The sequence below is a fragment of the Melanotaenia boesemani genome, chromosome 24 (assembly GCF_017639745.1).
Source record: "Melanotaenia boesemani isolate fMelBoe1 chromosome 24, fMelBoe1.pri, whole genome shotgun sequence".
In the NCBI taxonomy this organism is placed as follows: Eukaryota; Metazoa; Chordata; class Actinopteri; order Atheriniformes; family Melanotaeniidae; genus Melanotaenia; species Melanotaenia boesemani.
Window position 1 is genome coordinate 21,701,977 of NC_055705.1, and position 72,089 is coordinate 21,774,065.

At 39.7% G+C, this 72,089-nt stretch overlaps 2 protein-coding genes across 2 annotated transcripts; both read right to left on the reverse strand.

Annotated features, from left to right (window-relative positions):
• Nucleotides 1-8,581: 8,581 nt before the first annotated feature.
• LOC121635217 (transmembrane protein FAM155A-like) lies at nt 8,582-49,649 on the reverse strand. Its single transcript, XM_041978303.1, has 3 exons — nt 48,420-49,649; nt 12,661-12,832; nt 8,582-10,539 (listed from the first exon to the last, which is right to left on the reverse strand). The coding sequence occupies exons 1-3, from the start codon at nt 49,104-49,106 to the stop codon at nt 10,241-10,243; spliced, it is 1,158 nt and encodes a 385-aa protein (XP_041834237.1). The 5' UTR covers nt 49,107-49,649; the 3' UTR covers nt 8,582-10,240.
• A 6,590-nt stretch (nt 49,650-56,239) lies between these two features.
• Nucleotides 56,240-62,161, reverse strand: lig4 (ligase IV, DNA, ATP-dependent). The gene is made up of 3 exons (XM_041979212.1): nt 62,075-62,161; nt 58,369-60,439; nt 56,240-57,463 (listed from the first exon to the last, which is right to left on the reverse strand). The coding sequence occupies exons 2-3, from the start codon at nt 60,429-60,431 to the stop codon at nt 56,794-56,796; spliced, it is 2,733 nt and encodes a 910-aa protein (XP_041835146.1). The 5' UTR covers nt 60,432-60,439; nt 62,075-62,161; the 3' UTR covers nt 56,240-56,793.
• Between the last annotated feature and the right edge of the window lie 9,928 nt (nt 62,162-72,089).

Sequence of the window (72,089 nt, forward strand, 5' to 3'; positions counted from 1 at the left end):
GTCGCAAGTCATAGTGTGATGATTCTATGTCCAATATATAGATATATATTGATAGATATATTGATATATTGTCTGACCTGGCATACACCATCTCTGCACAATGTCCGCTCAAAGAAGGAAGACCTGAAATGTAAAGCTATACTGCCCTCTGCTGGTCACCATATGAAATAATAGATTAATATAATACACGTAGTAAGATTTAATTGAGGAAAAATAAAAGGGCAGGTTTATTTATATTAATTGAAAAATGTTTTAGAAAAAGTCTTTAGTATTATTTATGAATTAGTGGCTTTCATCATTATCCATCACTGGAAGAAAATTAGTTCCATTGCACAGAAAAGTGAAAGATGAACATTTCTGGATGTAAATATAAAGGATTTTGATTATAAAATTGAAATTAGTTTATTATTATTATTATTACTTAAATAATAATTCCCTCCCTCTGGGATAAATAAAGTATTTTTCATTCTATATAAGACATTATAGCTAAATATAAACTGACATTTGTTCTCTTGTGGATATTGAGGGGAAGTGAAGTATCTTTATTAACAAGTAAGTAAAATACAAAACAAGAAATATTGTGTTTTTTGTTAAGTGACAAAAACTCCTGATTATAAAAATAAAAGGTGACATGTTCCATAGGGGGTAGGTAGCAGTCTAGAACCTAACTTGACCTGCCCCCTCCAGACAAATCCACACAAGCTATACAAAGCAGCCAACATTCACAATATTCCCATAAAGAATACAAATTTTAATTGTACTCAAGTTAACGTCAAATAGTAATAGCACATTGAAAGTCATATTCCAGAAATGTGTTTTTACATGTTTGTGTAAAGCTCGAGAAAGACTGACACCTGTTCCATAACAACCCTCCACACACTTAGCACCAGTTCCAACATCTGGTTCATTGCACATGCGACTTCCGCTTAATAGAATCATTCCATGTTATTCTAATAAATTTTCAGGATATTCCCTGCACTTTAGTGAGAGGGGTGGAGGTTGTGTTATTTCTGACACTATGTTCCTGTGTCCTTATTTTTCCTCCATTTTCAGGTGTTAATATCAAGAACTACATTACATAAGAAACTAAAATTTGGCTCGATAATGCACCTCCACCTACCCTTAGAATATACAAAACGATTTGCCACACATCATAACCCGTAGGCATGCATGAGCTCTAGTAGCCTTTCTCTGAAATGAACTCTGCGTTACATATAAGCCACAGTGTCGAACGTATCTCTGATAATATCAATGTTTAAGTTCTTTAACTGATCTCAACCTTAGTCTGTATCGATTGCAAAGAGTGACTATTGGATGAGATCACAAAACTGAGTTTGCTGTTCATAAATAAAACGTATTTTCTGAAAGTGTAGGCTTTAGTGTTGTTTGTTTTTATTTTAATAGTAGAGGATCATACATCTTTTTAATGCTATTCTGTCTGATCTGCTTCGACATGGGCCAAATATTGAAATATTAAACAAAAACTGTGATCGCATAAAGTCACTTAAAGAGTTGAAGCACATGATATACATACCTCTAAGAAACCAAGCAGGTAGACACTGTGTAAGCCTCAGATTTTCAACAATCGCACCACTAAGACCCAGGACACGCTGGAGGGACTACATCTCTCAGTTGGACTGGGAACACCTCGGGATCTCCCCGGATGAGCTGGCCAATGTGGCCAGAGAGAGTCTGGGCTCCCCTGCTAACGCAGCTGCTCCAAATAAGTTGCTCATTTACTTCTAATTTCTTTGGGATTTCTTCATGTCTGGTTTATAACAAAGTTTGAGGTTGGACCACCAAAGCGAGGCGGACACACAGCAGAATCAGTACTGACAAGTTGGAGCTGCACCATAAATTGGATCCATGGTGTTAATGACACAAGGTTTTTACTCACCACTGCAGCACAAAGTTGCAAATTCTTCCAAATTTCAGTCCTGTCCTGTCTGTCATTTCGTATCTTTACTGCTGAAAAAGTTCTCTGTTGAGGGTTAGGTGGTGGAAGTTCACCTACTTCCTGGTTCTGTCTACACCGTTTTTCTCCCAGCATGGGCTGATGTTTCCACCACTATGAATGAAAAGTTTTGTTTTCCTGAGTTTTCATACTGAAGTCTTGCTATTGTTTGGGTGCTAGTTTCACTGCTGTTAGACAGATTCTACAGACAGACATCACCAGTGACTTAGTGGTTTCCTGCAGAAGTAAAGCAGCCTATCCAGTAAAGCAGTGGTTCCCAACCTATTTTGGCTCCGAATGTTCAAAGCCTCATCTTTAGTTAAAACACTAATATGCCATCAGTGTTCCCATAAGACCATGGATGAAGACCAAAATAAGATTAACATTAAACACCTCTGTTGTTCTTTATTTGATTCTTGCAACACATTTAAAAGTGTATCTATTCAAGTGTATCTGATCAAAGACACCAGATTCAGGAAAGAAAGCCCCCAGCTCCAGCTGGAACATCCCCCCAGCAGGGATTTTACCAGCAGATAGGTCTGGATGTGGGATCTGCTTCCAGTTGGACGTGCTGAAAGAGACCAGGACGCCACAGTTGTAATAAATGACATAATTGGAGCCTTAGATAAAAAACAGCACTGTGCAGCCTTATTTGTGGATCTCTCTAAGGCATTTGACTCAGTTGACCATGAATTGCTTATTGACAAATTAAGATCAATTGGTTTTAGTTGTAATACCACAAAATGGTTTCAAAATTATCTTACAGATCCTTCCCAGTGTGTTTTTGTAGAAGGCCATAAATCTGAATCCCTTAACATAGTGAAAGGTGTTCCACAGGAATCTATTCTGGGGCCTATTCTGTTCACCATTTTCATAAATGATTTGGGTAAAGATATTAAATCAAAAATACATCTATATGCTGATGATACAGCCATTTACACCTATGCTCCATCCATCGTAGGGGCTGTACAAGGTCTTCAGGTTGCATTTCAGTCTTTAGAAATTGCACTTCTGAACTTGAAATTGAGTTTAAATGTTCGGAAAACAAAATTTATGGTCTTCTCAAAAGCCCGATCCCCATTAGGTGATTATAACATCTCTACCTCAGATGGGAAACTCATTGAGAGGGTTCCATCGTACAAGTACTTGGGTATATGGATTGATGATAAGCTTACATTTAGTGTACACATCACCAGTTTAATCCAAAAGTTTTTATTTTAGACACAGATCTTTCTTTACTTTCAATGCTACTTTTCTGTCTGTGATTGATTATGGTGATACCTTGTACATGCATGCAGCCTCATCAATTTTGCATAAACTCGATTCAGTGTATAATGCATCATTACGATTTATAATAAATGCAAAATCCCTCACTCACCACTGCACTCTTTATGATCTGGTCGGTTGGACATCACTAACCACTCGCAGAAAACATCACTGGTATTTTTTCATCTATATAACAATATTGGGAAAACTTCGGGGATATCTTTGTGACCTACTCTGTACCAGTTCTGGGAGTTACCGGCTCCGCTCTTCGAATCGCTTGCTTTTCACTGTTCCCCGGTCGCTCACAGAGTTGGGGAAAACAACCTTTTCCTATTCTGCACCATGGACATGGAACAATTTACAAAGAGATCTTAAATTGGAATAATTTATTTCAGTGGATAAATTTAAGGCAATCATAAAGAGTGTGGTAAAGGAGACATGTGTTTGTTTTTCTTGAGAGGCTCACTGTGTTTTTAAATAGTTGTTTTAAATCTTAATGTGTTTATTTTGTTTAATCTTTATGTATTTGTAAACTGTATTTGGTGGCTACTTTGGCCAGGTCTCTCTTGTAAAAGAGATTCTGAATCTCAATGGGACTTCCTGGTTAAATAAAGGTATAAATAAAAATAAAAAATCTGAATCAGATGCCCGAACTATTTCCCATGGGCGTAGAAATAGATGTAATCTAGGCTGAAGTTCAAAAGTCAACGTATTTATTAGTTATCAGTGTGCAGTTACGGAATTTCTGTATAAGTAAATAAACCATTAATCCTGAGCAATAAACACAGATTTTGGTGCAACTTTTGTTGCCATTCAGATGTGTTTTTCAGGGACTTATTTCAGAACGACAATACCAAATAGCATAACCGTGCGATGTACAGTTGCATTTGTTCAGCATTCCACGACGGGACAATTAAAGACAAGTAAAAAACACAAATAAAAATAATGTTTAACATAATTTATATTTATTTTCTTTTGAACAAAATGTTAATAAATGTTTTTTTTTACGTCCAAAAAGATTGTGACTCGTGGGACGCATTTTATAAATAATTTCATCCAAGTCTTTTGTAGAAAAAAAAAAGAAAGTAAATTAGCAAACTAAAGCATCTCTAGTATGACAATATGACAACTTTATCATAATTTTTTCTCTATATTTGAACCTTTTTCTCAATTCAAGCTTAGACTTTTTTATATATACCTTTTGAAGACCTCTTTATCTCATCTTTTAAACATCCAACTTAGTCCTACTCATCAACTCACACCACTGTTTTAGACAACAAAAGAAAAAGAAAAGAAAAAATGCGGCAAAATCTCAAATAACAGACAAAAACCAAGGAGGTGAACAGAAAACACAGTGAGAATCCAACTGGGGGGGAGGGGCTTAAAGGGGAGGCTGGGTAAGGCAGGAGGGGGTAATTTGGGATCCCACATCCTCAGGACATATTTACAACAGAAAAGACAAGGGGGGCTGCAAGGGACTGTGGTGGCAATTCTGGTTGAGGGGTGGAATGTTTGAGGCGGGGGTTCATCTGCATAGATCCACAGGACTCAGATTATGAACAGCTGGAGATGGAGAGGAAGGGAGCACAAGTATGGGTCTATTACATCCGCTGCTGTCTTCAAGGGAATGCTGTTCTTGTTCAAGTAAATAAAAAGAAATGAGTGGAACAAAAGATCTCACTAGAATATCAGGCAAAAGGGGATCAAAGAGTGGTGGTGGGGGTTAACTCAGTGGATGGAGAGACAAACGACTGGCTTGACTTTCATATGACATCTTACTTTAATGCTTATGAGAGCGGAAAGCAAATCGATTGCAAGGTAAGGTCAAGCTGTTCATGGAGAGAAGTGCTGACACAATATTTTCACCGCTAAGCCAATTTGGAGGCAAAGTTAAGACTTAAGGCCGCATTCACAGTATCGCTGTTTGACTTAATACTCATAAACACTGAGTTAATTTAAATTGAGGTTAAAGACCCAGCTGTTCTCAACTGCACTTTTTCTTTTAAGTTGGAATTTTTAAACTTGATCATGTTTTATCTGTTGTAAACTATGCCTCCTATTCTCTGCTGTGTGATGATGTTTTAATGTCTCTGTAAAGCACTTTGAATCATACAAATACAGTTGCCTTACCTAAAACTCCATAAGAGCGCCCTTGAGCGCCATCGCTTATATCATCAACAGTGTTATAGGAGCGATAGTGTGTAGCGCTGTGGGGTAAACTGTGATGGAAAGCTTACCATTTAGGTGATCTATGGAAGTTTTCCAGGCATTTCTATCCCATCCAGGACGTTTACAATCCAGCAACAAAATGTTGTGTTTATTCAGAGACTATCCGTGATAACAGTATTATTTATCACATTTTCATCATTAAAAAAGATTATTATCACTACTATGTTGCTAAGAGACCTCTATTTTGACCTGGACATGATGATGAAGCCACTTCCTGTCAGACTCTCCACCAATCAGAGAGCTTAGATTGACGGTAACGTCCAATCAGGAGCAGCCAAAGATCAACCAGTGAGCAGAAAGTTCTATGTGTGTGTGAAAAGAAGAAAAATAATGCTCCTCTATGGCTGGAATAAAGCCAAGAAGACGTTTCTGATGCACGGTGGCGCCACAAAGCAGCTGAGCTGGAGTTGGTTTAGTGAGGATAGCAGGTAAATAGTAGCAGGAATAACTGGAAATGAGGAAAAAGTGGAAACATGGAAATAGTTTCTGATGTGTGTTTGTTTCAATAACAATATTTTTTCTCCTGAAAGCCAAAACTTGAGAGAACGATGAGATGAGAAAAGGTTTGGTCACTGTTGATCTGTGTGTTATTTCTACAAAGTTCTGTTAGTAATAAATTCTGCTTTCTTCTTCTGGTCGACCTTTATGCTGCTTTATCTATTCAGTCATTCATTTTACATCATTTTAGCCTCAGAATCTGACAGCTGAGAAACATCATGTCTGATGCTGACTGGGATTAAAACGGCTGAACTTTTATATGTGTTTGCACCAAAAATAGCAAAGAATTTGGTTCTTTTGAAGCAGTATACATGCTAATTTGCACTGTGCTGCAGACCAAAGGAAGAAAATCTGGTCTGCTTGAAAACCAGGGGTCTCGTTTCACTTGCTAGCGAACCTTAGTGCAGTTTGCTTGAAGCTCAACATGTCAGACAACTTGTTGCCTCTCCTGGTGCTCATACCGGACAGATTCTTATGAAAACTGCATTAGGGTTCAATAAAGCTGCATAAATTTATTGTTGCACCATTCTTTACTTGCTCTTAACAAGCCGTTTTCAGTCCTGGCCAATCAGTGAGTCTGATTTTTTCTTCACTCTTGCTGGAATATCGCTCCCTGAAGAGCAGCTGTAGTAACTGCGTGATGTTAATCAGGTGGTTTGGTCCGCTATAGTAACAAAATAAAGCTGCATACCACAGCCTATCCTGGTGTGAATGCGCCCTCAGTCTGTCTTTAGATCATCATTAGAGGCGATGAAGAGGACAAGAGAGTCAGCATCCCTGGCTTTCATGTTTGGTGAGTCATTTTTTTGTTACAGCTTTGGATAAATCTTTTTATTTATGTCTCATCACATGCTCACAAACAGAGTGGTGCACTTTACCAGCAGCAGCCATGCAAAGGAAATACAACATAAATGTGGAACAAGATCAGATGGATCAGCCCTTGAAAACTCTTCCCTCTCCTTGCACACTGATTCTTAGCACAGCCCTTTGCTTGTCTGTAAAAGAAAGCAATTTATCAGCTCGGCTAAAGGTGATTTAAGAATCAGTTATTTGATTGATTGATTGATTTGACCAACTAGTTCTGGTCACTTGAAACCAACTCTAAGATACTAAGCCAACATATCACAAAGTAGGGACACTAACCCCTGCTTTTTGTCTTCTTTTTTCCTATATTGCTCCATTGCCTCACTGGTTTTACATGGCAGAGAGGCACTCATAGATCTGGAGGCCTCATTTATCAAGCAAAGGATGTTTTCCTTTCCTTTCTACTACCCCTACCACAGTAGAGGAAACAGGACTAAACTAAAGCCCTTTTTACACTTGTCAAAAACTAACACCTGGATTTTTAATCAAGTGTTTAATTAATATTTAATACTGCACTCAATTATTCCGGAGCAGAAAAGCCTTATTGATGCTCTGTAGGTATGTAACAGGGATGGATTGTCTGCGAATGAGATGGCTCTAAGAGTCGATTCTTAAGAGCCAACTATCGTCAGAAAGAGCTAAATATTTAAAAGACTTAATTTTGATGGGCACACTATGCAGCCAATCAGCAACAAGCAAAGACTTGGATCATACCACTGTGTGAAAGAAGGAAGGAGGGGGAGAAGACTCTCAGAAGAGTGTAGTGGTACAGGCCAGGAACTGACAAAATGGAGAAATTAGTGAATCAAAACTATCAAAAAGTTCAGACCTTGGCCTTCATTTATTTAATTTGCTTGCTGTGGTTCTGTATTCAGTTTTAATTTAAAGGCTTAAATAAATTATTGAAAAGTAGCTGCATTTTTATAATGAAAAAAATACATGAAAAATAAGGCTTTTACTGAGAAACTAAATCAAAAATTGCTTCCCAACATACAAACAGTTCATAATTGTTAAATTAGGCTAAAATAGAAGATCTTAATGATACTTCATTTAAAGTATTTTAGGAGCCAAAACAGCCAGATCTTTAAACAGAGCCGCACTTCCAGTTACTAATACATGAATTAGTACGTCTGTTTCATAAATAAAATGTCACTGGCCGCATACTCTTATCTTTATGTTGGCAATACATCCGCTAGAGCAGTGGTTCCCAATCTGGATTCCCCAAAGAGCAGGGGGTCTTCAAGGCTCGGACAACAGAGCCTGTGTGATTGTTAAGTTATTTCAACACAGAGACGGGTTTAGGTGTATCTGCTAATGTTAGTTTATCATTTGGATGGTTCATTCACATGGAAACGGCATTTTGGGAGCCAACATGCACTCATTTTTATAAAACAAGTCCCTATGTAAACAAATTAGGTTCTTTAAAATCTGGTTTACAACATATTTTAAATGTATATTCTTAATAAAAAAATAAAAAAAGGTTATTAAGTAAGCTATAACCCCTGCACCAGAGGCGGTGAGGAGTTCAGAGTTCTGACGTCATGGCAATGGTGGAGGAGACCACAATAACCTACATTCTCAGAAAGAGACAAAAAAGATGCTGTGCAGTGGACAGCGATGGTCGTTACGTTGATTACTGGGGAACTTGAAAGTTAGCTAAACAATACAAAAATTTATTTTGTGTAAGCTGCCTTATGTGTAGCTAATAGGTGCATTGCAGTGTCAAGGAAAACAAGTTTCCCTCTCCGTATTGACAGGTGGTCCTTGGAGATGAATGGTTGAAATTTTGGGAAATTTGGCAACATATTTAAATCATATAGGTTGTCATGTTGGCATGTTTCTGAATATGCAGATTCATAAAATTGTAAATAAAATAGTCCAAAAAAATAAGAAGCATTGTGACTTCTTCTTTCATACTTTTGCTGGTTGCATGGTAGCTATGCTGCGCAACACTGCCCCTGTGGTTTTCAATGGTACTGCTCCATTTGCTACGTCCAACTACACCCTGAAAACAGATAATATGAGGTCAGCTGACCACCTACAGATGGTTTTTCCACCTGTCGATTTTTCCTTTGCTTTTTATGGCATGAGCAAGTTCAGAGATGAGGTTGAGCAGGAATATTTTAGGTTATATTTCCCATCATTGAATCTTTTTTCCTTCACAACTTGAAGCTGCTTTAATTTGACATTTTCTGAGAATTCAATAACATGTTCTCATAATGAGAAAATAGACGTTAGGCCACATTAAAAAGAAATAAAACACTTTGCTGTAGGGTTAGTTTATGTCTTTAGTTAAGCATGCCTAGGTTTTGGTCTCAAAAGCAGACAAAGCTTCTAAGCATGAATTCTGCTTGAGGAAACCAGCTAATGATTGGTTGATAAATGAGGCCCCCTGGTGTTTTGGCTTCATGCAACTCTAGTGTCCCTGGGTTGTCCCTGCAGTCTCATGTACAACAGCTTTAATTATCTGCAGCACCCTGTTATGATGAGCCACTGGGCTGCCTGTTCGCAAGACCACCATTTGAGGTAAACTGATGTCTTAAAAGGAACAGAAAACACCACTTCTGTGGAGAAACGCTGCGCTGTGCTTAAGCTCAGCATCGACTCCTGCGACACCCTAAGAATCACGAACTGAACTGCCGCTACCTTTTCCACTTCACGTCTGCAAGTCAGTGGAGAAAGTGAGCCAGTCTCAGAGCACTTGAGGTCCTAAAATGCTTAGGCATGTACTGTCTGTAAGGGGTTGAGAAAAGGTCCAGTAAGAAATAAGAAAAAAAAACAAAACAAACAAACAAACAAAAAAAAAAAAAAAAGCTGGATGTCAAAATACAGAAGAACCACATACATTTTGTTTTTAGTGAAGCAAGACCCACACCTAAGAGATGGATAAGCTGATACCTGCAGGCCCTTGAGCAGCATCACATACAAGATACTAAAGGAGATGCCTCTAAGGTGATAAGGAACAGGAAGTGGAACACAGCTGATATGTCAAAACATTCTGGCACCTGAAAAAGTGCAGCAAAAATCTAAAAGAAACGATGAGTTAGAGCTCAAACTTCATGTCCATTTTTCCTTTGACATGCCACCCATACACACACTTAAAGTTGAGGAAGGGGGTAGGACGGGAAGGAGAAGAGGGACAATATGCTAGAAAACATTTGGATGGGATAGAAACAATGAGCAGGTTTCAAGTGGCAAAAGGTCAGTTGTTTATGGGGATGGTCCTCAAACATCTTGGTGGGGTTGATGGCCAATGCCAGTACTCTTAGCTCCAGTTAAATCCTCCCACTTCCTGTGGTTGATGGTTTATTGGCAGCAGATTGTAGCGACATCTCTATCGCGTCTTGCCAGATGTGTCCCTGGCAACCATGACACTGTTAAAGCAATAATCCTGCTCTGGTGACATCACTCTTTTTCCACATCCAAGGTTCACTCCTCATTTGAAGCACCCTCCTCTGGCGAGAAAATGGCAGCCATGCCCACCAACGTAGAATTATGGGAGGCTGATATGATGATGACAGTGTGTAGGAGGACTAGCGCCAGCAGGCAGATCTTCAGTCGCCCGCTGCACAGTCTCGGGGTGGCGGCGGAAGTGACTGAGGCGCCTTCGGGCTGACAGGAAGTAGCAGTTCTTTTTAGTGTGCCCCCTGAAGGGCTGTCCATTTTGGAGTCCCATCGGACGTCGCAGCACTCTGCCTCAATGTCTGAAGGATGATCTCCCAAAAGCCCTGTAGAAGAGATCAGTTTCAGATATAAAGACACACTTTGCAATGGTAATAGATTTAGATAAATAATGCGCTGCAAAAATTTAAATATAAGTAAAAAAAAAAAAAACATTGTTATTTTAACTAATCTTTCTGTGTGTTTATGATTTTAACCCCATTTTGGACCACCTTTTAGGCATCCTTTGACTCTAAAGATGAATCAGACCTATTATACCTGGGTGTGTGGCTCTAATCAGAGGGTGGAGGATGAGATACAATGACCCAGAGCTGGACTTCAAAGAGGGTGATGCATCACTGCATCAAGTGGGAAACTCTAAAAGACTTAAATTGCCAGTGTGTCAAAAGGGCTGTCGCAGCTCTCATCTGAACAGGGAAACCATGTTGCTTAGTTTTCATTGAACAAAGCAGTGGGTGAGAAAGCCTGATGGAAAACTGGCTGATCCAGTGGAGCAGATCTAACCTTTTTAATCTGATGGTAAATAATTTTCTCCTTTATGTTTCCTCCCTTGTGGGACAGCTTGTAAATATTGTACAGTTCAATTGAAAATTGGAGATTAGAGTAAAATCTTTCCCCACAACTGGTTTGACCTAACTTGTTACAGTATACAATACCCTTACTGCATCCTACCTTTACCCAACACTGAATGTCAGAATCTACAATCAATAGCAGGTTAGGGTGTCAGAATTGGGTATAAAAGGTTTGGTCCACCAAAGGTTCAGTTTTTCTTTGAATAGGTTATGAGTTACTTTAAGTAAGGAAGGAATAAAAGGACAGTTAAAAGAAACAACTGAAGTTGGATGAGGTCCTTGACCCGGTTTACAGATCATTAAAATGTGATTCTGCATTTCTCTGCTGTAATTATTTCCACGAAGTCCTCTTGCTGTGGTTCTGGTTATACTGGCGTAAACAAAGGCCGATTTGCCATAAAGCACCAAGGTCCTAAGACTCCAGAACGAAGGCAGAACCAGAATGGTGTCCGTCTGAAAGCAAGCAGTAATAGTCTGCATCCAGAAAATATAACAAAAAATGTTTAACACAAGAGAAAACCACAAATCAGCTGGTTAAATGCTTGTCTCGGATGGTCAAAAAGACAGTGGACACATGTTCTGTGGTCAGATGAGTCTTGTATTTGACAAAAAAAAAGCCCATATTTGTCTAAAAACTGCAACAACTAGTATCTTTAGTTCACAAATGATAAAATTAGGAGTGTTATACATCAAACTCTATATTTGTCTATGTATTCCAAATATAATGAAGTTGGTCTGTGAGGACAAGTAATGTTCAAATACATTAACAAATCACAGATGAGAGTTTTCATTGCATTTAAGAAAACTTCCCGAGCTTCAGTGTTGCCCGTGGTACAGCCACTAAGAGGGCGGCAGCTATTTCTGATGCAGAATGTGGCAGTCAGGCACACCAGATTTAAAGTAGCTTCATTATCTCTGAGAGCTGTGAGTCTCAGATAGTTCTGCTGACTGTGATGGGAGGGAAACTAATCAGCAGCCAGATTATAATAACAAACCTTGTGTTGATTTTAGAACACCTGCCTCTGCCTCTCCCTTTACCTCATACTGTACCGTTATGTAGATTTCTCTATGAGAAGCCTTAATTCATTCCTGGGACAACAGTTTGAACGGCAGCCACCATTATTAGTATTAACAGAGGTCACAACTGCCTGAAAACTGTTTTATTTGCCTGTACCATGACTTGCAAATTAGAATATAGCCTGCTTCAGATCCTTTGAGGTTTATATCTTAAGAAACTTACAGTAAATATTGAGATAAAGACCCAATAAATTATCAATACATTGTTAAAATGTCCTTGTGTCCTTGCTGCAATTCTCAAACACACCACTAGATGTCATCAGAAAGCTTTCTGGGAAAAAAAAGCCTTCACCATTTTCCTGGAGGGATACCATCTACTCATCATGACATATACTGTGGATGTATTCATTCTGTGCATCCTTTTAAAAAATGCATTTCACTACTAGAAGTGAAATATAGAGCTTCTTCCCTGAAGAGAACACAAGGCCCTTCAGACACCCACTCATTCTAACATGCAGCCCATTTATATCTGCTGGATGGAGGGAGCAGCACCAGATCAGACGACAAGCTTGTATTAACCTGTGCAGATGAAGCTGGGGCTTCCGCCATGAATCAGGTCGTCGTTGTCAGGCAGGATGAACGGACAGCTCTGCTGGACCTCCAGGCAGTACTGGTGGCACGGTACAGTCTTCTGACAGGACCTCTGGGTGGTGGGGAAATACTGAGCACATAACCAGGGCTTGTAGGCCACCTGAGGAGGAGGAAGAACAAAAGAAAAGGACATGAATAAATGCAGATACACGAGCCGCTTGAAGATCGGTGAAAGTCATCTGGATCTGCGGGGTCTTAGGCCTCCCTGTGTTAATATTAGATTTTCATAAGAGCCCACAGAATAAACAATTATTAGCTGTTTATTTAAGTCACTTGGCACCGAACACAAATAGTTTTACTACTGAAATGGACAGTCCGAAAATATTAGCCATGACTAATCTGCTAGCCTCTGCCAAGCTACACTAGCTATCTAATTTGATGTTTGCAATGTCGATGCAAATCACAACCACAAAATAAGTTCACCAATTAAGTCCATGATATACTGTAGTCTAGTTTGAGGTAGGATGCAATACAAATTACACAGACACCTCTGCTTAAGAAGACAGATGGTGACATGTAATAGCCGAAGCCTCAGGCTTGGAGAGCTTAGCAAAACAAAATGAACTGAGGACAAACCCCAGTTTGGATTCATCCTCAACTCAAACTAATTATAAGCGTCTTTTTAGTCTCCAACCCGATGGGATGGTATATCAAATGAGCTGGTTAGCCCGTAAATGATGGTAGCTTTGTAGTAGTTTTATGCAGAGTATCACCAAGTTAATGATTCATTCTCTTTTTAAACCTTTAGGGTATTTTATAAATGTCAAAAAAAAAGTGTAATGAGAGAGACAGCTTTCCGTTTAAAAATATGCACAAGTTGCACTGTAGTCAGGAAGATAATAACATTAGCATGTTTATATTCATGAATTTTAACCATCTTCTGGGCATCTCTGATTATATTAAGTCTTAATAGTCTACAGCCAAGCTGCAGGTCTATGAGGCTGTTAGCCAAGATGGTTGATCTGCAGACCTCATATCTCACTCCTCAGGTTTAAACATTAGCAAAGGCCCAAAAATGTCTTTAAAAAGATTTGTGACGTTGGTTGCTCAATTTTCTCAAATCTGATTGGCCCAGAATGCGTAATCTGTTACAGTGACTATGCTAATGATTAGCTGACATGTAGCAGGCACAATGTTAGCCGTGTTTAATTAGCAGGCTAGCAATTTATTATTAACAAAAAATGCAATAAAAATGCTATGGCAAAAAGGGAATTTTGCAGAGCCAATAAATAACAAACAAAAAGCTTATTAGTGCCTGTCGAGACAAACTTCTTCCTCTTTTATTATTTTAAAAAAAAAAATTTAATCATTATCTTTTTTTAAGCTAGCAGCAGAAAGGACCAGTACACAGGCCTCAAAAGGCCTACTGTATGTATCAGTCAAATGAGAAAAGGTGCATGTCATGTTATGTAGGATAAAGATTTCTGATGATTTTCATCTACATGACTCAGCAGCACTGGTCTCTACAGTATAAAATACCATCCTGTGCCTTAAACCAGTGGAAAGTCATGTGCACAGCAAGCAGATCTTTATTACATACAAACCAAGCCAAGCATATTCGGTAGCTTGGTCTGGCTTGTGTTCTAACCCCAGCTCCTACCTCTTGTCACTAATAGGCAACACAGAAGTTCAATTACTCTCTCGCAGGGCGGTGAGACGTGCAAAGAAAAGCTCTGTCTAGTAAATAATGGAGGAAATATGCTGCTATTATGAGATAAAAGACTCCAGGAGAGAAATGTGACTGCCTGACAATTTCAAGTGAAAATGTACAGCAGCCTTTTTCAAGTCATGAATCAGAAACTAAAACAATCTATTAGCATCAGCCAGGTAGCAGGAGAAGTTAGAAATGTCAGTATAAGCAGAGTTTTACGTTAATGTTTAAAAAATTACAGTTTTAAGCAGCATTCAGCCGTTTTAAACACCCAGGTGTCGGTGAGAACTAATGTCTGAGTAAAATAAAAGTTTTCGTGCTCCTAGATACGATGGTGAAGTATAAATTGAAGATACATGAACTAAAATGGACATTTCTAAGGCTGCATAGTAGCTGTGGTAATCACAAATTTAATCATAATACAATATTGTTTTAATTTAGTGGGTAATGGTTTGGATATTGACAGTTTAATGAGTTTTAATAAATCAGTAGGAGAACATATGAAGGTCTCTAAGTCTTATTAGTTGGTTTGCTTTTAATACAACAACAGACAGCACTATATGAAAAGTCTTTAATTTTAGGCCCCCTGCCTCCCTGAAATGAATATATAACAGATGGATGAATGAATGTTGATCTTTATTTAAATTCTTTCTTTATCAGTGATGTAAAGCCAAGACTACCCACACCTGGAGAGACAAGTTTGCTTGTGTACAGAACAGTTAAATAAATGCTGTCTGGGTATGCACCCTAAGAACTATTAGAAAGTTAGGTACTTCTTTAAAGTGTGTGGTTAAATTTAATTTAGTATATTTCCATTTGCAACAAAATACATATTAGGGCACTTCACAAGGTCTGAATCAGTTTGAATCAAAATCATTATAATCCAATTAAACTCAAATTATGGTCCAAATCAAACCCGTTCATTCCAAATAGATTCAATACAGTCCAGTTCGGTATAATGTTTGGGTAATAAATCCAAAGGATCTTTATTTTAATTAAATTCTCCATCTTGAACAAACACACTAGATGTGAAAAAAGCAAAGTACTGATACCAAACCTGTTCAGACTTTGCCAACAATGTTCTATTATGTACTGTAGACGATTATTATACATATTCACTAAATGGTATAATAGAGTATGATATGAAATACTGTATAGCTGTTAAAACCATCGTGCCAGCACACTTGTAAAGTTTAGTAGGTTTTTGTCCAAATATTTTGGAATTTTATCCCCAATTACAAAAAAAGTTGTTCAAAATGTAAATAAAAGCAGAATGTAATTATTTCTAAATCTCATCCATCCATATTGTGTTCCCAGTAGAACAGAATCAATATATATTAGATGTTGACATTTTATCATTTCATGGAAAATATGAGCAGATGTTGAATCTGATGGCAGCAACATGTTTTCAGGTATTTCATCGAGCTCTCACATGATGTTCTGATGTGTTTCCTGTTTGTGCCAAGAAACAGAGATAACAGCCGCTGCACAGCCAGTGATAATAATTATAATAATCCAATTGTGGTAATGGTGATGACAATGAGAATGATGGAAATGTGTGGTTTGTACAATCACATGTTCCAGACATGTATGACTACATGTTCATATTGTTAGGGATAAAACTTCAAACAGTTTTCATGGAAATAAAATACTTGAAAAAAGCATATAAGTGGTTAATCACCTTGATGGGTGATTAGGGAAAATTGTTTGACATGAAAAACATGTTAATTAAAGCTATAGTGATTACACCTCTTTGTATATATTAGGGGGTAATTTGGATGAATTACACCACAAGATCAATTCCCATGATCCATTGCTTTAGGCAGCAGTCCTGAAAAAACAGGCCCATGGCCATGATAAAAATCACTCAGATCAATGATTTGCCTTCTCAGATTTTTAAGTATTTCATCCCAGAATTAACGAGGTGTTAAATCCGTGACAGGATTTTCTGTCTATGCAAATGGCTGCTGTTTCATTTCAGATGATTTTGCATAAAATTCTTGCATTGGTGAGCTAATCTGTCTAGGGATGCCGTGGCTATCAAAAGAGAACCAAAACAATACAATCACAGCGAGACAGGAAATCTGGGTCCTCCTGAAGATGTATGCTGGCAGTTGCCAAGGTAACGGCTTTTTCTGCTTTTCATTAGAGCTCAATGGGTACTGCCCTGCTCTCTGTCGGTTTTCTGTTTGTGTGCAAGTTTAACTGTGCATCCAGGTCTGAGCGTGTGCAAATGTGTGTGTGCATGTGCTCAGCGTGAAAAGGGAAGCATACAAGAGCAAATTGAGTTAGTCAGGAAGCAGGCCTGGAGTCTGATTTGATCAGTCTAATGTGTGATCAGTGTGAATGGGAAACTGGCACTCAAAAGCCTCCGTCGCCATGCAGCTTAGGCTGCTTTAAACAATGCACTGGAGCCCAGACACAGACAGGAAAGGCATTAAGCAGACCACCAGTGCTTCCTGCAGCTGATTTCTATCTGTACGTACATCATCTACTACAACGCCGCAAAATGCATTTAAAATATGCTGGACAGATGTTGAAGCAAGCAGATTTTTAAAGCCTGAAAATCAGATTAAAAATTAGAATTCAAACGCTGCTGCTTAGGCACATAAGTGGCAGCAGTCCTGGCATCTGAAATTCACCATAGTGATAACTATTATATAACAAGCTGACTGTAGCAACAAGTCTTATCTGCAGCATGTAGATCTTCCTCTGACTCGAAGGCCTCAGCTACACCAACCAGTACATACTGTTCTCTGTACTGCTCTTTATCTAAATAGCTTAATTAAGAATAATTTGCATTTACAGAATATATCCTTTTATCTCTTTTGTTCTATTTTTTAAGCCAGAATCGGATTCAGTTTCCTTCATATACATTCTTCATGCTGCTGAATGAAGTAACAGCTCATTTTGTTTCTTCTTTTATTTAATTCAGCTTCTTAGCTAAAATGTTCTGTTAGCAGAAAATAAATAAATTAAAAAGCCCAAAAATGGTTTCATAAGCAGCTGTGTATGAGCGAATAATTAATGTACTGTACTACTGTCGCTGTACATCTGGCTGAATTTAATGTCCTTTTAAAATGACATAAACTCAGATGTACTGACTGGTTTACGAAAATCAAACCACAATGTCACACTGAACCATCACACAGTCAGACCTGCTACAATCAGAGAAAAGCTTATTCTTAAATAAAATAGTGCAGCCAGCTCACACCACCGTGTCTCAAACGTAAGACTGCACGTGTGTGTGGGTGGCCACACGATTCCATAATGTACTGATGTTTCAACCAGCACATAGTGAGCTGTACAACACGGAAAAGGATGAGCAGAGCTAGTATTTTAGTGCTAAATTAGCAACTGTAAAGTCAAAGAATTAACATTTATGATGTCATGAAATGACCCTTATTTAATACTACAAAGATTTTATATCCCCTCTGTGATTTTTGCTTTGGCCAGTCTATGCACATTTTCACAGGAAGCACCTGTCTCAAGCTGGCAGCTCTTGTAAATCTGACACGTGAAGTAAATCATCCACAATTCTGCTCTGCTAGGGTGCAGGGCTTCCCCTCAACATTCCCATTCACATGCCTGTCATTTAACACGGTGAGGACTGGGGGAGCTTGTCTGCAGACGAGAGGAACCACTGAGCTGCAGAGACATACAGCACTCTGGTTAATTCATTCAGTAGCAGCAGCACAAAAAGCCACACCACTGAAGTAAAGAGTTAAACCTCAAACAAATGGGTCTTGATTTTGGACTTAAGTTGGATGGTTACACACATTTACCTACACACGTTTCATATTTTCAATTGCTAAATCTGGACATTAGAAAAACAAATCCTCTGCTTCTTAACTGTTCGTATAAGTAGGTTAATATAACTCCATATAAACAACAGTACAACATAAAGTAAGTGTATAGTTGTTAAATGATGCACTAATGAAACTAAGCCAAACTTCCATGTTTTTTAAAGATAGGACGTTTTCTCCTGCAATGAATATTGTGAATAATTATCTTTTTTTGTAGGATGTAAAGTCCCATTTCTACTGAGTGATACGGTTCAGGATGAAATGGTTTGGGAAGGACAGGAATGGTCTGGCCTGGTCAGACGAGGACCCTCACTAAATCCGGACGGGTTGGGACAAAATGAGAAGGGTGCTGGAATATCCATTTTTTTGTAACCCGTCTGTTTGGGTTCCAGTCTTACCAATCCAACCAAAAAGGGTGGAGCTTGACACACTGCAATCCGCTGATTGGTTGAAAGAATCATCACGTCCTGTGCGACTCGCCAATGAGAATGATTAAATATAATGTCAATTTTTTGTTGTCTAAAAACACATGCCAAGAAGAAAGAACTGCTGGATGTCCACCATTCTCCTCCTTTCCTTCTGTGCTGCATTTTTCTTCGTTATAATTCAAGGAAGTTGTCACACCGATATCACATCACACTATTACATACTGATGCATCTAATGCTTTCCAGATGATACGCTACCTACCAGGTAATGGTACAGCTGGCTGTGGAAACTCAGCAGAGATCTGGTCAAACCGGCTTACGTCAGCGAGTTTAACCCAAATGCCCAGGATGACATCATTTCAGTGTGATGACAATGAACGTGACACAACTAACAATAACACTGAAGGACAGGCTTTTTTTTTTTTTTTTTTATTTTTTTAACACTGAGTAAAAAGTGAAGTGAAAAAACTGAATTCCTTTGGGGTGTTTATGTCACTCTCTTCTTGTTGAGAGAACTGACATTGTTCTCTCCCCAACCGTACCGTGCCATTCTACTATGGACCTACAACTAAAGGGGGTCCAGAAATAGCACATTTCAGCTGTATTGGCCCCTTTTGTAATGGTAACACACAAAACAGCATATCGTACTGAACTGTACTGCTAATAAAAATGGGGCAACAGACTCTAAATAGTTTGGAAATGACCTCATATCTCTTCACAGATTGATGGACAGCATCAGCTGCTTCTCAATGATCAGTGCTGATGTCTTTCCTCCTTGGCACTGTGTCAACACAAACCTGAATTAGTGCAGGATGGTGCACTTATTTATACCAAACAACCTTATAATACTAACGTGCCTTAAAACCAGTTTAAAAAGCTGGAACGTTGAGAACGTTTGACAGCAGGAAACTGAGGGGGGACCTTTTTTACTGCTGCACCACTAAACATGCATGCAGGAGAGCAGCTGTGTTTGTGGAGAAGTTGAGCAGTTGGCCTTTATTTCTTCATCACAGGGCAGTTGTTTGTTTAAATTCAACTCTATTTAAAAAAAAAAAAAAAAAAAAAAAAACTTTTATGATAATTGAATAAAAATGACAACATGACAAAGAATAAATAAATAATTAAAATATGAATGTTAAATACTGAACACTAATTTCTAGTCATGATACTACAATTTAGTTACTTGCACTATTTGCACTGCTTATCTCATTATACTTTGCAAGTTTTTTACTTTTAGTTATTTTATTCAGCTATTTTTAGTGACCTGAGAATCTGACTTCTCATCATATACAGTTAGATGGTTTTGAATAACAATAAAGCCAAGTCTGAGTCTGATTAGATTAAAATAGAAGCTCTCACTGATACTAAAATAAAGGCCATTTGGGAACCGAAAGAGCAGACCCTTTAACTTAATTAACTTCCTATGGAAGCAATAAGAATTTACTCTGACTTTTGAACAACTTCTGCATTTGATTCATCTTTAATAAAAGCCGTATGTCTATACTCACATGACTGTAGTAGCCAGCTAAATGTGTCAAACTCCACTGCATTGGATTCCCAATACCTGGGGTTTGAATATTTTTTATGTCAATCTCTATCTGTCAATATCTAAAATAGAAGTTAAAATATGACAGTAAATTAAAGCCGTACAACTGTTATCTTTGAGCCAGCAGGAGTGTAAGTCTGGTCTCTACCTCACAAATGAAGAGCCAACTCAACTGTACATGTTGGCTTAAGCTCCCGGGTTTGTAAAACCTTTAAGTCAACATGCTGTGAAGTATCAACACACTGCTTCTCTCCCAGCAGGACGGTCTTGTTGCACACATAAACACAGACGCCGGCTATAAAGTGGAATGACAGAAACGGCTATAAAAAGCATATGAGTCAGCTGCAGATTGAGATCCCAGTTCCAAGCTGAATCATTACCACTCACACAAATCACAGCTCTGATAGAACAGGAAGCAGCTCTCACACTACCTGTGCTATTTTCAGTCTTTTTAGCTCTGTAATGTACTAAGTGGGCAAAATATTGAGTTAAGATTCTTGAGACATTCGGGTATGTTTGTGGTGTGTATCAATCAGTCACTAGATCTATTTTTATGCCACTATGTAGCTGAAAAGAAATGAAAACACATTATTAATCCTGTCAAAATGTTGTTTACAGAGCTTTGATGTTTTCACAACTCCTCCTCAGTGTTCGCCTCAGGTCACTGATGCAGCCATCGGATAGTCCAGCAGGTCAAGCAAACATACAGGTGTCAGTCTTTCTTGGTTACGTAAAATAACAGGTGCTTTAGAAAATGAGAGGGATTTCAATTTTACTGTAGCCCTGGTTTCTACATTCACAGAATCATCTTCCTCCAGTGACGTTTTGTTTGAAAACACAGGGTTAAAAATGATCCAAAAACTGATCGAGTGAGTGAAAAAGAATCAAACATTTGGCTTCAACATAATGCCTAAATCTATTCGTAATTATACAAAAACAAAATAAAAAAAATAAAAAGACTGGATTGTAATAAAATACAATTAAACATTAGATAAATTAATAAAAATATATAAATAACATAAGAATAAATACATACAGAACAGTAAATAAAACAGTAAATAAAAATAATAATCAATTAATTAGATAAACAGGAATAAAATACTTTTATACATATTTTTTATTACATTTTTTGTTAATTAATTACTCGAAATGCTAGCAAGAACCTGTTAAGATGTATTGTTCACGAACGAGCTGGATAAGAGCTGATTTGTAGTGAACTCTATATTCTTAAATTACAAGGGCGTTTGGAAAAAGTAAAGAAAGGAGTAAATCTAATGAGTCATAACAAAACGTCTGTCTTTATTTGATTTGTTTGTGGAGGTTCTGTGTTTAATTGTTCATTTGAAGGTTGGAATAAAATAGTAGCTGTATTTTCTAACAAAGAAATGCTTAAAATGAGGCTTTTATGAAAATAATCATATTAAAAAAACTGCTTATCAACTCAAAAATTACTCATAATTGCTAAATTAGTCTAAAATACAAGCTCTGACTGATAGTCAATCGAGAGCTATTTGAGAACCAAGGGAGCTTTCTAAGGGAGCTGAGCCGGATCTTTAAAAAGAGCTGGACCTCCCGTCACTATTCTAGAATAAAATACTGCTTCCATATTTGTGAAACACAAAAAATGTCCCTTGCCGGGGATGTAGCTCAGCGGTAGAGCGTGTGCTCTGCATGTATGAGGCTCCTGGGTTCTGAGGGCCGGTCCCGAACCCGGATGAATCCAGAGGGTTGTGTCAGGAAGGGCATCCGACGTAAAACATATGTTAAAGAAATGTGTGGATATATCCAACAACTTCCATACCGGATCAGGTGGAAGCAGATGATTCGCTGTGGTGACCCCTGAAGGGAATAGCCGAAAGGGAAGAAGAAGAAAAAAATGTCCCTTCATATCAATTTACAAATTTACATAAGTGTTTAATTGTCATTCTTTGCAATGCAAATGCTAAGAGGCTTACTGGTTTCTTAGAAGTAAACAAGTCTGACAGAACAATGCTTATTGGTGAAAACAGTAAACAGAAGCCTTGAATAACCTTCCATCAATTGTATTGACAGGCTCTAAGAAACCTTGAATCTTTAAACTGAAAATGCCCCGCAGAGCACACAGCGTTACAGGACGTCAGAGCATCAGCCCTGAATGACATAATCCAAGAGACTTTTATTTTCTTTATGTATACTGTCTGCCTCCAATAAGTGGATCCAATCATGGCATCCATTTTCCTGAGCCATGTTTTGCAGATCCATTCTAAGAAAACATGAGCACGAATGTTCATGGGAGGATTTGTTGTCAGTTGGGTTTAGCACCCAGACGCATAAATGAAAGGGCTCCATTTACAAAACAGGTAGGTCTCAGGATTGGCATTCAGCTGATGTAAAAGTCTTAGCTGGGAGGAAACAAACTGAATTTCTACTAGACATGAAGTTGTTTCCGAGGTTTAGGTTCATGTGGAGATTAAACTGTGTTCTCAGAATCACTGTTGGCCAGCTCTCACCTCATAGGTTTAAAGAATTTATTTTGGATCTGAGCTTCAGGAGTCCAGGTAAGAGGTCAGTGTGGCCCCGGTTTCTCATCGATGTGGAGCTTGTTGACTACGGGAGACTGGACCTAAACGTAGAGCATGTTGACCTCCCCCCGGTGTGTCGCACCACAATAAATATGGCAAACAACCAAACTGCCCTTTGAATACACCACGTTGTTCATGAATAAACAGTGTAAATGAGCTGTACAGTTAGTAGGCTACTATACATAAAAATACTTTAGTCCAAAAGGCATTTTCATTATAGGTACATTTTTCCATCTGCTTTCTATTAAATAAAGTTAAAGTGTTTAATTAATAACAAAAGCTAAATATAGATAAAGCTTAAGTAATTACATTTATTACTTTTTTATTACTGGTATATACTGTTACTGTTTTATTACTGTTATATGCAGTGTTATATGTTTATGTAACTGAAAAGATAAAAAAATTCTAGAATCAATTTCACCTTCTACAAAGATGCTAGCATTAGCATGTAGCATTTGCTACATGCTAATGCTAGCATGGCAACATACTAAGAGGAGATTAAAAAACAAATAGACTACAGAAATCTCTACACTGACAAACCAAAATTATGTGTTTGTATGAAGTCTTATTAAGGACAATACATAAAGTCAACGTTTTCAATAAATATTCAAAACTCTGCATACTCATCCTCCACAACCCCGTTAGTGACACAGAGGGGAAAATATAACTGGCCCTGAGTTAATGATGTGTGGCCACAAGCCAGTAGCACGTGGCCATATGATCAATAACTGGGGGTTGTGACTTGATATGGTGTAAGAATGACATAATAAAGCTGTAGCTACAAGCCCATCACTGTGTGGCATCAAGAAACTGAGAGCTGGCTGCTGCTTTGTTGTTTGATATCTTTTTTACTATGCATTTTTTTCAGCTTCTCATTGTGTTAAAGCAAACTCTCCCCCTTTCTACAACTCTGCACTGCTCTGGTAGTGTCAGGTTTATCATGACAACATAAAGTAAAATAAGAGTTTAGAAAAAAAATGTGACACACAGCTAAACTTTTCGGTAATAACTACTGCTTTTAGTTTATTTAAAAACTAAAAGGCTTTTCCATGAGGTGTTAGTACAGTATATACAAACTGATTGGCAGCAACACATCTGTGAAAAGTTCAAGCAGCCATGCTGCTGTGATGGATGCAGGATGTGGTTCAGCATCGTCTTGCTGAAATCTGCAAGGCCTTCCCTGAAAGAGACGTCGTCTGGATGGGAGCAGATGTTGCTCTAAAACCTCCATATACTTTCCAGCATTGATGGAGCTTCACAGATGTGGAAGCTGCCCACGCCATAGACACTAATGCAGCCCCATCCCATCAGAGATGCAGCTGTTCACCTGTCCACTGATAACAAGCTGGATGCTCCCTCTCCTCTTTAGTCTGCAGGACACGCCGTCCATGCTTTCCAAAAATAATTTCACACTTTGATTAATCTGATTGCAATTGTTTTTAATGACACATTTTTCTGAAATTGTTCCACAGTTTTTGGTGATCCTCTGTTCGTCTTTAGCCCAAGATCACCAGCATACAGTTTTTTCCCACGCACACAGAGATTCCTCTCAATTTTCTGAATCTTTTGATGATATTATACACTGTAGATGGCAGGATCTTTAAAGGCTTTACAAGTTTTATGTTGAGTAACATTTTTCTGATTGAACCTCCGTCCATCCTTCACCTGAGAGACTTTGCCTCCCTGAAATGCTCCTTTTATACCCAGTCATGTTATTGACATGTTACAGTTAATCTATTTAGTTATCAAATGCTCCTCCAGTTGTTTATCCCACTTACTTATCCAGTCTTGTGTTGCCCTGCACCAACATTTTAGGTCATGATGGGGGGACTCTTTTTGATTGGATGGGAAATTCCCCAAAATTTCACACCTTTCTGGACAAGGTATCACAATAACTGCTCACTAGGGGTAATTTTCCCCAAAGATGAGAAAAGAAGAAAATGAATTTACGCAGTCTTGGAGTTTCTGTTTTTACTTTGGTGTTAAAACCTAATGAGGTTTTCACCAGAATGTGTCCAGTATGAGCAGCAAAACATCCAACATGTTTCGGTAAGACGCATTTTACATAGCTTTCCCTCTTTGGTTCACTAGCTGGTCCGTTTGCTTTCACACTGCACGAGAACCTGACCAGGATTCACTTGGAAGTGAACCGAGACCTCTGGTTTTCAAGGAGACCAGAGTTCATTGCATCACATTTGCATGCATATATACATACATACACACATATATATATTTCTCCTCTTCTTTCCTGTTCATACTAACTTAATACATTTTCTACTTACTCTTGTCATTTTTACGTTCACTGATTTACATGCTTGCTTTTAAGAGGATCTTTCTTTTTACTGTGTCTGTTATGTTTATATGTTCATCTGCATCTCTGTGTTTCTTTATTTAATTTTTCTCTGGAGGCTCTAAGCCAAGTCAGGTTTGCAAATGGGAATTGGTTCTTAAACTTTTTACCTGGAAAAATAAAGGTCAAACAATCTCTTTTTTTGGTCCACACCAGAGTGTGGATGCATGTTCCAAATGAACCGTAGAATCTGTGAAAGCAGACCAGGGTTTGTTTAGAGTGGACTGAACAGCACCAGTGTGAATGGATCCTGAGACGTGTTGCTGTCATAAAATTAAAAAATAAGCTAATATTTTCATTGAAATGGTAAAAAGTCTCATTTTCAACATGTGGTATGTTGTTTATGCTCTACTGGGAATAAAATGGGTTTATGAGATTTGGCAATGGTTGCATTCTGGTTTTATTTACATTTAATCAGCTTCATACTTTTTTCTTTGGAATGGAGGTTGTATATTTTTAATTCCTCATTTTGCCTCCATTGTTTATATCTCTGCAAAGCATTTAGGTTACACTTGTGTTTGCATTATGCTGTATAAATAAAGTTGTGTTGAGTATTAAAGAACAAGGGTATAATTACATTAAAGGGCTTCAGTGTGACTTGTGTGTTCCATTTTCCTAAATAGCTTGAAGGAAAGTGAGGACATCCATTCTACACAGATAACTCTAAGATGCTGGCTCAGTGAAAGGAAATAAGTTCCATTCATAATTCATGGGAGGTATCATGGGGCTAGAAATAACTTGGATTGGAAAAATGAAAATTTTGATCTGATGATGGTGCTGGAAGAAAAGACACGGGTCACCAAAGTCAGCAGAGTTCTCCCTGTGGGGATAATAAGTGTCTAGACACAATTTCAACACACTCTTTCTTTTAGTTGTTGAGGTATTTGAAATTGAACAAAAGTAGTGGAACAAATGACTCCAGTGCTTGGCCATGTACTTTATAGTATGCAAGAGACAGAAGATGGCCAAACACTGAATCTGCTTTAAGGCTGGAAGTAAGCATGAATGCTAAGTAAACTTACTTACATGTTTCTGGGCTCTCATTTATCAACTGCACAGATTTGTGCGTATTTTATTTGTGAGAACAGTCTCACGTAAATGTCATACTTTTACAGAAAAATGTTCTTAAGGATAAGAGCTTCTCCCACCATTCGTACATACAGAATCTAGTGGTAAAAAGAAGGAAACTGCATTATTTTTGCAGGTGTCTAAGCGTGCTTGGTTTGCATCATTTGTTCGTCAAAACAATAATTACTCAATATGTACTCTTTAAGAAAAAAACAAAAAAACAAAAACTGAAATGTAGCTTCATTGGTTTCAGCCAAGCAGCAACCTCTGGCGGTGAAATGTGAAGTCTATGCAGAAGTGCAATTGCAGTTCCCCCCTCATCCACTAGGGGCTCCAAAACAGAGCAAATCCCCATAGACTCCCATGTTAAAAAGACCAACTTCACAGCAGAAATAAACATGTTTAAAGCCTGGTACAAAAAACTGTTTTAGGATTAATAGGTCAAGTTTACCTTCATGACAACTGTAAGGGGGTGAATTTTTTTCTAACTCATCCGTTTGGATGTTATTTAATCTTGAATTCAGCATAATTAGGGGTGTGTCCTTTTGATTGACAGGTATTCAATATCAGCGGCAAGAAGGGAGAGTGCAGCGGTTTTTAGCCAGCTAACAGCATGCCTTAGCTTTAGGCCGCCTACCTAGGTTAGCTGGTTAGCTACTGATTACTCCAGGTTAGCTCTGGTTAGCTCGGTTAGCTCTTAGCTACGGACAGCTCGAAGTTTGATGGGTGTCAATCATCCAACCTCACATTCAAAGTCCCCTTTGCCCATTTTAGGATTTTCCGGGAATGGCAACACACGTGACGCTGCCAAGATGGCGATGGTGGGAACCACCCAATGAGCTTCAGTTCAGCTCTTCAGAAACCTACGGGTGACATCACAGAGGCTCTGTCCATCTTTTATACAGTCTATGATTTCAGCACTTCAAAAAAGACACCTGTGACAGGCAGGTGAGAACTTATCATCATTGATCTGATGAGGGACTTCGGATCAGATGCTGCTTCCCAAAAGAGATCCTGTTGGATTTCTGCCATGATTTGCTGCCTGTGTTGCAAAGTTATTGTAGCTGGGCTATTCCAGTGAATATCCAAGTGGGGTTTTGTTAAATGATATGAGACAGGAGACAGCTGGGACCTTCCCTGACCATCAGTGAGCTGTCTCCCAACCAAAATATTTTTATTCCTTTGAACAATTCAACATGCTGGAAAGAGCTGCAAAAAGTGGTTTTCAGTCGAGTGTGAAACAACTGGGATAAGGATCAGTACTTCCAAATCCAAGATCACGGTCCTCAGTCAGAAAAGAGTGGAGTGTCCTCTCTGGGTCGGGAATGAGATACTACTCCAACTGGAGGAGATTAAGTATTTTGGGGTCTTGTTCAAGCGTGAGGTAAGGATGAAGTGGGAGAGCTCCAGGGGGATGTGGACCCTGAAGGAGCTGAGCCAAAAAACAAAGCTGTTGATTTTCCGGTTGATCTACATTCCTACTCTCACCTACAGTCCCGAGCTGTGGCCAAAAGAACAAGATAATAATAATAATATAAGTTATAGATATGGGCAGCCGAAAAGAGTTTCCTTCATAGGGTGTCTGGGCTCTCCCATAGAGATAGGATGAGATGTTTGGTCATGTGCGTCGGGTTAGGATGCCTCTTGGATACCTCACTGGTGTGTAGCACCTCCCCAGAGAAGATCTAGGACACAGCTCTTGGCTGGCATGGGAACACCTCGGGATTCCCCCAGACGAGCTGGAAGAAGTGGCAGAGGAAAGGGAAGTCTGGACTTTCCTGCTTAGGCTCCTGCCCCTGCAAGCTTACTTTGAAAAAGTGGTAAAAGGTGGATAGATGGATGCAACGTCAGTCAATTCTGAATGCAAGGCTGCTGGTTTTCTCAAACATAGTGGTAGATATGACACCACAGAGATGAGTTTTAATACGCTAAAACCATGAAACAGTCTGATAAATCATTAGCTGGTCATGCATTACTTTCTAATAATGTAAAACAACTTCGTACCTGAGACAACAGCATAAAGTGCATATTTACAAAATGTGTTGGAGGGAAATTTTACTTTAGGAGGCCATATTTTTTATTTTTCGGAAGATAAAGTGTCCCACTGTGCTCTCATAAACAAAACTCAAGTCCTGACTGACAATTCATTTAACAGGACAAGCATCATCCTCAATCATCGTAATGGGTCACACAGAGCTTAACAGAGAATCAAAGATAACCTTTTACCTAGTAAACTGCTCTGAATATACATCCAGATGGTTTGAAATGGCTTTGAAGAGAGAACATGAATGAAGAAGAATAAGAAGAAGAAGAAGAAAAAAAGTCAGATAATTTCATTAGAGCCGAGAAGAGGGGAAATTAAATGTGATCAGCTGAATCAGTCATGATGCCCAGTCATGGTTTTTCATACAGCACTGCAGATTTCTCTGTACGCAAAGCAAAAACCCCCAACCCTGCAGCCACAAGGCACTTCCTTCATTAGCTAAACTCTAATGAATGTTACAGTCACGTCAACACAAGCAGCTAGGATATGCATTCTAGCTTATATCTGTCCCTGTAAAAATAATCCACTTAAATACCTATACAACAATAGGACTATTAGACTAATTGATGCCATGCACTAAATGAATGAAGGTATTAGTTCGTCCCTTTTCACTGGCAAACATCCTGCTCGAAACATCTTCGTTTTCTCAGTTATGAAGCCAAAACTAATGAATTTTTACTATGATTAAATTTCTGTTGTTCCATTTTTGCTTAAACACAAGAACACTTAGACAACTAAATGCAATTCATCTCCACATGATGACACATCGGTCTGGAATTTCTTTGGGATTATGTATAGTTATTTAATCCTTACAAAAAAATAAATAAATAAAAAGCAGAGGCATGTGCTCAGATGCAAATTAATATCCCCCTAAAATGTTAAATATTTTGAAATAAAAAGAAAAAAAATGTAAATGTTTCTTGTAGAGCTCAACACAACAGGAATTTTTGTGTCAGTGCACAGCCTCATATATATATATATAAATATATTTGGGGCATTTAAGGCTTAAACACAGTCTGTCTTAGAAAAACACTTCTGAACTTGTTTTGCATTCAAGCTTGTGGGGATTTTGAACATAATTTGATTAATGTGTTCAATGTCGAAAATAAAACAACAATCATGTAATATCAGTACAATGAAGAGTAAACTTACATTATCAAATGCTTTTTCTGCATCGAGCCTAATCAGTTATACTTCTGCCTGTTTTTTGAGCGTCATCTATAACATGAAGAGTTCTCCTTATGTTATCATGTGTCTGTCAACCCCTAATAAATCCGGTTTGATCTTTATTCATTATTACGGTCTAGAAAACATTTTTCAAATCTTTTACAAATTATTGAGGTGAACAATTTGTAGTTGGAGTTTAGAAGTGAAATCGGTCTATAATTTTCACATCAATCCATGTCCCTGCTTACTTTCAGGAAAACTGTAATAATGGTTTCTTTCTATGATGGTGGAGCTCTGCCCTGTTTAAGAATCCAGTTACAACAAATTTGACGTGCAGGACGTGGATCCGTCCACCTCAGAGGGTTAAAGATGCACTAAGTAACTTTCTGACCTTAAAACTCCATGTTTGTGACTCATTTTGATGGCACAGTGACATTTATTATTCACATTCCTGGAGCTGTCACTACCTAGCGGCATCCTTAGCATCACATGCTAGCAACTCAACACACTGGGTGATTTGAACGTGCAACTGTGGCTGAGTCAGGAAAAAAATCAATGAAGACCTATCGGATAAAGGAAGGGAGAGAAAGAGCGAAAGGGAGGGAGAAAGAGAAGAGTCAACATCAGACTGACTTTTACTGGATGGCGAAATCTCAGAGCAGAGACAGGATGCAAGATAGATGCTAAATTAGATGTTGTTAGCGGGCGCGTCAGTGAGAAAATGTTTGCAGTATTTCTTTAAAGCTTTGTAAATAAATAGAAGGTATAAACAACAAAACATGACATATTACAAACTAGGGGTGCTGAATTTAATCATCTCCACAATGCATCATGATGCAGACATGGACGATTCTGCATCGATGCAGCAACAGAACATAACTGATTATAATAATGTAATGTATATATTTTGCTGCCAATTGCACATGATCTAGACGGGTGCAACAGCTCGGCAGATCCGAGTCTGAATCAGTTTGGAAACCTTCACTTAGGAAAACTGTAAAACTAAGCAAATATACAGAAAACACATCAGGATCACATAAGATTACACATGAAAATGTATAAAAACTGATAAGTTAGCTTAAGGCTAACGTCTATGGAAAATACCATTGGCAAGCTGGTGGATAGAATACGCGAATGGACTGAAGGGATTTAAACAACTTTGTTTATCAACAAATGTTTATCTCAACATTATTCTCTGTGGTCAATTACAAACTGACTAGAATAACTACAGGCAAATGTTTTTTTTTTTTTTTGCCAAATAGAGGCATAGGCGCCGATTCCATGGGTGCTTCCGGGCCGATCACCCATGGACAATACCGAGCACCCACATGAGTTTTATGGTGAAGTCTGTCTGACCAAGTATAGATTGCACATGCTCATAAAGGTAGCATCAGATTTACCGCTCAGGTGATGTTCACTGGCAGATGCTGGCTTTGACAAGTGAACATTTAAGTTAAAAAATAGATGTGATCAGGAACCCCCACACATCAAGTGAGTCCACCATTTCTACAAGTGCAACCTCCAGTTATACTAGTGCCCCCATGTGTGCCCAGTCAAGTTACAGCAATATGGAATACAAAGGAAACCGCTGCAGCGAAGATGGTCAAAAGAAGGAAAGGACGTATCAAGCTGGCAGGAAAATTAAATTCCTATGGATAGTTAATGAAGCAACAAAAAACAATGAATATTGTAAAGTTTGCACAACAGCTAAAAATATGAATGCCCCGCTTCCTTCAACAACACATGATCAAGAATCTTTGAATGCTTTTGGACAAGATGGCTTTTCGAGCTGGCCTAAAACACCTGAATGATTCAGAGTCCATGAAAAGTCAAATCTGCATCGAGCCGCTGCTGGAGTTGTCGCTGCCGCTAACACAGGTGTAAATGTTGAGGCGACCATTTCTGCTGGTAAATAAAGGCAGATGTCAGATACCAGAACAGCTTTGGTGGCTATTTATTTGTCTATCCAGTATCTGGAACGTGAGGGTTTGGCCATTCAAGGAAAAACAGACAAGGAGTCCACTTTGCTCCAGCTACTAAAACTGCGATCCCACAGATATCCCACAGCTGCTGTCATGGCAGGCTCGTAAAGACAGCAAGTAGTTATCACATGATATCTTTAATGAGAGGACTCATATTATGGCTCATGATGTGCTGAGAACGATCACTGAATAGATAAAGTGTGCTTAAGTTTTCTCACTGAGTATGGATGAAACTGCTGATAGAACAGTGAAGGAGCAGGTCTATCTGCCTCTGTTTTGTTACAGAAGGTTTGGAGCCAGAAGAGCTGCTTGTCAGCTTTTATGAAACCTCTCATACAACAGCAGGTGCACTTTTTAAAGCTGTTTGAAGACGTTCTGATGAGATTTTCACTAATGATCCGTAATCACACTCATCCAACAGTCTCCGAAGTGACTCATCTGGTTTGAAGAGTTTTAATGCAGAGACGCACCGGCTTTAAGACCTCTGTGCCCGTAACTACAGCGGGCTAATGGACTTTCTGGAGGACTTAAGTTTAAACAACAAAGGTGATGCGGGAGGTAAAGCCAGCCTTGTCCTGCAGAAATTTAGAACCTTTTTCACTTTAAAAATAGTGCCAAAGTTTTTCTCCCATATGGAAAAACGGTCAACGCTGCACTCCAAAAGAGTCGGTTACATTTACAGAGAACAAGACAGATGATCAACACACTCAGAGAAGAAATCAAAAGTCTTTGTAAAGGATTCCAAAAATTTGGGGAAAACAACGGCAGCAGTAAGTGATCTGAACGTGGAAAGCCCAGCTGTGCCAAGACCAAGAAAAATGCCCTGCCGGCTGAAAGATGGAGGCGTGCTGCCACACAGCTTTCAAACACCAGAGGAACTGTACCGACAGTAATACTACATTACTGATACAGCCATAATGTCCCTGGATTGCAGATTTAGTCCGTTTGCATTCAAACATGTCCAAGATGTTGAGGATTTCGTGTTTTCAAAAAGTGACTCCAAAAACATTGCACAGTTTTACAGTGATGATTTGGATGAAAACAGACTCACAGTGCTTAGGGATATGTGCACGGACTTGGCAAAACAACACAGACTCTTTAAAAGGCGATCAGCTGTTTAGAACCACATTACCAGAGCTCACAAAACTGGTAAAACTCACACGGACTGTCCCTGTAACGCACTGATACTCAATTCGGTCCTACGAGGGCCGCAATCCAGCAGGTTTTCCATGTATCCCTGCACCAACACACCTGAGTCAAATTAGGTGGCTCTAACAGCCAATCAGGTTCTACACAATGACTCATTAATTTGACTCAGGTGTGTTGGTGCAGGGATACATGGAAACCCTGCTGGATTGCGGCCCTCGTAGGACCGAATTGAGTATCAGTGCTGTAACGTCTTGCAGCTCAGAGAGTTCATTCTCTGGCCTCCGAAGGCTATAAACCTACCTGAGCTCCACATTGGGACAGGCAAGACTCTGTCACGAACACTGAACCTGGATATAATTTCCATCAAGCGCATAGCGTCGAGGAGCCAAACGTTTCTCCTAAAGAACTAGCAGCACTCTTGAGTAAAAAAAAAAAAAAAAAGATCCAGTTTCAGTTACTGTGAGTAGATGTGTTGATAGTTAACGGACTATATTGTGTTAACTTGTATGAGTTATTATAATTTTTTTTTAAATTTATTTATTTTTATTGTACAAGGAAGTTATATTTTGTTTTACTTGTCAAAGCAGGCAAATTTAAGTGTGGTCTTATGTTGCATTTGCAAAGGATTCTGCTAGTGGCAGAACTTTTTTATTTTATTTGTTTATTTCAAAAAAGGAACTTGTTACAGGTTAATTGTTCATTTTGTGGTGAGTTTAAAAAAATTGGAAAATAATAAAGCCACAAATCATATGGAATATTAATTTCGCTTAATGTCTGTCTTGTTTTGTACAAGCAAACAGCACCCACCGGCAGAAATGTAAATCAGCGACTATGTATAGGAAAACATGAAAAACATCTTCTTTACTTCCTTATTCTGTCTGAACTTATTACGGAAAGACTGAAGGGACAAAACTTACTGTTTCACTGCAAGAAATTTTTGTAATTTTTGTATGTCACAAAAAGTAATGTTTCTTGTTTTTCTGGAAATAGAAAACTAAAGTTCAATGATGAAGTTGAAAATAACATCATTGTTTACATGTTCATGATGTTTTTCAATATCAGGACATTTAGATTGATTTCTGAAATAATTATAAATAAACAGAATGTTCATAATAATCTGACTGCTTGAATTTATTGATGAAGAAAGTAGTAATGTACAGTGATTAAGAAAACCTAGGATGCAACACGGTGATGCATCGCTGAATTAAACTGAATCGTTGACATAATCGTAATTCAATCGAATCGTGAGACCAGTGAAGATGCACAGCCCTAATACAAACATGATATATATTTAACCAAAATACAAAAGCAGTATTTAAAATCTAAGTTAACTCCATGTTCGCTTCCACTTAGAAATAGGGCAAGAAGCTCGGTCGTCCAGGAGGAGCTCCGAGTGGAGCTGCTGCTCCTCCACAACGAGGAGGGTCAAATGTGGTGGCTCAGGCATCTGGTTAGGATGCCTCCCTAGGGAGGTTTTCTGGGCATGTCCCACTGGAAGGAGGCCCTGGGGAAGACCTAGGACATGCTGGATGGACTACGTCTCTCAGCTGGCCTTGGAATCCCCCGAGGGGAGCATGAAGATGTGACCTCAGAGGGAAGCCTGGGTCTCTCTGCTTAGGCAGCTGACCCCACAACTTAAACCCAGAAATGCATCAGTAAATGGATGGATGATGAAAAGTATTAATTCAATTATTAAACCTTCTAATTTATTCATTTATTTCCTTTCAACGGGCTAGATAGCTTATAGAAATTCATTTTTACATCTATGACCAGAGTGTATGCTCTTCCATGAAGGGTACATGGCGATTAGAGGCAGTGGAGCTAAATATCTAATGGGTCATTATATAGCTGGTGGTGTAATGAAACCGGGATGTACCAAATGGTGTCACAGAAACGTTTTGCTACCGAAATAGAGTCACCCCCGTTGTCATCATATTATTACTCTCTAGCCTTGTTTGAGAACATTACTGTATGTCAGAGAGATGACTCATCTATAACTGAAATGCCACTGAGGTAAAATGAGGCCTAATAATGGGGTTACCCACATTAACCCCTTTTTTGCTGTAGTTACGTTCCTCCTCCAGCCCCCTCCCTCTTTGTTCCTGTGGTCTGATCTGAGCTTCCTGGTTAAAACAATATGGAAGCGAAGCCGTTCACTGCAGCTTCCCGCCTTATTGGTATTCTGCTCAGGCACTGGTCCATTCATAAATGGGGCTGTTGTGGAGTGGGCCACGCATCTCGGAGGGACAAAACCCTCTCCAAGGTCAGCACTCTCAGCTGCTGCAGGAAGGCTCTGTGGCACAAATCCTACTAGAGTCCATCAATGTGCAGCTCTCAGGAAACCTATTCGGGTGAGCAACACAATGCACTGCAACGGTCTGCTTTCTTTATTACACAGGAGGGACTGAGAGAACAGTACAAAAACACTCAATTTGACAGCTAACATGAACTATAAATAAAAAAACTAAGGAAGTGATTTTTAAAAAGCCATAGCAGTGACAAAGTACTCATGAAGACAGACCGACTACATGAACAGTAAAATAACAGATCTGGAGATGAGAGAGTGTATCTATGTCTTTTCGTCAAGCAGGACATACTGTGGGATGAGCAGCACCCACATGTAAGTCGCTTCCACTATCACTGCCTGTTTGATGTTTACGTCCCAACAACACAAAGAATATTTCTGTTGCCCAAAGTCTTAGTAAAACACCACGGATACGCAACTGCAGAGCAATTCCTGTAACATCACTGGTCTTTTAACCAGGTAAACATGAATAAAATGTAAAGACAAAATGGATCAAATTAACTAATATAGCCTGCTTAGTGTAAGACTTGTACATGTCCCGATATCTGATCTTTTAATTCACATATATGTGTTGGGATATAACTGGAATTCTGGACAATAAATCTACAAACTTAGCAGAAATAATTAAATACTTAGCATATTCTAAAATGAATAATTAAAAACCTTCCTCATTGAGGCTAATAATGAACTTTCAAACAGAAATTTGCCTTTGCCAAGTTGACAGAATCATTAGTATTCATTAGAGGTACTCAATAAATGTAAATTAAATATTAATTCTCCTTTTTGCAAAAATGTGTTTTTAGCTGCTAAATGCTCCCATATGTACCTCAGATAGTTTATTTTTTTTTACTACTGGTCAGCTATCATCCGCTGGCTAAAAAGATAGCTTGTTCATGCTACTGAAAAATTAACTAGTCCCCCAGTAACTAACTTTTTACTACTAGTCAACAAGCATCTACTGGGAAAAGGATAGTTTGGATAGCTTTCACGGTAAATCAAAACAACAAAGCTGCAGATAGCTAAACAGAATGCTGGAAGATGCTAATATGCTAATGCTAACATGCTCCAGAGATTTTTCAGCTGTAAGATTCATGGGGATAAAAAAATAATGCCAAACTGGCAGCCTGCTCAAAAGATCCCAACTGCCAAAAAATAAACAAATAAAGCGGAATTATTAAATATATAAATAATTACATATTTTCTATTTATTTATAAAAAGACATGTGTTAGTAGGGTATTTGTAGCTCGCTTGCATTTTATCATGGGTGGAATGTTATGCTAATGCTAACATGGAGTACAAATCTGAGCACATCTCATGTTTTATTTACTACTGGAAATAAATAACTAAATAAGATAGTGTGTAAATTATGTAAATAAATAAGTGTGTGAATACTTTGGCAGTTTTCATTCTGAACTAACGTCTTTCGTCCATTTCTTCTTCCAACTCTGATTCTGTGTTTACATTTCAATCAGTGTTTTAAAATTGATTCCACCAAAGAATGATTTCTGTACTATGGTGTTTGGTACAATATTTTATATTCAGAAGAATTAAATAGAACAAACAGGATTGTGATAAGAAACAAAAGGGGACTGCTAACAATGTTAGCATGAAAACATTTGCTAACAGCTAAACAGTATATACAGATTTTATCAGAAAAATCAAACTTCTAACCAGGTAACGGATCCACAGGAGAAGTTGAGAAAGCTTTGTCACCTTTTGTGCAGCAAGAAAGTCATTTAAACCTCAGTTTAAAATTTTCTGTTTTTAGCCTTAACAACAACACCTAGCTTTGTCTAAAAAATGTCAAATTTCATGGTGTGACAGTGAAATTGATTATTACTTGTGTGATATAAATTGGACAGCAGAGTTATTAATCTGATTATTTAATGCATTGTAATAAAATCAGAAATTACAACACAGTCCAGCAATGTTTTCATAATATTAGCAAAAAGTTAGGTTATAGTCAGACTTTTGAAATACAATAAACATGTCAGTCTGACTGAAATAGAGATGAAGACAGTAACAACAGAGTACAAGGGGTAAGGTTTGTATGTAGATAAAGAAATAGTGTATGAATGTATTAAGGTTTCTTTACATTATGTTGCAATTTAATTTAGAACAATTTTTCTAGTCTGACATTCTCTAAATTTAGCACAAAAAGTTAAGAAATTTGTGTTTGGTGGATTACGAACAGGAGACAGGAACAGGAGATTACGAACTATTACAAAGGATTTTAGGACATTTAGCTCACAGAACCACCATCCTTAAAAATATACAATTTAGTAAAGATGATTATTCAGGCTTTCCTAGTCTGTATAAAATAATATCAAGTGGGATTATTAAAGGGGAGAAATAATCCACCAAACACAAGTTTCCTTACTTGTTGTGTGAAGGTTTATTACCCTCCTATGTTTGTAAACTGGGACAAAAATGGCCTCGCTGAACTGTAACAGAAGCTGGACTAAGCTGTGCATGTACACTACTGTTCAAAAGTTTGGGGTCACTTTGCCATGGGATTCAATAGGGAAGGGACCCCAAACTTCTGAACAGTAGTGTAAATGCACCACATCGGCTACTGTTCTCATGAAGGAGTAAATTCTCTCCATATGGCAGAAACACAGAAAGATTAAGATACAAACCATCTGTTTGGTCAGAGCTCTTAGAAGAAAGCCATGGTGGGATTATATTTTTTCTGAACTGGGCCTTTAAATTTATTTCTTGAAAGACCTCAAGTTTTTTTTTAAACCCTGTGAGGTAAACAACAATTTGCAATGCTCCATCTGTGTTTAAATTTTGTTTCAAGACCCCCCATTGGAGACCTAATATCCTTGTTGTTACACACCATTTACTGCAGAATATTATAGCTGTCTACACTGTAGAAAAAGAAAAAACAGATGGGTGAGAAGTTCAAGCCCTGGCCTCCATTCCTAAAAAAACACATACTTACTCCCAGGTCACGCAACGCAAATCAAACAGGCTCAGACAGTAACACGATCTTGTCGCTGCCCTATTTTAAAGCTGCCTACTATCAAATGAAGGACGAGTGAACGCAATGTGCTCAGAGCAAATCAATAGGGATCAGCTTCTTGGTATGGCTACAGCCCGTCCCTCCAGCTCAAAAAGTGCTGAGATCAATGCAGATGTGTGGTTGACAAGGATCTAGAAAGAGAGGATGCTGTGGCCGCTGTCCTCCTTTCCACTCGAACACAACACCAGCTAAGATTAGACTTTCATTTTGACCTGAAGGGTGGTAGGGAGGTGACAGATCTGTGAATACACTGGAGATGGATTGTAGTAGTAGAGGCAGGAAATAAAGAAGCAGGATTAGTGGTAGAAGAACACTGTGCAGAAGCTGGAAAGGGGGAAAGAAAATAAAAATCAAAGTATGATGAGAAGTAGTACTAGAAGGAACTAAGAGCTGATTATTTCCACCAACTCTGTGATTACCTGACCATGCAGGTTGCTCTTAAATCATTAAATAAGTGCAATGACCAGGGAGCAACTGGGGAGCAGACGCCTCTGCTGCCAGTTCATTATTCTTGTCAAAGGATTTGCAGTTATGATAAACTACTGATTTCTTTCTCAGGAAGATTTTTAGAATGGTCGGGGGTCTTTCCAGACAAGTAAAAACTGCCAATTTTTGCATCCAGTTAGATCATATTATGACTAGAATTGTAAAAAAGAAATGCAATATTCTCATCCTACACAGACATGTTGACAGTGTTTGGCTGCTCAGTGGGTGAAGCCGCTGCACAGCTGGCTGACTTTAATATTTCTTACAGCCTTTTCTATCACACTTTTAGGCTTTTTCCAGCCTCTTGAGCACTTTTTAAAGGAATTTTTTGTCATCAGGGGACACTATAAACCTGAGCTGATGTCATAAATTTATTATCATAAAGTGTATCAGCAAAGTGTGTTGGGATGTTTTAGAATGTTTCGTATATGAACCTGGTCAGTACACTAAGAAAATACGTTTTAATTAATATAACTTCAGCTCCATGATTCAACTTATTTATTGCCACTTAATCCAGTAAATTATTTTAGTTGGTCCAATTTAAAATGCTTGGCTCTGAATCAATTAATTGCTTATCAAAATAATGTGCCACTTAATTAACCCTTAAAACTCTCTTAGATCTCTGGCATGATCACTTATAACATTATCACTTATCATCACCTTTTCAGGAGCGGTGCTGTGTAGCTCTGTGGTGTAAATGTGATGGATAGCTACCCTTTATGTGATCTACGGAAATTTTCCAGGCATTTCTATCCTGTCCAGGAGGTTTCTAATCCAGCCACAAAATGTAGTTTTATTCAGAGACTCTATCTGGTAAATCCACAATGATCAATGATAAAAGCATTATTTATCACATTTCATCATAAAAAGATCAATATCACTACTATGTTGCTAAGAGACGATGAAGCCACTTCCTGTCAAACTTTCCACCAATCAGAGAGCTTAGATTGACAGTAACGTCCAATCAGGAGCAGCCAAAGATCAACCAGTGAGCAGAAAGTTCTGTGTGTGTCTGAAAAGAAGAAAAATAATGCTCCTCCATGGCTGGAATAAAGCCAAGAAGACGCTTCTGATTCTCTTTGATTTTGTGTCTGTTTGAAGGACTGTTTCTTTATTTCTCCATAAATGTTTACAAGCTGCAATATGTGAGTAACCAATAGGAGCAGTGTTGCCCAGGTGTGTACGGTAAGATGACTGACAGCGGTGAAGATGACTAAAGTATCAAATACAAGACACACTGTGCTTGTTTTTAGTGCCTTACATACCATCCACGATATCAATGCTGTCATTTTTCCTACACTAAGACTCAAATGAATCATCTCCATGTTTGTTGAGATACTCCAAATTCAGCAATTCTATCCAGCCTGAGTTATCTAATGCACCTACTAGTGGAATCCTCTGGTAACAAACACGGTACACAAGCAAGTACAGTAGCAGTGCCCAAGTCCAGTCATGGAAATCTACTATCCTGCAACTTTTAGTTGCATCCCTTCTCGAACACACCTGAATCAAATGAATGACTCGTTAGCCAGCTGAATTTCATGTGGATGACGGAATTCAGCCATTTAATTTAGGTGTGTTGGAGAAGTAACACATCTAAAGTAGCGCTGAAGTACAATGCAGGGCTTTAAATTAACCAGCCAATGTGGCTAGAAAGTTCCTTAGTATTACTTTAAAACACTGTGCAAAATGCTTCAAACAAAGCTGGTAAGAAATGCTGATGTACAACATGAAAAGAACCCGGGTGCAAAGAGGATCTCCAGGTTTTTAACTGTCTCCTTGCTGTCAACTTCCCTTTTTTGGTCTGTGCATCATTTCCACACTAAGCTAATAAAAAGGAAAGCATGCCTTCAAAACAAGCTAAGAGAGAGAAATGAGCCACTAGAATAATTACTACTACCTAACTGCCCCAAGGCAACGGTCTGCTACTAGTCTGGGAATCCTCAGGTATTTATCCAATTTGCACATTTAGAAAACTTTCCAGCTAAAACTCTGAATGGCAGAGTTTCATTATGAATATCATGATGTTTAATATTTATCACAAAAAAGACAACAAATTATCTTCATTTACTGTAGTTCAACATGCAGACAGTAAATTAATCTGCTTCATTTGATTCATCTGATCTAGTATGAATGTTAGCTACCAAACAATTCTTTTGTGTTTTTAACAATTCACTGTCCTTCAATCCTGACCGATGCAATGTTATGTATCCAGAATCACCTCATCCAGCCCAGAGTGGCCGACATCAAACATCCGATGGCAGCAACACATCTGTAAAAAGTTGGAACAGGAGCAAAAAGAGACGGGAAAAGTAATTTGCACTAATTAAAAACAGCGAAGTTCACTGGCAACAGGTCAGTAACAAGACTGGGTATAAAAGGAGCATTTCAGAGAGGCAGAGTCTCTCAGATGTAAAGATGGGCAGAGGTTCACCAATATGAGACCAACTGGCTCTAAAAAGTGTGGAACAATTTCACAAAAATGTTCCTCAACATAAAATTGTGAAGTCTTTGAAGATCCCACCATCTACAGTGTGAAATATCATCAGAAGTTTCGGAGAATTAAGAGGAATCTCTGTGTGCATGGAACAAAACTGGATGCTAGTGATCTTTGGATCCTCAGGCACCGCTGCATTAAAAGCAGACATGATTCTCTACTGGAAACCACTGCATGGACTCAAGAAAGCTTCCAGAAACCAAAGTCTGTGAACACAGTTCACCCTGAAATCCACAAATGCAGGTTAAAGCTCCATCATGCAGAGAAGAAGCCAGATGTGAACAGGATCCAGAGCCAGCGCCGTCTTCTCTGGACCAAAACTCATTTAAAATGGTCTGAGACAAAGTGGAAACCTGGATGAAGATGTGAACTAGTTTGTGGAAAGCATGGACGACGTGTCCTGCAGACTAAAGAGGAGAGGGAGCATCCAGCTTGTTATCAGTGGACAGGTGAAAAGCTGCATCTCTGATGGGATGGGGCTGCATTAGTGCCTATGGCGTGGGCAGCTTCCACATCTGTGAAGCTCCATCAATGCTGAAAAGTACATGGAGGTTTTAGAGCAACATCTGCTCCCATCCAGACAACGTCATTTTCAAATTTTAGCAAGACAATGCTGAACCACATCCTGCATCCATCACAACAGCATGCTCCTCCTGTTCCAATTTTTTACAGACATGTTGTTGCCATCAGATTAAAACTGACCTCATATTTTCCATGAAATAACAACATGTCTCAGTTTGTTGTGAGAAGCAGATTAATAATAATAATAATAATAATTATTAATATTATTAGATTGTCATAGCATTAAATAAACAAAATTTTAAAAAGCTCTTTGCTACACACTCACTTCCACACACACACAAATGCGCACAGGCAGACATATTCAAACATACAATAAATAAATACAGTGTAAAAGATTTCAGCAAAATAAAGTCCACGGGCAACCAGATGGTGGAGGTGAGGGGCCGTGGGATAGGGAGGGTACAAGTTCAGCTCATGGACAGCTAAAGGGGTAGAAACTGTTCTTCAGCCTTGTCGTATGGTACTTCAGGCGCCTCCCAGAGCGCAGTAAAGAGAGGATGTGGTGGAAGAGGTGAGTGATGTCTCTGATGATTCTGCTGGTCTTGATTTGACTGCATGATCTGTAAATGTCTTTCAGGGAAGGGAGGGGGAGACCGATGATTTTCCTGAGCCGAGTTTACTACCCTCTGGAGAGCACCTCCGTCTACTTCTGTGCAGTTCCCAAACCAGGCTACAAAGGAATATGTCAGTATGCTCTCTATAGGACAGTGTTGGAAGGTTTTCAGCAGTTCAGGGGAGATGTTGTTCTTCCTCAAAATCCTGAGGGAGTCCAGTCTCTGGTGGGTCTTCTTCACTGCAGCAGTGGTACTGATGCCTCCTTTCAGGTTTCTGCTGATGTGAGTTTCCAAGAAATTGAAGCTGGACACCTGCTCCACCTCTTGGTGTCACATCCTCAGCAGTGGGTGCTCGTTCTTGTTCTATCGGAAATCCAGGATGAGCTCCTTAATTTTCCTGATGTTCAGGGACAGGTTGTTTTCCTCACACCAGCTGATCAGTCTGCAAACTTCCCAGGTGTGGAGAGTACAGAGCAGGGCTGAGCACACATCCTTGAGGTGCTCCTGTACTGTCAGGACAGGGGAGGTTCAAGTGGAGACCAAGTCTCATTGTTTGTGAGTGGTTTGTCAGAAAGTTTTTCATCCATAGACTCAGATGTTCATTAAGGCACAAGGTAGCTTCCTGACTAATATGTTGGGAACAACAGTATTAAAACAGAGCTAAAACCCATAAATAAAAGCCTTACATATGCCCGCTTCAGCTCCAGGTGGGACATAGCAATGTGAAGAGCAGAGTTTAAGGCATTCTCTGTGACACTATTTGCCCTATAGGCATACAGATGCTGGTCCATGGTGGGAGAGAGAGTAGTCTTCAGGTGCCTCAGGATGAGTCTCTCAAAGCACTTCGAGATGATTGAGGTTAGGGCTACTAGTCTGTAGGCATAGAAAGAGCTGATATTCACTTGTTTTGGCACTAGAATGATGGCAGCAGATTTAAGGCAGGCGAGGACAATAGCATATCTGTTAAATATCTGTTAAAACCTCTGCGAGCGGGTGAGAGCATTCCCTGAAAACCCTGCCTGGAATCCCATCAGGACCTGCTGCTTTTTTAACATTGACTGATTTCAGGACACGTTCAGCCTCGTATGTCTGTGGGTGAATGTGTACTCAGCCTTGGTCAGTTTGTGTGGTAAAACGTCATCTGATAATCTCTCAAATCTGGCAATGAAGTTTTTAGCTCCTCTTCCAGGGATGTGTTGTTACCTGCAGGCGGGGCTCTGCTGCTCCCAAAGTTTGTTATGCACTGGATGCCCTGCTATACACGTACCATGTCTCCAGTCCAAAAGTGGCCCTCAATCCTCTGTCTGTAGGCTCCATTGGCCGTTTTAATGCCTTTCTTGAGGTTGTGTCTGACCAGGCTGTACTGCTCCATGTCCCCTGATTTGTAGACTGCATCAAGTTCCCAGAGGAGGCACTGGACCTCTTTAGTCATCTATTTGGGAAGACACGGACCTGCCTCTCAATGGTAACGATATCAACATAGCTCCTTATATAAAAGTGGACAGCTGATGTGTATTCCTCAATATCCTGGGGGCAAATCAGGCTCTAGTCACTGTGTACAAAACAATCCTGTCGCTGTGCAGAAGCCCCCTCCGGCCATGTTCTTATTATTTTTATGGTGGGTAGGAGCCATCTGATTATAGGACGATAGGCTGGGGCAAGAAACAGTGACAGGTGATCTAACTGTCCAAGGTGCGGGAGGGGAAAGGCTCTGTATGCTTTGGGGATGTTAGTGTACACACAATCCAGTGTTTTCTCTCCTCTGGTGGCACAAGTCACATGCACAAGCACAGCCTTCAGATTCACATGATTAAAATCGTCTGCCATAATAAAAACCCCGTCTGGATAAGCATTCTGAAGTTTGTTTTCTGTTCTTAGCATGTAGCTGAGCACCAAGCTAGCGTTAGCATCTGGTGCTATATAAATGGCCACAATAACAACAGAAAATTCCCAGCCAGGTAGTGGGATCTACATTTAACTGCCTAGGATTCTAAGTCTGGTGAGCAGTAGCTTTTAACAATGAAAGTTTGCTGAATATTTTGGTGTCGAATTATATCCGTAACCAGTTAAATGCAAAGAATGGCTATTTTTTAATCTTTCATGGTAGCTAAGTTAATTTGCTTTAGGTTTCTAACAGCTGGTTCATAATAATAATAATAATAATAATAATAATGGATTAGATTCATATAGCGCTTTTCAAGGCAGCCAAGCGCTTTACATGGTGTCCATTCACTCCTCACTCATACCTGGTGATGGTAAGCTACTTGTGAAGCCACAGCTGCCCTGGGGCAGACTGACGGCCTACGGCCTCTCCAAAAATTCATATCCACATTCATACACCAGCAATGCCAAGAAGGGTGAAGTGTCTCGCCCAAAGACACAATGACAGATGACTGGGGGAGTTGGAATCGAACCACCAAACCCTTTAATTATTAGCCAACCCACTCTACCACCTAAGCCACTGCCACCCCACATAGACACATAAATCATGGGCAAGTTGAAGCCATTATTTCAAGCTCTGGAAGCCTCTAATTACAATGTTTTTTTACTAAATAGTATGATTATACAGTAAATAAAGTCTAGATTAATCCATATAGTTTGTTTATTTGTGATTTTAAGCACATTTTTGGTGTTTTTGGCAACTTTAGACTTCTGCAAGCTAAGTAATGCCTCATGTTAATAGGTATAATGAGACCCTCAAGGCTATGTTACTATCAGGAAGCTGGTTTAAATGCTTCAACTGCAGGTTTCTATAGAGCCAGATGATGGTCGATCCCATTGTGAGGAGCAGCACACTGGTTGTGTCTGCTGTGTGATGTTTAATCCCAGGCTAGAGGAATCAAAGCACCACCTGCAGACCACCAGACATCCTCCTGCACAACAAAACACAGCTCTCCATGTTGAATAACCCCACTCAAAATGTCAGAGCTTCCCGTGCACAAGACAATCAGATGGGGCTCCGTTTTCTTTCATGGTTTTACACCTTGCACCTTAGCATAGGCTGTAATCTGAGAGAAAACACACATCTGTCTGAGTCACCACTCAACTTTAACTGCTGGGGATTTCCAAGGCAGGTGGCCATTAACTTCACATTATCGTTTGAGTCACAGCTTACACCAGGAGGAAGAAAACCTGTAATCAAGAAGGTGAAGAAGAACGGTCACTTAAAGAAATTAGCAGTGTGACTAAATGATTGTTTTCCCTACAAATGCCAAGAGGTGAGTTTGAAGAACAGGCCTCAGACTGGTGGCTGGTAAAACATGAGGTTATATGCAGGAAAGCAAGCCAGAGAGTGGCCCCTCATCTCACATCAGTGGTAGACTGTCAGTGGCTGAAATATGATGGTAAGGTCAGCTGTCCATGGACAAGCCTGTTATATTTTAGCATGACTGCTTTTTATTCAAAGCAACTTCTAAAATTCATCTTCTGATCTAACAAAAGGTTTAAAAATGTTTCTCCACATGTTTTCAGCTGACTCTAAAACTTATTTTAATCCAGTAAAGGTAGAGGTTTTGTAGCCTTTTCCATCTGTTTTCTCTGATAGAAATCCAGAGTTAACATGTAGGACGTATTTATTGCTTACAGAGCAGAGAGGATTTTTGGTTATTTTACTTTGTTGCTATATTTTATGTTGGCTTTAAAATATATAAATAAATTAAACTTTAAAAGAACTATAAGGAGTGTTTGTGTGATTTTACACATTCATAGTGTTGTAGAATAACTTCATGGATAATAATCATGACCATTTCTTTGATAAAAATCTCTAGTCTAGAACCCTCTTCATCCTAAGTCATATCTTTGTAACGTGTGCACATTTTTTGCATTTCCTTCTTAAAACACGGGTGGACATATCTGGAGAACATGTGGGATTTTGGGTACCTTATGTTGCTCTAATATCTCTACATCCTTAAGAGATGTTTTTAGTCTTTGGTGCAGAACAAACTGCATCTAAAAGTCTGATTAGACCAAGTAAACTACATGTTTTCACAGTGTGTGTCCATCCCAGACGCCTCTGAGTCCGAAGAAGTTGACACAGCATCTGAACAGACAACATGAGCCTTGTTTTTCTTTCAGTAGTATTTGTGACTTGCAGTGTTTAATAAATGGTTCTTACAGTAGACCTTCGCCCATGTGGTTCTATTAGTTTCAATGAAGAACAGTTCCTGATGCAGAATCAGAGAACACAGGGTGGTCAACTCAGACTTCCTCACGTTTTAACCCTTTCCTGTCTAATTTTATTTACAATTATATAAAAACAAAATAAACACAGTTTCACTAACCCTTTTTGGGAAATTACAAAAAAACAGCATAAAATAAAATACAATTAAAAAGCAGAAGCAGTGGATCAAGAGGTTAACAATGATATTCCTCCAGATTGTTGATTCTCCATTGCTGCTCCTCAGACTCCTCCTTTCAGTGATGCTGCTTTTGTACTAAATCAAAATTACTATAATTAGCTTTAAATAACATTTGAAAACCTTAAATTGCCCCTTCCCATATTTTTGGGAATGCAATGCAGGTCTAAAATGCAAAAATGGATGTATATGAACAATTTAAATAAAGTTGACGACACAAAACATAAAAATGTTTCAAATAGCCTTATTTTTGTCTTATGCAAACCCAGTGAATGCTGGAGCTGCCTTTGTTTGGATGAAGGGATTCAACAAGAGAAAAAGTGAGTGCACACAATCAAAACTGTTTCCTTTTTGGGGTTTATCCTCTAAATTTAGGATAACCTTACATTGAGAGTCAAAAAATGCAGTGAAATGATGAAAGCCGGCAGATGGCCTGGTTAGATTTTTTTCACCTGTGCTTGTGTCTCTATCACTCGTTGAAGCCATCAATGGAGGCCATCTGGGATTGGCCAGGGCTTCTGTGAATGGAGCCGGGTGAGCGCCATTCAGCACCGCGGACAGCTCCTGTTGCTTTCTGTAGCGTTTGGAGCTGTCCGCGGTGCTGAACACAGCTCAGGCCCCACGTTTCTCCCGCTTTTCCCGGATTAAAGTCCACTCTTTTTACTCGCCGTGGTCTGTCACGAGCTGGTAAACAGTGCGATCAAACAGCGAGCCATGGCCTAGCCGAGCCGAAACGAGGCCTACGTGTGGTCTGGTAATGAGCAAACACAAGCCGGAGCGGAAAAGACTTCCAGCACATTAGGCAGGGAAACCACCTCTTGACTTTAATGAAACCCTCTCGATATGAAGTAGAATAGCCAAGATGAACACCTGGCGGACTGCCACAACACACACACACACTAGAGTTGTTTGCAAAAGCCATCAACCTCTTTATAGATGTAAAGCTGAGGCAATTCCAGCAGCTTTAGTGAGGTAAGATGAGGTAAAGAAGGCGGGTTTTAAAGGAGGAGAAAGACAAAAGCATGGCGTTACATGCTGGGGAAAAAAGAAAAAAACTAGTAGGGTCTCCCGTATGGAGGATGAAAAGTGCCCAAATGAAATACATAAACACAACATTGACTAATTAACTAAATGTGTTATTATTTATTATAATTGAAAATTATTAAATACATTGCTAATAAATAAAGTATTTAACTTTACGTAGCAATAAATATCTACCTGCCTCACCCATCAAACCTGGTGGGCCGTGCTAAAGTCACATAAATGTCATTCCTTTTTTTTCATGATTTTTATTTATCATGGAAACTATTAAGTGTAGCCATCAAACATACAGATAAACATGATTTTTTATTTATTTATCTTTTAGGAATGATATATTGTGACTTATGGAGCAGGGTAACCAATCAGATGTTGTGATCTGAGCCGCAGTGACAGCTAAGAATTTATCTAGGACATCTAGTGGTAAAGATGAGCATAGACATAACTTCAAATGCTAATCACGGTTGTGAATGGATGGTGGCAATCAGTGGCCAAAATTCTTCCAGACATAAAGATGTTTTCAACTACAAGTGGCCTCAGGTGCAGTGATGACTGCACTACAGGTAACTACTTCAAAATTTTCAAGATTAGAAGATATAATTGCAATAAATTATCAATGGATTTATTTCCAATTTTTATTAGCTACTGACATAATTAGGTAATTATATATTTGAATGAATTCATTTCCATTATTATTTAATGACTATTTTTAGTAGCTATTGACAAATCTTTATATTTAACATGTTTATTTCCTATTTTAACAATTAATAACACATTTAAGTAGTTATTCATTCAATGCTGTATTTAATGCTTTCACTACTGCCACTTTTCTGCCTCCATATTCATCTGCACATTAGCATGGGGCCTAAACACAATGAGGAGATGAATGAACATGAGGCCTGAAGCCGGGAATCTTCTTGAATCTGTCATCCATCTCCATGGCGACAGAAGCAGGAGGACCAAAAGTGCCATCTTTCCGGGCCCAAATCAACAGATGGCCACCACATCACCCCCTCTTCTCCCTCCCAATCCTCCCCATCCTCCTTTTTTTCTGTTTCCCCCCTCCCTTCCCTCTCCTCTCTGCAGCTTACCTTGCACTGCTCCATGCACGTCCTCACTGAATATGCCCCCGGCTCATATTTCAGAGTCAGGAGCTCAAAGTCTTCGTATTTCTCCTGGGCGTGCTGGTCGTAGCGCTGGTACGCCTGGACGCACTCGCTGCATCTGGTCGCGTCGCCATCCGCGAGCACGTCGAGGCTGCAGTTCAAATTGTCCGGACTTGTCGAGCCGTTAAACAAATCCAGCAGAGAGTAGGAGTTACAAAAGGAAAGGTACAAATCGCTCATATTTACAGCCCGCGTCCCCTCTTGGTCGGAAAGGCCCGTGCACAAATCATCTGCGTTTGCGAAAGTAAAGCAGTCGGTCGATAAACTATCCTGGTGGCAAGTTTCCAGCCGCCACAAATGTTTGGTAGAGTTTCCTATAAAAATAGCATGTGGTTTTCCTCTGAGGCTGCTGTGTGCTGAGTGGGTCTGGGGTGAGAGGAGGTGGGTGGATGCGAACTTGTCCCGGGTCCGGGCCAGTTTGGCCTCGGCGCAGAACCACAGGTGATCAGAGAGGAGGATGGTTAAGAACAGGAGGGATGCCAAGGACAGTCGCCATCTCTGCGCCCTCTCTGAGTCGGTGAATGGCTTTTGGTTGTCACGAGAGGGCTCTAGCCAAATTTGGAAGCCGTCGTCATCTTCTTGCTGCCAACACGTCCCAGCACCCCTGGTCATATTTTGGGAACCGGCCGACTCCACCGTGGGGGCTCCTCTGCCGCAACAGTCATTGACGTCGGGAGCGCTTCGCGATTTCCTCCCCTAAAGTGTCGGGTAGTGGGTTGTCCCGGCTTCAATCTGCTATTAGCGGTAATTCCCATCAAAATGAGCGTGGGCTGGATGGGAAATCAGACGCTGGCGACCACGGGCCGCATTCTCCATGGCTGACCGGTGAAGCCGCTGTCCTCCCCGTCCGCCCAGAGCTCCGCGCCGCGCCGCTCCGCTACTGTGCGTAGCTTCGACTCCGTTTTTAGAAACACTCACCGACGCGCTTACGTTTTCCCCGGCCTCGGTCGTGCAGGGACAAGGGCGCCGTCGTCTTCCACCATGGCGAAGGAGTCTGCCTTTGTGTCGGCGGATGGGCCTGCAGCCTGTAACAGACCTCTTTTCTTTTTCAAGCCCTCGCCGTCTTCATCTCGCTACCGTGGTCAAGTTGCCGCCATGTTCGCCGAGAAACGGTGTGAGTTTGCAGGAACCTGCGTGAAGGCGACAACGACGCAACGCGGCGTATCCGGTCGAAAAATTCACAATAATGACCCGAAAATCGTTCATTTATAGATTCGTTTTCCATTTTTTTCCTTTTACTTCTTTTGCCTTACTATCCGTGACTCCGTTCATTCAAATCAGTTAAACCATATTTTGGGTAAAAATGAAAAGTTACTAACTTAAAATTATATGTTCATTATATAGTCTGGAGGTGCACAGCTCCCATGATGTCCAAAGTGCAAGTAAATGCAGCATGTAAAGTACTTTTATGTTCTACTACACCCACACAACCTGTTTTAGATAGTAATGCAGAATTTATCAGAATCAAGTTTTTATATTTTCTGAGGAGGATGTCAAAGTCATAAAACCACCTAGTGATGACTGTATATATATATATATATATATATATATATATATATATATATATATATATATATATATACATACACACATACACACATCATTTTCTTTTTTAAGTGAAAAGAAAATGATACAGCTGTGTTTTAAGTACAGACATATTGTAATATTGTATAAATATAATATATTATTTTATATAGATATTTTATAGAACCTTAATAAATACAATAATAATTAATAAAATATATACATCTTTGCTGAAAACCCACCACTGTACATTGGTTTCTGGCCCAACTTGGGAGTTGTTTTTAATTAGGTGAATTTATTTTTCTCTTGTATTTATTTAGTCTTATTTAGTCCTATTTTAGATTTTAATTTGTTTTATTATGTTATAGTGCCAGATTTATTTTACATCCTTTTCAGCACTTTGCTCAGTATTTAAAGTACTTTATAAATAAAGTTAGCTTATAAATACAAATTAAATAAAAAGCATCACTGCACACATCTGTAGAAGTATAACACCTTATGTGAAAATATTTTATAAATATTATTGCATCAGAGTAGGGCTGGGCGATATGAACAAAATCTTATATCTCGATATTTTACCTGAATCACGATATACGATATATATCTCGATATACATTGTTTTTTTTGGTTTTTTTTTGTCAAGTAACCAAAAAGACAGTTCTAATTTAAAATTAAATTAAAGTACCTTTATATTAAATTAAATGTTCCTAAAACAAAATAAATTAAAAATAATTTTCAATGATGATAACAAAAAAATACAGCTGTGCAAAATGTAAAAGAAAAGATGCTTTTAACTCAAAACAAGCTATCTCGATATAAACGATGTTCCTTCCTTCTATGTTGCGTCTGATAAAGTCTCGATATATTTGAAAATCTCGATATATTGCCCAGCCCTACATCAGAGGGTTAAATATTTATAGCAAAATACCCCCCCCCCCCCCAATAAACCTATTCTGGACCCACCCCGGAAACTGTCCTGTCGCTGCAGCTTGCTGTTTAATTTTGTAGCTCGTGCCGCCTTATATCCGGTATTATACTCTTTGATCTCGCGAGCCTGACCAAACTTCTTCAATTCTGACGTTATGCGCGCGCACCGCTGTCGCCACGGCTCCAGTTCAAGGGCGCATCTAGTAAGACAGGATGCAGAAAATTTAGCAGACTTTAACTTCGGTTTCAGAATTAAGGCTGGTGGATTCAGAGTGCATATGGACGCGCTTTTAACATGTTAGAAGAAGAGAAAAACGGGAGAAGAAGAACTTCAGTTCTTCTCCGAGCAGGTGTAAAACACTGCAGGAGCTGAGTGAGTTAATGACCACGGCTTTATTTTCTCACTTTCATCTGCAGACTCAGCTCAGTGGATATTACAGCTGTCTTGACTTGAAACCAGTTGTACAAGTTGGTTTTCTGGCTTATTGTAATATTTAGCCACAGAAATATTACTTTATGGGAGACCCTCTCTGTGGAACCGGCTTCCAGTTTGGCTTCAGGTATCAGACCCCCTTCTCTACCTTCAGATCATCTGGCTTGGTGACCCTGATCCAATCTTTAGTCCTGCTGCTATAGGCCGAGGCTGCTGGGGGACGTCCCATGATGCACTGGGCTCCTCTGTAGAAATATCTGACATCGCTGTTGTCATTCATTTGTGCTTTTCTTCTTCTTTCTCTGGCTCTGGTCCTCCTCAGGCTCCTGTAGTACAGTACAAACTGGACTAAAGCAGATCATATGGATTCTGATGCTGAGTTTGAGCTTCAGAAAGTCAATTTTTTATTAATACATATATAAGAAAAACTTCATATATATATAAATGTATGTATAGTTTTTTTTTTTAAATAAACATGTATTAAATTATTTTTATTAATCATATTACTTTTTAAAACTCCACATATGAAAATATTGTATATCAGAATGGATCTACAATATTAGCTAACTTTTAATTCCAGGTATCTGGAACAATAAAATATTCTGTATTCTGTATCTAGAATTAATTTAAAATATACATACATGTACATTTGCACATGTGTGTAGTAATCCTGACCACCTGAGCTGACTCAACTCATACCAAAACTGCAATTAAATCAGAAAGATAGAAAAGACAGATCAAGTCAGAAATGTTTTACATTTAAACATAAACATGCGGCCTCGTGTGGACAAATTAGAAATTACAGTTGCTTTTATCAAACTATTATTACATTTTCATGTTTACAAAATTCATCTGTTGGGCCCAAATAGACCCTCTGTTGGGCCAGTTTTGATCTAGAACGTGATGGTGTTGATGTAGAGCAATAAGAGACTATATGCTGCATTCAATTATACTTAAATTTACCCAGGTAAATGTTAGATTATAATAAATATTTGTTAGAATTATATTGTGTTGGGGTGGCAGCTGGGAGTCAGTCAGATTTTGGAGGTAGTCTTTACCCTCCAGGCCGCCTCTCTTGCTCTGCACTTGGTCATGAAGATACTAATCCTGCTGAGTTTTCCCCTCATATCTTTTTTTGTACATACCATACATATGTCATGTCCCTCTTTATTAAAACCCTTTTTCCCCATTTTTCATCTTAATTGACAATGTGAAACTGTAAAAAAAATTAGGGAAATCAGAAAGAAAATGCAATAAAAATTAATTAGCAACATGTCACTGTTGTTTTTGGCTGCAAACGTCCACTGACTGCAACAAACGCTCCTTCCTTTCAGCTGTGAGCCGTCTGTTGGCTCCTCAGGAGCTCATTTTTTTAATCTGAGTGCTGCTTGTTCGGGAGCAGCTTCCAAATCATTTATTTGTGCTCATTTCCCGTCTGTTTAATGGTACCAGCTCTCCAACAGATAGCCAGCCTAATTAAAGCATTTTTTATTTAAAAAGAAAAAACTTCTCCATCTCCAGATGATCTTTTCCTGTAAGTCCTGTCAGAAATCCAACATTTGGGTTTGTCAAGAATTCAACCTCATAGCAGGAATAAGCTTTTGCTGAGTGCCTCTAATTAAAGCCCGTCACTCAAAACGCTCACTCTGCATCACCTAGAAATAGTCCGGAGTGGGCGATGAGTTACAGAGGGCTTACCGGGGTTTATAATGAGGACTAATTTTCTCCAACACTTTCCGAGCCTCTTCAGAACAAAGTAAAATATCTCAGTTTAATGAAAATGTTTAACAACGACGTGGAGATGAGAAAAAAGTAAAAACAAACCCCACAGGAAGAGTCATTATTCACGGAGTGTGATTAGGAGCAGGTACCTCATCACTTCCACGCTGAAGATGTATTCATGCGGCATTTGAACACAACAATGCTCAGAGCGCCACAGGCAGCTACCTGCACTCAGGAGACGGTGGTGATGAAGGTTAGCACATATCAGGTGGTCCCCAGACGCGCTGCTGACATTTTATAGAAATAAGACAACATGGGCATGTCTTTGTTGGAAGGGCTCCAGCCGGACTGGTTTTACCCAAACCCCTGCGGTTTTTCCGGGGTCCTTCCTGCCGACTGAAGAACAAACTGAGATGAGGCAAAGGTCTGTCACACAAATTCATTAGTTAAGTTACTGCAGTGGTAATATTTAATAAGAAAGAGCATCAAATTAACTGTTAGACACTTATTTTTGTTTCCTTGTGCAAAGTTACAGTTTTTATATGTTTAGTGATGGGGTACTGGGAGTGGTGGTCTACTACAGGCTGTGCAGAATTATTAGGCAAGTTGTATTTTTGAGGATTAATTTTATTATAGAACACCAACTATGTTCGCAATGAACACAAAAGACTCAAATATCAAAGCTGAATATTTTTGGAAGTTGGAGTGGGGCTTTTTTAGTTTTAGTATCTTAGGAGGATATCTGTGTGTGCAGGTGACTATTACTGTACATAATTATTAGGCAACTTAAAAACCAAATATATACCCATTTCACTTATTTATTTTCACCAGGGAAACCAATATAACAACTCAAAATTTACAAATATACATTTCTGGCATTCAAAAACAAAACAAAAACATATCAGTGACCAATATAACCACCTTTCTTTGTGAGGACACTCAGAAGCCTGCCATCCATAGAGTCTGTCAGTGTCTTGATCTGTTCACGATCAACATTGCGTGCAGCAGCAACCACAGCCTCCCAGACCCTGTTCAGAGAGGTGTACTGCTTTCCCTCCCTGTAGATCTCACATTTGATGAGGGACCACAGGTTCTCTATGGGGTTAAGATCAGGTGAACAAGGAGGCCATGTCATTATTTTTTCTTCTTTCAGACCTTTTCTGGCCAGCCACGCAGTGGAGTACTTGGATGCGTGTGATGGAGCATTGTCCTGCATGAAAATCATGTTTTTCTTGAACAATGCTGACTTCTTCCTGTACCACTGCTTGAAGAAGGTGTCTTCCAGAAACTGGCAGTAGGACTGGGAGTTGAGCTTGACTCCATCCTCAACCCGAAAAGGTCCCACAAGCTCATCTTTGATGATACCAGCCCATACCAGTATCCCACCTCCACCTTGCTGGCGTCTGAGTCGGAGTGGAGCTCTCTGCCCTGTACTGATCCAGCCACGGGCCCATCCATCTGGCCCATCAAGACTCACTCTCATTTCATCAGTCCATAAAACCTTAGAAAAATCAGTCTTATGATACTTCTTGGCCCAGTCTTGACGTTTTATCTTGTGTGTCTTGTTCAGTGGTGGTCGTTTTTCAGCCTTCCTTACCTTGGCCATGTCCCTGAGTATTGCACACCTTGTGCTTCTTGGCACTCCAGTGATGTTGCAGCTCTGAAATATGGCAAAACTGGTGGCCAATGGCATCTTGGCAGCTTCACGCTTGATTTTCCTCAGTTCATAGGCAGTTATTTTGCGCCTTGTTTTTTCAACACGCTTCTTGCGACCCTGTTGACTATTTTGAATGAAACGCTTGATTGTTCGGTGATCACGCCTCAAAAGCTCGGCAATTTTAAGAGTGCTGCATCCCTCTGCAAGACATCTCACTATTTTTGACTTTTCAGAGTCCGTCAAATCTCTCTTCTGACCCATTTTGCCAAAGGAATGGAAGTTGCCTAATAATTATGCACACCTGTTATAGGGTGTTGATGTCATTAGACCACACCCCTTCTCATTACAGAGATGCACATCACCTGATATGCTTAATTGGTAGTAGGCTTTCAAGCCTTTACCGGTTGGAGTAGAACAACATGCATAAAGAGGATGATGTGATCAAAATACTCATTTGCCTAATAATTCTGCACACACTGTATTTAGAGAGGATGCCTTACCTAGGTTCAAGTCATGGCAGCCTACTACTTGAGTAAACATAGAAATGAATCTAGCTTAATTTCCAAGTTGGGATTAAAAGAGTAAAAGTTATTATAAAGAACATGCATGCATATATACACACACACACACACACACACATATATATATATATATATATAATTATGGGCATGTCCTTTTGATTGACATGTATCAAATATCTGAAGAAAGAAGGGAGAACGCAGCACAACCGAGGTTTTTAGCCGGCTAACAGCACGCCATAGCTTTAGCCCGCCTACCTCAGTTAGCTGGTTAGCTACTGTTAGCTCCGGGTTCGCTCAGTTAGCTCTTAGCTACAGGCAGCTTGGAGTTGTATGGGTGTCAATCATCCACCCCCACCTTCATAGTCCCCATCTCAGCTCCACCTCTTTGCCCATTTTTAGATTTTCCAGAAACGAAGACACGCCTCATGCTGCCAAGATGGCGACGGTGGGAACCACCCAATGAGCTTCAGTTCAGCTCTTCAGAAACCTACGAGTGAGGCTCCATCCATCTTTTATATGCAGTCTATGCTCTATACCACAATGTCTACTGTTCAGAACAGTACATCTACACTGCTACACCAGTTGTACGCTGACTCCTCCAAGTCATATAAATTTCATCTTCTGAGGAGAAAGGATGATGTGAAGGATGTTCTTGAGATACTCTATTTAAAGGTCAGAAAACTGGCATTGTGCTACTTTAAATGAGACGTGCATAAATGAATAAAACCTCAGTCAAATTTTTTTTTTTTTTCTTTATTATCAGGTGTAAATCCTTTTTAACATTAGAACCACAGATGTAGATACAATGGTGGGTAACAAGAAGGTCCTGCTACATCCCAGTGTTTAATTCGCACCAGGCAGGATTCAGATGGTCTCTGCTGCTCCAGTTTCTGCAGTTTTTCTCTAAATCAGTGGTTTCCAACCTATTTTCCCTGAGGACCCTCTTCAAGCAACTGTGGACCCCCCGCCTGGCCCGTCTGCCCCGTGTTGAAACCAAGCCTGGTTTAAGGCTTTCATTAGCTTCTTCTCATTATAAACAATGCTTTCTGGCTTTTTTTTTCTCTCTTTTTAATAAAAAGATGAGGAGGAATCATCTAAACTGGCGTTTCTCAGACATGTCTCATTAATGAAATGGTGCAAAGTGTTTTCAGGCTCCCAAAACTCTGCTTCTATGGGAACAAAACACCCAGATCGTAAAAAACTTAAGCGGATACACCTCAGCTTGCAGGTCCAGGGACTTCAGATTAGGACCCGCTGCTCTAAATCTATTTTTACTAATTATTTAATACCATCTGGAGAATGTTCCTTTCTGAATTAACTGAGCTCATATTCAATATATATTCTTAAGCTAAGAAATCTTTAAAAATTGCTTTCCAACATTGCATAAGATCCTAGAGAAGTGGCATCCAATGATTTTATAATTGTTTTTAAAAGCTTTATTAGTGGTTTTTATTAAAATACTAAGAGGACTTTTCTCTAGTTTCAACATAAAAAGTCTCTAATCATCAGGAGAGATTAAACCAAGTACCCTGTATCATCGATCAGATACCCTGCTTTGATTGAATCCGTCACCCACGAGTCTCTTACGATCTTAAACTTCTTCTTGAAGCGGCGCCTCAGAGTCCTCAGATCCATGAGTCTGGTCTCCTCCTGGATTATAACATGTGAGACTCCTTCCTCCAACACCTGCAGCACCGTCCCTCCATGGTAGCGAAACTCCAGCGCCCTGATGCTCAGGCAGGAAGCGGGCACAGCGCTTTTAGGGTCTCCGATGTCCGCAAAGATGTCAACGTAAGCCGTGAAGGGTCTGAACATGCTGGTGGGGAGGTCGTCCCAGCCATAGCGCTCCTCCACCTGCGACACGTTCACAGCCGCCGACGCCTCCGTGCTTCCAATCCGGCCGAACACCTCCCGCAGCTGCTGCTCGTCCGTGTCCACGAAGTAGCTGTCGCCGAAGGCATCGTACTCCTTGGCGAAGTGTTCCCTGGTGGAAGGGGACATGTGGATCATGTGGCGAGGTTGCCATGGTACCACATCCTTCTGGTTCAGGCACTCCAGCAGCCAGGAGGCCCAAACCACGTCGTGCTGGTTAGATGAAATCAGATTCTTTACGCGCATGTTCTCCACGCCGGCAATCACGCTGTAAGTGTCTCGTCCTGGGTTCTGAACTACAATCCCTCCACACCTACACATGGACATGAAACAAAGCAACACATGAAAGGTGTCAATATAGTCCAGAAGTGTGTTTTCTGAATGTACCGTCTGCAGATGTTAAAGATGTTTTCACTGAGCTAAACCAGCCCAACAGCTGCAGGGTCACAGCACACGTCAACAGCACACGTCAATCAGCCGGATAATCTCTGCATCCATTTGAGGGTTTGAAAAACGTTGCTCTGAAGACCAATGGTTGGATTTGGAAATGAGGCAAAGCTGCTCAGTTCACCTACACTCCCCTCCAAAGGCTTTAAAAAGAGGCCAGTTTCTTTATTTTTGCTGTAGACTGCAAACATCTGGGTTAAAGCCCAGGTGTGTCCTGCTATGTTAAAAATAATTTTATCTTCTGACTTGTGCATCAGATCTACATGTAAATACCTGGAAATAAAAGCTGAATCTTGTGTCTCATCTTTTGATATCAAACCTAAATGTTTGTAGTGTTTGTAGTAAAGCTGGCCTCACTGGAGGGAAATGTATAAAAGATAAAACCTGATCATTTTGTAACTGGGTTATTTCAACATATTTCCAGGACATCCCCACAAATCTGGGTCTGAAAAATCCTGAAATTTTCCACCGTTGTTTCCATGAACTTTTTCTCTCAAGCTGCACATTCATACAGTTTAGGTATTTTGAGGATCATCACACCAAAAATTAGTTTTAATTAGTGAAGTAGTCAATTTTCTGCATCTTTTATGTATGGTGAATTCAGAACGGGGGTGTAACTGTTCCTGGGAACAACTGGTGAAACTTCAGATTTTTTTTAGACTCAAGTGTGTGTGAAATGACATGGAATGACCCAGTCTTCTTTATTTTTTCCAGAGCTGTAATAAAGGGAATGAACCAGTGCTAATGGGCTCATTTACAGCGATGGCATACCTGGCCACGGCCTTTTCCAGTTCAGACTTGGGCTGATCTTCAGTCCCATTCAGGATGCAGAACTCCACATCCTCAAACATATCCGTCTCCTTGGAAACCCCGGACAGGTCCTGAGGCTTGAAGTGGTCGATGATGCCGACGACCTTCTTGGGCTTGGCCGGCAGCTTGCGTTTCTTCTTCTGTGGTTCGTCCCCCTCGATGCGAAGGTGCCGGGAGGCCAGCTTCCCAGACGCCTTGCTGCGGAACTGATCCAGATCCGCCAGAGTCATGCACTCGTGCCACTCCTTGTCGTCGCGGATCTTTTCGATCCTGGGGAAGCGCAGCGTGCAGCTGGTTTTATACATGTCGCTCCCGACGATCTCAGCCGCCTTAACCTGGATGATGACAGAGTTGCAGGGTTCGATGTAGACTTCGGGTTTTTCCATTCCACAAAGGATGGAGGCTGGTGGGTCGTTCTTCCGATAGACCTTCCAGTGCTTGGCGAGCTTCAGGCCGAGGTCGTACAGTTCTTTCATGGTGTAGCCTGAACCGATGCGGCAGAGGGAGTGGAAAACTGACGGCTTCTCGCCGGGCTTTGGAGCTTCGGCAACAGCACATAAAAAATGGGACATCATCCCACCTCGCCTCCCTTTTCCCCAGTAGCCTCCAACAATCAGCAGGTCGAGCTCATCCATCAGTCCATCCACATATTCAGGCTTTATCTTCAACCATCCCTCCCCCCGTTTATCAGGTTTGTAAATGGACAAAGGATCCTTCACCATGATCCCTTCCTCCCTGCTGTCGATGGCGTCATTGAGAGCACTGACCACCTCCTGCATCGTCCTGGCTTCAGCCTTCGGAACGAGATGCATCCGTCCCTTCACTGGCGTAAAAACCGTCTGAAGAATCTCGTAGCGTTTCTTCAGCGTCTCTTTTCCGAGCTTCTGGTTGTTGACCAACAGCACGTCAAACACGCAGAAGCATGTCTGTAACTCTGAGTCGTCCATCAGCCTCTTGATGTCGAATTTGCTTCCTTTCTGCATGAAGGTGTCAGCTGTCGGGTTGTAAGCCATCATCTCGCCGTCCAGGATGCAGCTGATGACGTTGCTTTGAAAAATGTTGTGAATATACGGCGTCAGCGACCCTTCAAGCGGAGATCCACCGAACTGCTGCGTGTATTCAAAGGCGTTCCGGCTGAAGTATTTGTACACGTCTCCGTCTTTGTGGAGCTGAATGCGCTCCCCGTCCAGCTTGGTCTGGATGAAAAACGGACTGTTGCCCATCTGCTTCTCCACGGTGCGAATGTTAGCAACCGCTGCCAACATAGGCTTAAAGGCAGAAAAAAGTCCGATGGAGACCTCACTTAAGGACACGGAGGGGCTGTGGAGCTGCTGGCACACCTTGTTTAAGTTGGTGTTGACGTTGTAGAGCTCGGTGGCATCCGGGTGGAAGACCTGGAGAACGGTTTCCTTGCTGATGCCGAGCTTCATGTCCTTCAGAATCATTCTGATAAGCCACTTTTGCTCGAGAGCAGAGCTCTGGGTGATGAGGTGCAGCAGACTCTTTTTAACAAGATCCTTCTTTTTGCTAGCATTGTTGATCGCCACAGAGTCCAAAAAGTCATTGACCTCTTTGATGCTGAGGTTTCCTTGACTGGTGCAACGTTTCTTCAGCACAAAGTACGCCATGCCAGCAAAGTCTCCAGCTTCCCCTTGGGATGTGGTCGGAGCGCGGTAGTTCAGAAGTTTATTGGCCTCTGGGCCGCTTTTCGGAAGGCCTAAAACGTCAATGTAGAGTTTAGCTAGCATGCTCTCTTTGATGCCGTACGCCATTCGCTCTCGTTCAAAAGGGGGGACAATCAGGCGCATCGCGGGATAAAAGGAGTCTGTCGTTTTGGGGTTGTCTTTGTGGAGGGCAGAGTGAAATTTCCGCCATGACTCGATGAAATCACTGAGAATCTTGGATTTATCTGGACGGAGTTTCAACTTCTGGATTTTCTCCAAAGTGTTGCACAAGTGAAGGAAAGGAACCTGAGCGGCGACGGTCGGCTCACTGGCAGCACCACTTTTAGAGGTTCCCTCCATGATGAAACCTGCAATACGAAGAGAAAATATCACCCAAAAGTTTTAATTTTCTATTTTCATTTTTTATATTCAGTTAATAGGAGTGTTTGATTGGTCTGAGTCCCCCCAAAAAAAGGTTTACAACCTAAAAGGCAGGTAGATGCAAGCCAGCTAACCTGTGCAATAACTGCAATAATAGATAAACGTTCAACTATTTTGATTAAAAAAAAAAAAGGCAAACATTTGTTTGTTACCAGCTACTTAAACATTAGATTTCATGTTTTCTTTAAAACAGGCCGAATATTTAATTATGGACAGGCACAATTACCAGATTATAACACATTAAATACCACCTGCTTACATAGTATAATACTGTTATATGTCTTTCCAATATCAGAAAGTATCCACTTCCCCTCTACAATTAAATTTTCTAGTTTAAATCCATAGTTCTCCCACTGTGGTACTTCTGCTCCCTCTAGTGGTCACTAAAGAAATTTCCATCATCAACCAAATTCCAATCAACGCTTTTCTCTCCTGTTTGCAGCAACATATCTCTGCGAGGAACGCTTCTCTTCATCTTCTGTCAATAAATAAATAAATGAATGTAGAAAGATGGCTGCAGTTAAATCTGAGACTGAAGCCAACATCCACAGATCCAGGTATCACAGGAGAATCCTTCATCAGGCTCACTGGTAAAAGTTTATCCACTTACTAACTAGCTGGTCAGTGTTTACAATACTGATTTAGAAAGTTAAAAAAAAAGGTCTATATATGAAATGCTGTCACTTGCAGGTAGACATGAGAATTTTAAAGAGGGATTACCCTCGACTCCTTTTAAATGTGATACCAGCTGCTGTAAACAATAAATAATTATTTTATTTCTAACAAACCTGCTTGTGTCTGAAGCCTGAGGGAAAATGGTAGGTGATGCTATGTTTTAATGTCAGTCATAAAGGTGGTATTTGGAGAGTGATATTTTTTGGGAATGTACATGGTGTAAAATGACTGGTGGGCACGATCCAACCACACATTAACTCAATTATTGGTTGGAACAGGCCAAGCAACACCAGTTAGTGATTGTAAAACAAATAAATTAATACTATTGATTAGTGGTTATTAAAACTACTCCTATCACATCAACGTGCAGGTTATCAGCCCTCAGATTGGACATGTTCTGACGTGTTGTGGTGGCTTTACTGGCTGGTAAAGCCACCACTTTACCAGCCGGTACAATTACTCCTGTACCCAACTTCACTTAAAACACATTACAATTAAAAGCTAAAAACAAACGCTTAAGATTAAAGGTACACTGTTCATCAAAGTCAGCAAGAAAATTAGTTAAAGGAAAACTTAGTGTTTAAGTTTTAAGTCTTAAAACCTGATAGTTCCTGTTCCAGTAGCTGGTTCCAGAAAAGAGGGGACAGAACGATGGATGGATAAATCAGGTAAACACACATTTCCTTACTTTTGTCCTTAATTTAGATTTATGTACCAGAGATAGATGTGGTGCAGCTTTGTTGCTGTTCACGCTAAACTACACCTGAATGTATTTTGTTTAGACAACAAACGATCAAAGTCGGGAGCGTTAACGTTCAGCTCATTTTTACAGAGAGAAATCAATATTTATAAAATACACATATATATATAATTAATAAACTTCTTACCGCGTCCCTTTAATTCTACTCAGAAAGGTAATTCTGCTACATGTTCAGTCTTCCTGGATCTCGCGGTGGAAGAGCCGCAATAAAAACGTTCCCCCGGAAACTAGAAAAGAATAGTTCCTACATGGTGTTATCCTGAGGTGACGCTCTCTCTCTCTCTCTCTCTCTCTCTCTCTCTATATATATATATAGAGACATTCTATGTTGTGGTATCACCATTGTTAGCTTTGGTTTCAATACATTATTTGAAATGATAGAATTACCGTTACATGATTCTACTTTAATGCATTATTTTGCCCCTTTAATACCATGGCACCATGGCATACAGCATAATTTTTATTATTGTAGTCTGTAACGTAATAGGTCATTAAGAAAATATTATTATTATTATTATTATTTCTCTTTAATAAAACCAGTTGGTGTTGTGTTATACGTGGTTGGACAGCCTGATTACTCAATCACCTTTACAATGATAAATGAAATACAACTTTTATAAGTAGTGCCCTGTTGGTGTTCACTCTGGTTCTAAGTTTCTTAGGGGATCGGATGATTAATCTCTCCCATAGTAAGAATAAAAAATAATACATATGTACATTTCTGACATCAGAAATCATAAACTTCTTGGCTACTTCCATAAGATATTGTTATTCTCATATTGGCCAGCAGAGGGCAGCAGTGAGAGGCTGTAATGCTCAGGAGGTGCAGTCAGATTGTTTACACCCATCACAAATAAGCTGCCAGTAGAAGATAAGAACGTGTAGTTACTGGTTACAACAATAATGATTATGTAAGACTGTCTGGGGACACAGTCCACTGATGGTACGCTTTGTTTGTTACAGCCAGGCAGTGAATCATTTCAAGGAATCAATCAAGCTGTTTTCACTTTTGGTCCTCGTGAATTTCCCTGATCCTCCAGTTTTCCTATACAGTACACCCAGCTGATCAAGTTTTACATGCAACCTTTATATAGGATGACACCTGTCTTCTTGTGCTGTTTATCTAATAAAATCTTTAAACATTTAACTAATTTTTTAAGGCAAACCTAAACTGTTAGACGTAAAACATCAAATTTCTTAAGCTTAATTTTTGTTCGTTTTTAATATAAGCACAAACATAATAGATCAACCCTCTGACGGAAAGGCATAATTTTATAATTATATAATAATAATGATAATAATAATAATAATAATAATAATAATAATAATAATAATAATGGTTGATTATTTGTGAATTTTATCTGCTGCATTTTGTAAAAGAAAGAAAGAAAGAAAGAAAGAAAGAAAGAAAGAAAGAAAGAAAGAAAGAAAGAAAGAAAGAAAGAAAGAAAGAAAGAAAGAAAGAAAGTTTTGACAAGCCCTTGCTCCTTCAGCTTTTCTACAGCCCATATTTGGTGTTTTTCACTGCTTCCTGCTGCCAGCAGGGGGCGATGTGTGCTCATGCAGGTTCAGCTTGGCAGCAGTGAATCCTGAGTCACACGTAGGTTGTTTACCTTTCTGCTGCTGCTGCAGTGGAGAACTCTGGGATATGTGTGGGGAGGGAGGAGCCAAATTTGGAGCTACTCTACTCTAGGAGTAAACGCTCTGCTTTCATGTTACACACAATGCAGCGAAATAGAAAGGAAGGCTGTCAAACTGGCTGTGTGTACAGTATGTGCGTGTCTGCACGTGTGCAGGTGTGGGAGATGCTGTGCAGACTAAAGCGAAACAGCAACGCGCCTGTCATGCAGCAGGCCGCTGAGTTACATAAGCCCTGCTGGATGTGCTGCTGCACTGCAATGAGGCGACCTACAAGTCAGTAAACAACTGACGTCACTGCTTCCGTGGCATGCATCAGCTCGCAAAGAGGCTGAGAGGGAAGGGGAGGAGGGGGGAGGAACGTGAGCAGGGATGTTTACAGTGTTCTGATGTAGGACTGAGGGAGGTTTTAATGGAGGAACAGAGAGAGCTTCGGGCACAGTTATTAAGCTGAAGTCTCCCTGTCGGCATGACTGATGATGAAGCGACCTGTCACCCTCATTCAGAGCAAGCTGTTGATGCAGAGACAGTCATAAAGAGTGTAAACACTTCCTGTCCCTTGCTGGGTAATGACACATTATAAAATGAACCTTTACACTAATTGTAGTTCTTTCTAAAGGACAACACAGCACTAGTGTGGATTGCATGCACAAGTAAAATTAGTCTTTGTTTCTGCAGCATCTCTGTTTTTTTCACTGGACTTGAGCCAAACAAATGGGTCAAAAACAAAAGACAGTATTAATAGTTTGGTAACATGCAGCTTCTACTCTGACACAAACACCCTGTGCAAGCTGCAAATGCAATAAAACCTCCCCAAGCAAGAGGTTAATAAGTCCTTAATCACATCACCTTTGTATTTCCAACCCTTCCCACCCACCTCCTGTATTTTGTACACAACATGGTGTTTCTTATGCTAAAAGAGATTCTGCCTTATCATGAGAGCATGATATTTTAAGGACTTTGGCATTCAGGCTTACAGTAGTTGATGTACTTTCCAATCCTGCACACGTGGCACTTGGTGTATGTCTGAATGAAGGCAAGGGGAGAGCTTAATAAGGAGTTTCCACTGTTGAACCTGGTGGGTCATTTTCAAAAACTCCACAGGAAGCATGTATATCTGTGCTTGAGCATTTCAGGTTCAGTTTCAGGGCAGGATCAAGTATTTACGCTGGGCTAATTACGCTACCACAGTGTTTCTCAATTCATCAAGTACTACTGCCCGGCATGTTTTAGGTGTTTCCACACTTATACACAACGGGATGCAATGAATGGCTTGTTAATATGCTTGCAAAGACCTTGATGAGGAGTTCCATTAATCTGAACCAGGTGTGTTGGAGTAAAACATGAAGGATAGTGCTACCAGATATCCCCTCTGAAGCTGGGCTGGGCACCTCTTTAGGGTTGCTGTCCTGCAGGTTTTAGATGTTTCCCTGCTACAACATTCCTGACTCAACCTTCAGGACAGCAGCCCTGAAGTACTGGATTTGCCCATCCTTGTACTAAAACAAGCCAATGATATTTTTTCTCATTGCCTGTAGAAGAATGTTCATGAGTGTTGAGGAGAAACAACCAGAAACTATCACTTCTTCCCAGCCTGCAGGATACAGCAACATGACGTCCCTAGCATGGGCTCCCAGGTTATATTCCAAAACCAATAAATACCCACAATTCCTGCAGAGTTATCTGTTGTGGGACTGGATTAAATGCACTCTAGCTACACTCAGAGACCACAGGCTAGCAGGTGTTAGCAGGGAGCAGCATAAAAAGGGCCGTGGAGCCATAAAGCAGGATCTTCTGAGGCATCTGGATTCTCACAATAAGGAAAGAATCCATGTTGCCAGACTTCAAGATATCCATTTATTACCAAAACACAAATGTTTGGAAAAACATATCCTATATTTGGAGCTACAGGCAGCTTTTTCTTTTCTTTCTTTCTTTTTTTTTGGTAGACAGTGTCTGATTGGATTAAATTCATCCCATGCTTCATCTTACCTTCATGGTTTTTGCAGTTTTTACAAATGACAAGGACAAAAGTGTTTTATTGGGTAGTAGAAAGGATTTGGTGTTAAATCATTGACTGCCAAGCAGAAGTCTGTGAGTTAAAATACTCATTAAAAAAAAACTGCCAGCACAAATCTCACCAATATGAGATGTGATTTGCAAATCATTGCATTTTGATTTAATTTACATTTTACACAGCATCCCAGTGTTTGTGACTGGGAAAATGTATCTCGCCAAACACCTTGAAAACATTTCAAAACTGGATGCTGGGGTGGGCAATCTGAAGTTTCAAACCAAAAAGACAAAATCTACACATGTATTTCTGTAAATACCTTTAAATATGTGATGTAATGGCAACTTAATCTCAACACTTGTTAGAGAAGATGCAACAACTCAAGTTATTATCATAATATTCCTCTTTCACTCAATGTATGTTTTAGATTATGCTGCATCTTTTGCAGAAATATTACTTTTATTTAAAAAAAAATCAAATTCTAACTTTGCTGTTTCACAGTAAGTTTAAGGTGCAAAAAAACCCAAACAGGGATTTGTCTCATGTTATTGATGTAACACCGTATTGCTTTCTTAGCTGATCTGAGCAATATTGCACAAATTTTGTTGTAAGATGCACAAGGTGAAGATGGCAGGCCAAACCTGAGGCAGCTAAAGCTGATTTGCATCACAGGATGCATGAGAATCTGCCTTGAGTACAGTTTGTACCCAACACACACGGTTCCTAATGTGTGTTCCCACAGCTGTTTAATAAACAGAATGATGGGAAAAAACGTACTCTTGCCAAAGCTGCTATTGATGCACCGCTGCCTTCAGGCACCATTGAACTCCCCAACACGTAATCTCATTCACATGTCAGAAAAATGAGTACAGGGTGATCCTGTTCACCTGGATTGCAGATTACGGGACATGGTGTGGATTGTTTGTTCGTTTTTTTAGTCAGACGAGCAACTAAAATTAGATCAGCTCTTCACATAGAGCTCTGACAACAAAACCCTCTTTCTGTTGAATATCAGTCCATCTGTCCGTCTCCCTCCTTTGGTCTCAGTCTTAACATAGACCCGTGCACCAGGCTGCCTCTGTAAAGGAGGTGTTGGTATGTAATCCAATCTTGTGACCTCAAAAGACTTTGTATAGGTAACTGATGTACTCAGCTGCCTCAGGTTGTCCGACTAGAACAATAATAGGACACATCAGATACAATCTTTATTAGTATCTTCTGCTTGCTAGAATGTTGATGGACGTGTTTATGGAGGTTTATGTTTATGGTTTCTGTAAGACAGAAAGGAATTCAAGGAGTACTCTGATATACAAACATGTACGTTCTCTCTTATACACAATGAATGTTCTTGTCTAAGTACAATAAACAGTACAAGAGAATTACTACTGTGTTGCGCCATTTCTCGCTATATGCTGGACAGTCCAATGGTCCTTGAACATACCATGGTCCATAAGAAAGTTAAAGGACATGTAGATTACGAACAGTCAGTGAATGTGTCGCTTACAAGGTTCACACAAGGACAATAAATGATCAAATCTGAAGCTATTGACATAAATTACATTCAGATAGGTAGCTAATGGGTTAATAAGGGATATTACATCGAAACCCCACATGGAACAGTATAACTCAGCAACAAGAAAAGATTGGCTTGAACTGGATGGTACACGCTACCATGATAATTGACTCAGCAATAAACACTGCTCAATAAAAGCGTGAGAGTCCAAATGACCAGAATGGGACTCTAATGGCAAGAGAAGTCACTGTCCTTCCAGGACTGTTACCTGTTGGGTAGTGTTTTTTTCTATCAAAGGAGCATTTCACACCTGTTCCTCTCTTGACTGCAGCTCCTCCACTCATGACATTGACCCCCCTGGCTCAGCACTCATCTCAGCCCATCCAGGGAAAGACAGACATAAAGCAAATCACAGTAATCAAGCAATGTGGTAATAAAAGCATGGATCTTTTTTTGGTTCCATCAAAAGGATATGTTTGATCTTTGCCAGTTGTCTCAGTTGGAAAAATCTAGTTTCCACCACTGGACTGATCTGCCTGTGTAAGTTAAAATCACTGTCCATTGTCAAGCTCAGATTAGTGACAATAGGTTTAAGAAATTGTGCTAGAGGGCCTAAATCATCAGGAGAGGAACCACTAGTAACACCAGGACCAAAAATCAAAACCTCAGTCTTGTCATTAAAATGGAGAAAGTTCAAAGCCATCCAAGATTTTAGATCCTCCATCAACAATATCATAGAATAGGATACCTTAACTTTCAGAGGCATAAATAGAAACAATAAATAAAAATAGAACCCAGGGGAAGAAGATTTAATAAAAGCAGCAGAGGCCCAACAACAGAGCCCTGGGGGACACCACAAGACAGAGGAGCATTGGAAGATTTTTAAATCAATTCTTTGCCTTACAGGAACCAGAGAGATATGTTCCCTTTCTCAGGTCTTTGTGAGGACTGGAGCAGCAGGATTCTGGATTAGTTGCAGTTGCCTCAGTGATTTTTAGAGAGTCCTGAAAAACTCCATTACAGTAGTCAAGACTACTGAAAACAGATTTTTCTAAATCATGCAAAAAAAACCTTTTTCTCTTGCTTTTTTCTTGGCGTGAAGGGCTAAAAGAAATTTGTTGGTAAGAAATGTTGGTGAATGAGGCCCATTGTTTTCTAAACAATAAATTAAATATTATCTATATCTATTAAAACATATAGAGCTAATATACAAATAACCAGCGGTATTTTATTCCAAAAACAATCAACATAAAATGTACCTATAATGCAGTAAGAGTTCGTCACACTAGTTCCACTAAAGGGCCTCGTCAAAAGGCTCAAGGAACAGTCTTGGTATTTACTACGAGGGTTCTGCTCTAGTTAAGTCATGTTATTGATCGCAGGCTGGGTTTTGAACACTGTGACTGCTATAATTGTGTCCTCTGCAGTCTCGCTGTCTGAGATCAGGCTTTCTGAGCAACAGCCTTCAGTCTAAACATGACTTACCTTTGCTCACCTTTATTATGTCACATCAGAAGCTGATACTTTGAACAGCGCTGGCTGCTAGGCACCACCTTCTGGAGCTTCTTGTGCAACCTCATGCCATACCACCCCTGCTGTAAAAAACAACAGCTTGCATAACATCCAGATGAATGACATGGCATTGTTGGAAGGGAGCATAACATCTTATTGTCAATAATAAAACTTAGTTTTAAAGCAGAGGATAGTACCAAGGATATAAGCTTAAACTGGACATGTGCTTTTCATTCTGGTTAACCTTGTCTAAACTCTATTTTCTTGTGACAGCAGAGCACGTTACATCATAATTTCCCTCTCTCCTCTAAGCCTCAGGGCCAGAACATTTAAGCAACTGTAAAATTTTTCAGCAGGTTAGGATTGGTTTCTATGTCTATTTATTTAATAGATTGTTGCTGTTAATATTAATATAACCAAACTTGTTTATTGGTTTGCATTAATAACCTTTTATTACCCTGATGTTCATGAAACCAGTGGGCAACAACAGTACACTATTTGAATGTTCATGCTTGCCTGCTATTAGAAACTGCAAGACTGAGCACGTCCAGGTCTGATACTGTGATGTCATAAATAATTCTGAGAATTTTCTGTTTCATGTTAACATGCACACACCGGACCTTCATATGTACTTATCCAGACACACCAAAACAATCTACTCCGTCTTCACGCTGCTATTAGCCCTAAAAACTCTGCTAGATCTCCGGTGCCCCCAAGTACTTTCTCTTATATCAGGGCTACTCAATTCGGTCCTACGAGGGCCGCAATCCAGCAGGTTTTCCATGTATCCCTGCACCAACACACCTGAGTCAAATTAGGTGGCTCTAACAGCCAATCAGGTTCTACACAATAACTCATTAATTTGACTCAGGTGTGTTGGTGCAGGGATACATGGAAAACCTGCTGGATTGTAGCCCTCGTAGGACAGAATTGAGTAGCCCTGTCTTATATTGTCAACAGTGTCTCAGGAACGGTAGTGTGTAGCTCTGTGGGGTAAATTGTGATGGATAGTTACCCTTCAGGTGATCTAAGGAGGTTTTCAGGTATTTCTATCCCATCCAGGAGGTTTACAATCCAGCCACAAACTGTAATGTTTATTCAGAGACTGAAAATCCACAATAATCCATGATAACACCCTTATTTATCACATTTTCATCATAAAAAGATCACTATTTAAGACCATCGAAGAGACCTCTATTTAGGCCTAGAAATGATGAAGAAGCCACTTCCTGTCAATCAGAAAGCTTTAAGAGTCGGTAATGTCCAATCAGAAGCAGCCAAAAATCATGCTGCTATATCTATTGATATTCATTTTACATCATTTTAGCCTCATAATCTGACAGCTGAGGTTGTCATGGAAACATCATGTCTGATGCTGACTAGGAGTATAATTCCAAAACTAAACATTTTACCATGTGATGGAAAATATGAGCTGAAAGTGAATCTGATGGCAGCAACACTTTGCAGGATGTGGTTCAGCATCGTCTTGCTGAAATCTGCAAGGTCTTCCCTGAAAGAGACGTTGTCTGGATGGGAGCAGATGTTGCTCTAAAACCTCCATGTACTTTTCAGCATTGATGGAGCTTCACAGATGTGGAAGCTGCCCACGCCATAGGCACTAATGCAGCCCCATCCCATCAGAGATGCAGCTTTTCACCTGTCCACTGATAACAAGCTGGATGCTCCCTCTCCTCTTTAGTCTGCAGGACACGCCGTCCATGCTTTCCACAAACTAGTTCATTTTTATCCAAGTTTTCACTTCGTCTTAGACCATTTTCAATGAGCTTTGGTCCAGAGACGACGGTGCTGACTCTGGATCCTGTTCACATCTGGCTTCTTCTCCTGTTATGCCATGCTGTTTTGATGGATGTAGGACATGGTTTAGCATTTTCTTTACATAATGTAGATGGTGGGATCTTCAACGTCTTCACAATTTTATATTCAGGAGCATTTTTCTGAAATTGTTCCAGTTTGTCTGAGATTGGTGTCCATTTTTCCACCTCTCTTAAATATTCCTTTTATACCCAGTCATGTTACTGACCTGTTGTCAATTAACCCAATTAGTTGTCAATTACTTTTCCAGCGTTTTGTTGCTCCTGTTCAAACCTTTTACAGATGTGTTGCTGCCATCAGATTTAAACGAGCTTATATAAAATGGTAAAACGTCTCAGTTTCAGCATCTGATATGTTGTTTATGTTCAATTGAGAATAAATTATGGGTTGATGGGATTTATAAATCATTGTATTTACACAGCATCCCAACTTCTTTGGAACGAGGCTTGTATAAATAAGTTTGTAAACAAGTTCATTTTTGAAAGAATAGTTTGCTTGTACTTATTTGTTTGTCTTTTCATTTTTTTCATGATTACAGTGATGTAATTGCGGAATTTGTTTATGCAGAGGAAGAAATATTAAAGGGGCAGACCAGTTGTTCCCCTGAAACACTAAACCCAGTCATTATGAAAAACATCCCAGACTCACAAAATCATTACAATACAGTTATTACACTTGTATGTCATTTACGGGCATCACTTCCTCATGTTCCAAAGTATGCAGCACATGCACAGTGTGAAATCACACCAACACATGAGCAATGTTTTCCAGATGTGTTGCTGCCATCAAAGTCAGTATCAGCTCATATTTTCCATGACATGGTAAAATGTCCCAGTTTCAGCATCTGATATGTTGTTTGTCTTCTATTGAGAATAAATATGCATTTATTAGATTCACAAATGGCGGCTGGATGCGGCAGACCCGAGTTCAAATCCCACCAGTGACATATATTAACACCTTCCAGTCCTTAGACAGGACCCCTAGATCCTGCCGAACCACCTTCAGATGTAAGTTGCTTTGAAGAAAAGCTTTTGCTAAATGACTGCAGAATGCAAATCACGGCATTCTGGTTTTATTTACATTTTACATATTATGTAAAATGTGTAAAATGTGAAACTTGGTCAAACTTCTTTGGAATTGGTCCAATATTTTCAGTTTAGTTTTGTTTTAGATTACAGATTTATGTTCATTTTTACTTCTTTTAGTTCCCCATCCACAGATATTAATGTAGGAAGGTTGACGCAAAGACTTCGATTCATGCTTTTATCATCTGCTGAACTGATTATTTTAAAGCTCTTCTTTCTGGCCTTCCAATGAAAACTTTAGCACCACTCAATCTTCTGCAGAACTCTGCTGACGGGGACCAGAACCAGAGTCCACATTGCTCTCATCCGCATTGTCTTCCAGTCTGAATTCAAGGTTCTTTTATTGGTCTTGAGACTTCTCTTCATTCAGATAAAAGCCTTCCAGACATTCTCCCAAAGAGTCACAGTAAGTCCTGTAGGTTTTATGCTCTACGTTTGTGGAACAGTCTACCAGAGGATCTGAGGGTGGCCGAGACTCTTAAAGTTTTTAAAACCAGACTCAGGACCTATATCTTTTTACTCTACCTTTAATTGAATGTCTTTCTCA

Bases quoted from the DNA above. Each gene is read 5' to 3' on its own strand.
- lig4 (XM_041979212.1), bottom strand. From the start codon at position 60,431: ATGGAGGGAACCTCTAAAAGTGGTGCTGCCAGTGAGCCGACCGTCGCC. The intron at 57,464-58,368 runs GTATGCCATCGC...GTCCATGTGTAG, and splicing joins CTGGAAAAGGCCGTGGCCAG to GTGTGGAGGGATTGTAGTTC.
- LOC121635217 (XM_041978303.1), bottom strand. From the start codon at position 49,106: ATGACCAGGGGTGCTGGGACGTGTTGGCAGCAAGAAGATGACGACGGC. The intron at 12,833-48,419 runs GTAAGCTGCAGA...CCTCCTCCTCAG, and splicing joins CGTGCATGGAGCAGTGCAAG to GTGGCCTACAAGCCCTGGTT. The intron at 10,540-12,660 runs GTTAATACAAGC...TCTCTTCTACAG, and splicing joins CCCCAGCTTCATCTGCACAG to GGCTTTTGGGAGATCATCCT.